This window comes from Leopardus geoffroyi, chromosome B3, assembly GCF_018350155.1.
Source record: "Leopardus geoffroyi isolate Oge1 chromosome B3, O.geoffroyi_Oge1_pat1.0, whole genome shotgun sequence".
Lineage (NCBI taxonomy): Eukaryota > Metazoa > Chordata > Mammalia > Carnivora > Felidae > Leopardus > Leopardus geoffroyi.
In genome coordinates, this window is record NC_059337.1 from 101983585 (window position 1) to 102055673 (window position 72089).

Sequence of the window (72089 nt, forward strand, 5' to 3'; positions counted from 1 at the left end):
TGGTATGTCAAGAATAAGGAAGTATGTTCCCTCAAGTTGCATTCAACTCTAAGGTTCCAGTGTTCTTTCCCTAACACACAGGTCATATCCATTAGTATTAATATTAAAATATTTTTAAAATATGGATCTAGTTGTAGAACGTACATCCAAGTGCAACTACTGATAACAACCATGTTTCGTTTCTCTTTGAGCATCTCTCAAAATACTCATCTGTCTGTGAACACGTGTTAACACTTTTCCCACTGCTAGTTTGGATAAATATTCCACATTGTTTTGACCACATACATTTCTGTTAACAGCCATGAAATCACATACCAACAAATTAACTGAAGACTACAGGTGTGGCAGACTGAACTTAAGCCCCCGAGAGAAACCAGGTTACTACTCTGTCAGGTTAACCAGACGGCTCAGCCAAAGGCCTTGTCAGTTTATGCAGGACCCTCCATAATAAAGGGACCACATCAAGCAGAGAATATTTCTTTAGCATAATAAGGCCAGGACTCTTACTTTGCAAGAAGTAGACTTAAAATCATGTTGTTAGAAGACATATACATTTCTTTCATAGACTATATACCAGGGGTGGGGAAACATTTTTTGTAAAGGGCCAGATAGTAAATATTTTAGGCTCTGCAGGCCATGCAGCCCCTGTTGCAGCTACTCAGCTCTGTACTGCAAAAGCACCGTAGACAATACTTATATAATTGAGTATGGCTCTGTTCCGATAAAACTTTACAAAAACAGGCCTGCAGGACTTGGTCCATTGGCCATCGTTTGCCAACCCTGGGACTAGACAAAAACATACAAACAAAAACAAACTACATCCTAGAGGTGAGATGTGTTTGTCTAGGTAAAGACAAAGCCTGAACACAGCCCTGCTAATGGAGAGAACAAACCAGAAGTTTACTCCCAGTTTACCCTCAGCCCTTCCTACCCCCTTCCTACCATGAGACTAAAGTTCATCTTCCCCAACTCTGCAGAATCAGCAGGAGCTACAACAGACTGATTCTGTGTTTACATGCAGCTGAGGCCAAGGTGGCAGAATTTATACAACACGACTCGATGGAGCTGGGACTTCATTAATTCCAAGGAGGAAGGTATATTCTGAGGAACTGAAAGATGCTGAAGATTAAAGAGATCTGTGAAGACAACATTGGGAGAAGTGGAAAGAAGAGAATTAGAGAATGAGAGAGTACTGAATATCCACCAGAGAGGACTTCCCTGGAGTCCAGGTCCCAATCTTTCTTTGGACCCTTTCCTGAATCTTTTAGAAAAAAAGCTCTTAAGCCTCCCACAAGGCCCTGATTTATTTCCTACTACTCGCTGCCTCATTCACCTCCTCATTCTTCTACCACTGGCCTCCTTGCTGTTCCTTGAACATACCTAACACATTCCTACCTCAGGGCTTTCGTGCCTCCTTACTTTTTATTTTTTATTTTTTTTAAAACATTTATTTATTTTTGAGACAGAGAGAGACAGAGCATGAACGGGGGAGGGTCAGAGAGAGAGGGAGACACAGAATCTGAAACAGGCTCCAGGCACTGAGCTGTCAGCACAGAGCCCGACGCGGGGCTCAGACTCACAGACCGCAAGATCATGACCTGAGCTGAAGTCGGCCGCTTAACCGACTGAGCCACCGAGGTGCCCCACCTCCTTATTTTTTAAACAGACTGAAAACTCTTCTTCTAAATATTCAAATGGTTCACTCTCTTTTCATTTGGCTGTCTCAGATGATGTCTCCTCAAAGATGCCTTCCTTTACTTTTCTACCTAGAACAGCATCTTTATCAGGCTCTGCTTAATTTTTCTTCACAGCACATCACTACCTAAATCTCTTCCCCAATAGCATGTGAGCCCCATAAAGGCAAAGACTTGGGTTCATTCATTCCAGTTTATTCCCAGCATTCTGAATAATACCTAAGACACAGATGGTGCTCAATAAATATTTTCTGAATGAATCAATCAATCAAGTCCAGCACATCTATGATGGCTAATTTTATGTGCCAACTTGGCTGAGCTATGGCACCCAAATATTTAGTCAAACATTATTTTGGATGTTTCTGTGGAGATGTTTTTAGATAGGATTAATAATAAAATTAGTGGATACTGAGTGAAGCAGATTGCTCTGTATAATGTGGGTGGGTCCCATCCAATCAGTTGAAGGTCTGAATAGAACAAAAGGCAAGAGAGTCTGCTTGTCCTGGTTCTAGTCCTGGTTCTAAAGCAGACTGCCTTTGAATTCCAACCACAACTCCCTCCTGAGTTCCCATCCTCTTAGACTCCCCTATCAGATTTTGTGGACTTGCCAAACCTTCACAATTGGGAGAGCCACATCCTTAAAATAATTCTCTGTTCTGTTTCTCTGTAGAACCCTAATACACACTCCTAGTCAAACTGTGCTATCTTCTTTACTAAAGAATTTCTCCTAATGGCTGTATACCCACTGGTTTTCACAACATGAGTAAGGGAGCCAAAATATCCACATATTCCGCAGATTTGCAGGTAATATTGCTACCAGTGACTTTCTCCCCATGGTCAGCTAAATAAGGACTGGAGAATGGGGGAGAAAATAATCAAACACAGCTCTTAAATATTATAGCCGATTAGGTAAAAACACTGGCACTTACAATCATCTGGAGACTTCTCTTCCCTTCATACAAAACTATTTCATTCATATTTAGCGAACAGGAAAGTGGATCTACAACCTGTCTAGATCCTAGAATGTTAAAGAACATAAAATATCAAACATACAAGGTATGTTTATATTCTGTATTTTTAGCCCTGTGACCATAAGTACAAAGTCTACGGGGTGTGGTGTGTTTTCATAAGGGGCTCCAGGACAGCGTTCCCCCTCTGCCCTTAAATTTTTTTTAAATAAAAGAATTAAAAAATTAAAAAATTTTTTAAAAATCAAGAAAAGAGACAAAATTCCCTACCCTGGTAACACTCTGGAATCCTGCCATGAGAAAGGCTTTCCAGCATCCTCAAAAGTGTTGGGGGCCGTTCAGAGGCTTTCTCCGGGCCCCGCGCTCCGCCCCTCCCTCTATGGTGCCCTCCCAGCCAATCAACGTTCTACAGGGCCCTCCTCCCGCGCGTCTTTCAAAAGCCCCCTAGAAACCAATGAGCAGTTAAAGGTACTCGGGGGCGGAGGAAGAAATAGGGAGAGGGTCTGATTGGTTCCTAGAAGTCGCCGCGCGCCGCCTCACAGAAGGATGTACCAATGAGCTGAGCGGAGGGGCGGCCTCCGCGCGGGGCGGTCGCTGAGGCGCCCGTGCCGCTAGACAGAGGCGGCAGCCGGTCACGACGTGGGGCGGCCAGCGATGAAGCCGGTGAGTCGGGCCGAGGCTCGGAGAAGCGAAGCCACAGGGAGAGAAGCGGTCCCCGAAGCCAGTTTGCGGGCCCAGGGACAGCCCAGGCCTGGTCCCGGGCCTGACTCGCGCTGTAACCGTCCGAGGTCGGGGAGGTGGCGCTTTCCTAAATTGGGGAGAGCGATGATTGAAAAGGAACAGGGTCGGTGGCGGACGAGGGGAAGGCTGACATTCGTTGTGAACCTGTCGTGCACAGGCTGGGAACTGTCTCCTGCAGAGTCTCCTAAGCCTCAGAAGAGCCCTGCCAGAGAGGGCTGAATCCCGTTTTATGGAGGAAACTGAGGCATGGAGAGCTTAGGTGTCTCCGTGTATCAGTTTGCCTGATTCCCAGCCCCAAGGGATGTCCGGGGCTGCCCCGCGCCCACTGGAGAGCGGCCCTCACCGCAGACCGGGAAAACCTCACTATAAAAGATTGCCAATCCCCATTTGTGGGTGCTTCACCATCCCCCGGGGCCAACTGGCACGGCGTCCTTTTCTGGGGTTCAGAATCCCTGGGCCAGGGGAAGCAGAAACGTCCAACTCTGTTAGGATTTGTAAGCCTGGCTGGGAAAGGCTGAGTGAATGGGCCACACTCTCTTTCTTTCTCTCTCTGAAAATCTGGAATCATCAAAACGGCTTTAAAGAGAAAGGAAAAACAGGCGCAAGGTGCTGTGGCCCCACCTGACTCACATCACCCACCACCAGGGTTTGCAGCCTATTGAATATTTAAAAACCTTTGAGTTGATAATAATCATACAAAGAGATCCAAAGCAACTCAAATCCGTAGCCTAAATGGCTCTGTAATGTGATCTTGTAGTAACAAACAAGACCATTATAGAATATAGCTTCAGAGCTGGAAAGGACATTAGCTGGTTACACTTGCTAATCCCCATGGTTCCATGTGGAGAGACATCAGCTGTCCTTCACTCTTGGCCTCTTTCTCCACTTGTCCCCAGAAGGGACAGAGTGAGGGATCTGATCCCCCAGTTTGAGAGGAGCTGAACACAAGCAGCTGAACCCTTTCGTCCCTTCTCTCTGCAGAGATTACTTCCTAGGGTGCTCTTGGCCACTGGGGAGCCCTGGGTTGTCCATAGCTGCCTATGACTGGGGGAATGAGTCCAATTCTGGAGTGAAGAATTGACAAGCCCACTTATAACCACAGCTTTAAAGCCACATCCTCCCTTTAACACTCAGTAATAAAACTAACCTCTTGATTTCCATTTGCCTCTCCACTGTGTTATCTCTCAGTTGGTTCCAAGTAGGAAGTAAGAAGAAACATGTGTTTTTCACTGGTCCTATGAAACAGCTGTCCCTCCTTTAGAAAACAGGCCTACAGGATTGAGTTCCAACTCTTTAGATCATTGTGCAAAGTCCATCTCAGTGTGTCTAGTCCACGGTTTCACAAAGTAGCAGGTTATCCTACCTGTACACCCCCATCCACCAAAATAGTAGGCTGTTAGGGGGGTTATTGTTTAAGAAATGGAGGAGGCAAACTACCCCAGCTTCATCTTCTCTGCCCTGATGTTTCAGTTCCTGAAAACAAGCTCTTTCCCCTTTTGCCTTTATTGCCTTAACTTCTTCCCTATCTGCCTAAAAACCTCCTGCCCATCCTTTAAGACCCAGCTAATGTATGTCCTCTGAAGCTCTGTCCAGCTCCCTGAGCAGTCACTCCCTTCCCTGCCCTAAAGTGCATAGTTTATGCTTCCAGGTTAGCACTTACAACTTTCTTCTGTAATCTCTGCACATAACTCTTCCCCCAACTATACTGAAGCTATTTATTTCATGGCTCTTTGCATCTCCAGAGCTTGGCAAATAAAGGTGTTCAAGAAATGTTTGTGAATGAATGTATATATCTCCTCACTTTCTAGTTGTGGAAAACTGAGACCCAGAATAAATTGGAGTTGCTTGTCCAAGATTATATGGTAAATGGCAGAGCGAAGACCAGAATCCTGGTTTGTTACCAATCCAACTCTCTTTCCATCAGAGTGCTATAATTATCAATAGGATGGTAAAAATCTATTTATTTTTGCTGACCATTCTCATAGTCCAAATTGAATAAATTGCAAATATGCATTCATTGTGTTAAGCAAGGGTCAGCTTATATGTAAATATTTTTCTTTACAGTTATTTAACATAACTGATTTCTTTTGAAGCCCAGTTCATTGCAAACAAGTGAGTTTGACTCATCAGATGAAGAGCCTATTGAAGATGAACAGACTCCAATTCAGATATCATGGTATGTTAAACTTCTGATCAATGATGAGCTAAATTATTTGATCTGTACATCACAATCCATGTAGATACATAGTCCACATATTAAAAATATTTAGTGGGGTCCCTGGGTGGCTCAGTCGTTGAAGTGTCTGACTCTTGATTTCAGCTCAGGTCATGATCTCACAGTTCGTGAGATCAAGCCCTGCGTCGGGCTCTGCACTGACAGCCCAGAGCCTGCTTGGGATTGTCTCTCTCTTTGCCCTTCCCCTGCTCACTCATATGCACATGCTCGTGCGCTCTCTCTCTCTCAAAATAAATTAAATAAATAAATAAATAATAAATAATATTTATAAATAAAATAAAATAAACAAATAAATAATATTTATTTTATATAAATAAATAAAATAAATATTTAGTGATTTTTTTCTGCTGGTTGTATAATTCTAATCTTTAAGGGATTTTCTAATTCTGCTTTATTTACTATCTATGATATAATAAATAAAATAAAAAATAAAATAAAATATATTTATAAATAAAATAAAAAAAAATAAATAAAATAATATTTATTTTATTTAAATAAATAAAATAAAAAATATTTAGTGATTTTTTTTTTCTGCTGGTTGTATAATTCTAATCTTTAAGAGATTTTCCAATTCTGCTTTATTTACTATCCATGATAGAATAAGGCTTTCCTTTTTGGGGGCTTAGGGGGAAATTGTTCTTCTGCATTCAGAAAACCATAGTAAAAACAAGTAACTAAGGAGTTGAGATAAAATCAGAATATCTCCCATTTGGTACCAAAACTTACTTATTCTTTTAGGACAAAAGAATAGTATACCAAACATAGGATGAGATATTTAATTGTTTGTCATTTAGTCAAATCCTAGAACTACTTGCCACAGTCATGCATCTATTAGCAGACCCTGTTTAAGATAAAAGCCATATTACCACAGATACTAGAGCAAAAAACAAATGTTTCTATATGGAATCAACTTAAAAATCTTGGCAGTGACTTCTGGTTACACCAGATTCTCTACAACAATCAATGCTTTTTCTCATCCCTGTAAATGTAATAATCTCTCTTTAAGAAAACACCATTCCCACTCTGAAAAACAGTATGATTTTCCTCAAAAAATTAAAAACAGAACTACCCTATGACCCAGAAATTGCACCACTAGGTATTTATCCAAAGGATACAGGAGTGCTGATTCGAAGGGGCACGTGCACCCCCATGTTTATAGCAGCATTATCGACTGATAAATGGATAAAGAAAACGTGGTGTATATATACAATGGAATATTACTCAGCAATCAAAAAGAATGAAATCTTGCCATTTGCAACAACATAGATGGACCTAGAGTATATTATGCTAAGCGAAATAAGTCAGGGAGAGACAAACATCATATGATTTTACTCCTATGTGGAATTTAAGAAACAAAAGAGATGAACATAGGGAAAGGGAAGCAAAAATAAGATAAAAATAGAGGGAGACAAACCATATGAGACTCTTAAATACAAAGAACAACCTGAGGGTTGATAGTGGAGTGTCGGGTGGAGGAATGGGCTAAACAGGTGAGGGAGCATTAAGGAGGGCACTTGTTGGGATGAGCACTGGGTGTTATATGCAAGTAATGAATCACTAAGTTCTACTCCTGAAACCATTATTACACTATATGTTAACTAACTTGGAGTTTAATTTTTTTTTAAGTTTCTAAAAAATTTTTAAAGGGGCGCCTGGGTGGCGCAGTTGGTTAAGCGTCCGACTTCAGCCAGGTCACGATCTCGCGGTCCGTGAGTTCGAGCCCCGCGTCAGGCTCTGGGCTGATGGCTCAGAGCCTGGAGCCTGTTTCCGATTCTGTGTCTCCCTCTCTCTCTGCCCCTCCCCCATTCATGCTCTGTCTCTCTCTGTCCCAAAAATAAATAAACGTTGAAAAAAAAAAAAGAAAAAAAAATTTTTTTAAAAAGAAAATACCGGGGCGCCTGGGTGGCGCAGTCGGTTAAGCGTCCGACTTCAGCCAGGTCACGATCTCGCGGTCCGTGAGTTCGAGCCCCGCGTCGGGCTCTGGGCTGATGGCTCAGAGCCTGGAGCCTGTTTCCGATTCTGTGTCTCCCTCTCTCTCTGCCCCTCCCCCGTTCATGCTCTGTCTCTCTCTGTCCCAAAAATAAATAAAAACGTGGAAAAAAAAATTTAAAAAAAAAAATAAATAAATAAATAAATAAAAAAAAGAAAATACCATTCCCAACTATAGGAAGAGAAAAGAGGGTGTTATCCCTAAAGTTCCTTTTATTCCACCATCAAATAGCAATTATCTTTCATTTCCCTCCTTACCCCCCTTCCAAACTCAAAACCTCATCTAATTTTCAGAGTCACATGGTATTTATATGACCTCATCTTCTGTCTTGTAGACAAGGTTAGCCTGTACCCACTTTGTCCCTGAGTACTGTAAACTGGGAATATGATTTCTTGAAATTGTTTTATTTTAACCAAAATCTATTACAACATGGGGTGCCTAGGTGGCTCGGTCAGTTAAGCATCCGACTCTTGATTTTGGCTCAGGTCATGATCTCACAGTTCATGAGTTCAAGCCCTGCATCTGCCCTGTCAGCACAGAGCCTGCTTGGGATTCTCCCTCTCTACCTCTCTCTCTGCTCCTCCTCTGCTTGTACTCTCTTTCCCTCTCAAAATAAATAAATAAACTTTAAAAATATGTTTTTAAAAGAGGAAGGCTACAAAGAAATCTTAAAATAGTAATATAGAATGAATGCTGGGGATGAAATCATCAGAAGGTAATTTTCTAGCTTATTCCCCAAGGTTACTAATACAAAGTATCTCAGATATGATACCACAGGGTAACTTAAAACCTTAATGCTTTATACTACCTGTAGGCAATCTAGGCATTATTATCTTTAAGGTAAGTTTAACTTGCCACTTTTAAGACTTAAATTGTGACAAAGTAAATGATAAATCCCTGTTTTAAAACTTCCAGCCTCTTTGGGCCTTTTTGTTGAACAACACATTGATGTTTGCATATGCATTTTTGTTTTATGACTATGGTCAAACTTTAAAACACCCTTGTTCAGTGCCAAGCACACATGTGTTAAACTGAATTTCCATTTACAACTTTTAAAAAAACTGAATTAAGTTTTATTCTTTTCAGGCTACCCCTGTCACGAGTGAATTGTTCTCAGTTTCTTGGTTTGTGTGCTCTTCCAGGTAGGTTTACAGTTGGCTTCCTATTGAGATACTTCAGATAATTTTTTATCAGCTAACACATCATACTCTGTACTGAGCAGTAAGAGAACTTCATAGATCAGCAGCCTGGGGAAGTCACTTTTGGAAGCCCTCCTGTGGGCTGTAGCTAAAAGAACACAGATCACTCTTCAACTCTTCCAGACCCACATTCATGGTTCTATATTTCTGACTCACCTACCTTAATGAAACGTAAACACTGGGGTACAGGTGAGGCTGAGGGCAACAAGTAGGTACTTGTTATAGAAAGGACACAGAGCAAAGAATCTTTGGATGAGGAGTTCCTTCAGCTGGGATCTCTGAATCCCTGCAATTATATTACTAAGAATATAAGAAATCGAAATCCATATTCAAAATGAAATTGCAACATATAAATGATCATATGGTATGACTTTCTAAAGTAGCTGTGTTTGTGTTTAAGTATATTTCTTACGTATGATTAAAAACTGACTTTTTCACTTGCCTTATTACTGCTTATAGGTTGTAAATTTAAAAATGTTAGAAGAAATATCCAAAAAGATACAGGTAGGTATAACATGAAACAACCATATTAATAGTTTTTTTCTGAATAACACTGAAAATAATCTCTTTGTCAAAAAGAACAAACGTTAGTCTCTGTTTGGTATACCAAATATTTGATATTTCATAGTTTAAACTATAGATTTATTCTAACATGAGAAGATGTATTTGCAAAGGGCACAGAGAACTAACTCATTTACTAAACATAGCATTGCTTTTCACTGATTGTTTTAGTTACACATAGAAATTGCATTTGAGTTTAAAATGTATACATTAGAGGGAGGAAGGTATGTAAACAGAAAACTGACATTTCACTGCCAAGATCTTTGAACACACTATCCTTTGCAGACTTGATTGTTGTGATAGCAGAAATTAAGCCTGAACTGGGACCCCAGAGGTAGTAGTGAAATTGTCCATCCTGGTTAGAATTTAGAGATCCAGCGTCTAGGTGAGAAAGATGGAGTAGGGCCAATCTTCACAGGCCCAAAGATGTTCATACCACTGTAGCCTCAAGTCTAATAATCCCACAAATATTCTGACAATCCACCCCAATTTGGAGTTTACATATTCCATGGTACTAAAAAACTTGGATTTTCAAAATATTTTATCCTGCTTGGCCTGGAATAGCTCAAGGCTAATAGTCCTACCAATGTCCTTATAATACAACAAAATAAATATAGATATAAATATAATATATAAATGATATATATAAATATATAAGATAAATATGTCATATATCTTGATTCTGACCAGTAAAAATTTGTTGAATCTTACATTTTTTTCCCAGTTGTTTTGGAGTATCAATTTATTAATGTACCTTCTCTAATTTATTCCTTACCTACCAAAAAGGACTGGAGGCTAGTAGATTAGTTGACTCTTGCAGTATTTGTAAAGATTCTCTGATTTAGAGGTACCTGCCATGGTAGGAACTTTTCATTTGGAGACCATTTAAGTCATAAGCAAAATATAATGAAAATCACTAGTTCAAGAACCAGTCTTGCACATTTTGGAAAGCCCTGTTCCCTTCCAATATTTTGGAATTTGGGGTTTCCAATAGCTTACCAAACCTTTTGTCTTCCATTGAGATCTTGAATGCAATCCAATCCAATGTATAAGAGATGACAATCTGATAGGAGAGACCTAGACTCTCCCTGCACCAGCTCTTGTGGCTCCTCCTCAGAGTCCTTTCTAGGAAAGCTTGAAAAGCACTGTATAATAGCAATTATGTGTGCGAGAGGCAGATAGAAAATTACCTACTCTTGAAAATGGTGAAGTGGGGCGCCTGGGTGGCGCAGTCGGTTAAGCGTCCGACTTCAGCCAGGTCACGATCTCGCGGTCCGTGAGTTCGAGCCCCGCGTCGGGCTCTGGGCTGATGGCTCAGAGCCTGGAGCCTGCTTCTGATTCTGTGTCTCCCTCTCTCTCTGCCCCTCCCCCGTTCATGCTCTGTCTCTCTCTGTCCCCCAAAAAATAAATAAACGTTGAAAAAAAAAAAGAAAAAAAGAAAATGGTGAAGTATGCTAACTACAGGTTTAATCCTTTTAGAAGTACAAAAAAAAATAATAGTATTACCTAAAGCAGCACTGTCCACTGGAAATATAATGGGAGCCACAAATAGAAGCCATGTATGTAACTTTACATTTTTAAGTTGCCACAGTAAAAAATTAAAAACAGATGAAATTAACTTGATAATATATTTTATTTAACCTAATATAGCCTAAATAGTACATTGTCAATGGCTTTAAGTATAAAACAAATTATTAATGAGATATGGGGGTTTGTTTTAATTTCTTTTGTTTGTTTATTTTTGAGACAGAGAGAGACAGACCATGAACGGGGGAGGGTCAGAGAGAGAGGGAGACACAGAATCTGAAACAGGCTCTAGGCTCTGAGCAGTCAGCACAGAGCCCGACGCGGGGCTCGAACTCTTGGACCACGAGATCATGACCTGAGCCGAAGTCAGATGCTTAACCGACTGAGCCACCCAGGCACCCCAGATATGGGTTTTTGTACTTAACCTCTGAAATCAGATCTATATTTTACACTTCTAATACATCTCAATTTGCACTAGCCACATTTCAGGTACAAATCTGGAGGTTCATGATGAAAGGCACTTTGTGCTTAGTTAAATGGCCCAGGATTTGGGAGGCAGGGGGAGAGAGGAGACTGAGATCATCCAGAATTAGTTATTCATTTTGAACCTAATGGTCTATAATGAATATTGCCATAAGGACATTCCAGTGTATAGAATGGCCTATACTACAATTGCTTGGTTCATATTCATTATAGTGAAAATTAGCTAAGTTGCATAATTCTAACACAGTTAACGTTTTATTTCTGGAGACCTCGTCCACAAAATTAGATGCATGATGGGGTGGCACAGTACAAACATAAAGGAGAACATGAGCTCAGGCACCATGGGCATACTGGAGATTTACATACAAGGCATTGGGTCAAACAAAACAGCAGTGATGAAAGTAACAAACGTGAATTTTGTGAGAAAAAATCAGGGGGAAAAATGTGCTGTCAGTTCTTCACAAGAGTTTATCTTGAAGTATTAGATGTTTCAAAATTTACTTTAAAGCAGTATTGAAAAGATCTTTTTTCAAGAACAGCAATATAATTGACTCCTCTTAAATTCAGTAAAAAGCATTTTGAATTATTAAGTCAGGTTTAATTTTAAGCACCTTTTGGTTCAGGCATTTCTAATTCCTATTTTGTGCTTAGTGACTTTTTACCCTACTTTGAAGACAGATTAATATTGTTTTAGATTATCAATAAGTATTTCAAATGCATAGATTATCATTTGTTAGTTTGGCTTAATAAATTTAACACCACATTCTCTGTCTTGACTGTATTTAAATTTGTAATATTTTGTACATGTGTATCCGTCTCTTGGTCTATTGGCAGAAGAACTAAAGAGCTATGGTATACAAGACATATTTGTTTTCTGCACCAGAGGGGAACTGTCAAAATACAGAGTCCCAAACCTTTTGGACCTCTACCATCAGTATGGAATTATCACTCATCATCATCCAATCCCAGATGGAGGGATTCCTAACATAGCCAGCTGCTGTGAAATAATGGAGGAGCTTGCAATCTGCCTTAAGAATAACCGGAAAACCTTAATACAGTATGTTTTTCTTTTCTCTGTATGTTACATGAGAAATGTCCCAGTCAGAATGATTTTTCCAATTATTGCATCCTTACTCACTTATTACTTACCTTATAGTTTGGTGCAAGGATTAAAAGGAGATAAGGCATCAGGGCACGTGGATGGCTCAGTTGGTTAAGCACCTGACCCTTGGTTTCGGCTCAGGTCAGAACCTCACAGCCATGAGACTGATTCCTGCGTCGGGCTGCATCAGGCTCCATGCTGTCAGCTCAAAGCCTGCTTAGGATTTTCTCTCTCTCTCTCTCTCTCTCTCTCTCTTTCTCAATCCCCCCTCTCAAAATAAATAAATAAACTTTAAGGAAAAAAAGAAAAAGAGAGAAGATATGAAATTTCTAGTACAATGTCTGCTACAGAGCAAGCACTCAGATATTTACCTGCTTTGGATTCTGTGTCTCCCTGTGTCTCTGCCCCGTTCTCACTTGTGCTCTGTCTCTCTCTCTCAAAAATAAATAAATGTTAAAAAAAAATTTTCTGGGGCACCTGGGTGGCTCAGTTGGTTGGGTGTCCAACGTCGGCTCAGGTCATGATCTCACAGTTTGTGAGTTCGAGCCCCATGTCAGGCTCTGTGCTGACAGCTCGGAGCCTGGAGCCTGCTTCGGATTCTGTCTCCTTCTCTCTCTGCCCCTCGCCAACTTGTGCTCTGTCTCTCTATGTCTCTAAAAAAATAAAGAAGTGTAAAAAAAAAAATTTCTAATTAGCAAAGAAATCATTCATAAGCAATGAGCAGTCTTAAAAATATGACTGGAAAATTACATTTGATGATATGAATTTCTCACCAGAATGAAGGAGGGACTCCCATTGCTTGTCAATGGCTATGCACAGCTGCTGGTATGGAAGTTTAAAACAAAATAAAATGTTTTAAGGGAGAAAAAAGGAGAGAAAAAAAAAAAGCACGGAGAAAGGAAAAAGGGAGTGACAATCAGCAATGGATGGTAGCAATACAAAGATTAGAAGTGGTACTATGGATAATAATAGTAGATGCCCTGCCAGCAGTGAGACCCGTAACAGTAGAGGGCCAGCCATAGGCAGCAAACTAGTCCTTCTCTGTGCTTCTTGTACTTTCTGTATCCTAATAAGCTGCTTAATCCTTTCTGAAACAAGATAGAGTATTAAACAGTTTGATACCTCAAAAGCCCTAAAGTCACTGCTTTGAGCTAGAAAGTATGCAGACTAGGGGCGCCTGGGTGGCGCAGTCGGTTAAGCGTCCGACTTCAGCCAGGTCACGATCTCGCGGTCCGTGAGTTCGAGCCCCGCGTCAGGCTCTGGGCTGATGGCTCAGAGCCTGGAGCCTGTTTCCGATTCTGTGTCTCCCTCTCTCTCTGCCCCTCCCCCGTTCATGCTCTGTCTCTCTCTGTCCCAAAAATAAATAAACGTTGAAAAAAAAAATTTAAAAAAAAAAAAAAAAAAGAAAGTATGCAGACTATACCGAATAACCAGAGCGCCGGGCTCAGGGCAGCAAGGGAAAGGCAAGCCCAGCTACCTTCTCTCCTTCAATCTAGGGCTCCGGGGCCTCATGTCAACAGTTTCCATTTGAAGGCAAACCAGCTAGTACAAGGGTCTTTGGGGACACAAACCATATGTGGCTGAACTAAACTCTAATGTACAGAGAACTATAGCCAGGAGAGTAGGGAATAAAGAGAAACCATCCCGCATTCTACAGTTTCCAACCTTTCTCTAGAGAAAAGCATAATCTGTAATTGTAAGCAATTAATAATTGCTTTACTAATTATAAAAGCAAAACTTTAGACTAAAGTTGTCTCTGCTAAATTTTCTAGTAAGACTAAGTTAAATAGCATTAGATGATTAGCTGTGGCTGGTGAAAAATATTTTCCAATTTTTGGACCTATTTTTAAAAAAATTTTTTTAATGTTTAATGTTTTTTTTAATGTTTTTGAGAGAGAGAGAGAGACAGAGTGCAAGTGGGGAAGGGGCAGAGAGAGAGGGAAACAGAATCTGAAGCAAGCTCTTCAGATGCAGGCTCTTCTGTGCTGAGCTGTTAGCACAGAGCCTGACATGGGGCTCGAACTCACCAACAGCGAGATCATGACCTGAGCCGAAGTTAGATGCTTAACCAACTGAACCACCCAGGCACTCCTGGGCCCATTTTTCAAATCAGTCCTGAGATTTTTTTTTTTTTTTAATAAATCCTTGGAAGCAGCCTCTACTGAAGAGTTTCCAGAGATCAAACTAGCTCAGATAGTGAAATTTAACAAATACTACTCGAGCAAGTTCTAGCACACCAAATGCTGTGTGCTGTTTGAACAGAATACAAACAGGATGGAAAGATGGTTGGGTAGCCCCTGCATATGATGAATGCTTCTGGTTCCCATAAAATGAAGCATCTGATGACTGGAAGTTTTCATTGTCCTAGAGCTTTCAAAGGTGTCCTATAGTGACTGTTTGGATAAAGACAATTTTCTATCCATTCTGCTATCTTTGAGTGTCCACATTGTTAGACGGCTCTAGAGTTTATCTCTCAGAAACTAGGTCTGGTAAATTGTTTTCCACTGTCTTGCTGCCTGCCAATACTGTCTCACTGATTCTCCCTGTGCGTTCCTGTTGCTTTATAAAATCAGGGGATGCTACTTGCCTACTGTACTGTGCTATTTCTAAAAAAAAAAAAAAAAGGTACTACAAAACAGGTAGCTTAGAAAAGAAACTTATTCTCCCCCAGTTCTGAAGCTACAAGTCCAAAATCAAGGTGTCAACAGGACCATATTCCCTCTGAGACTTTGACAGAATCCTTCCTTGCCTCTTCCTAGCTAGCTTCTAGTGGTGGCCGTCACTCCTTGGTGTCCTTGGGCTCACAGCCATTATCACTCCAATCTCAGCCTCTGTCGTCACATGGTTCTGCACTGCTGTGTCTTCTCAGGATACTTCCTCCTATAAGGACACCAGTCATATTGGATGACCCAGTTGGGTTAGGGCCCAATGACCTCAACTTGATTACATCTGCAGAGACCCTATTTCCAGATAAGGCCACATTCACAGTACCAGGGATTAGGACTTCAACATAGCTTTATGGGGATACAATTCAACCCATAGCATCCACTGTGCACCAAACACTACGAATACAAAACACACACTGTGAGGCACAGTCCCCACCCTCAAGGAGCCCCTGCTAACAACACTACATGTAAGTGCAGTAAGATTCACACAAGGTATGCACAAGGCAGCAAAAATGACAGTGATGGTTTCTGTGGGGGCACAAGGGCAGTTCAGAGCTGGACTTGAAGGATAAGCAGGAATCAGAGGAGGAAAGATAAAGGTAGCAATGGGTAGAAAGCAGTATTCATCTTGCAGAAAACCACTGAAGTGTTCTACCTCTCTCCACCTGTCTATGGTAGATCCTTATATCTGGCATATTTGTGGAAAGCAAGTTCGTGAATGCATAGGAGTCAGTATCTGTTTGGTCCTCTATCTCACATCCTATCCCAAGACATGTATCTCCAGCTTCATCTTTAGTACACCACAGTAATTTATGTTCCTGATAAGTCAGCAGCACCAAATTAGGTTCAGTATACCCTCTAAGAAAGTCAGGAATTGTATAATACATTTTTTTTTTTTTTACCATCTTTGAAAGTAGTTAGAATGAATGGTTTTATTGCTTTGAGGTTAATCATGATTTTTTTCTGGAAAATCCAGTTATACAGACTGCTGATTTCTTCACAAGGCTAGACAATAGCAGCTAACATTCATTTACTTCTTACTCTGTGCCAAGCTCTGTTGTAAGCCCTTTACAAATGTTAGTTATGTCATTCAGTCCTAACTATGATACAGATTCTGTGGCTGTCACTATTTGATAGATGAAAAGGCTGAGACCCAGAGAGGTTAAATAACTTCCTTAGGTTCACACATGTAATAATGACAGATTGACCATTCAGCCCCAGACAGTAGGGCTCTAGAAACCATGCTTTAAATCTCTATAACATGCCACCTCTGTATTCTTTTTAGATAAATAAGGAGTTGTTGTGTCATATGGACTTGTCCCATAACCACTAAGGTTTTGTTTAGACAGAGGAAATAAACTGGCAGTTGGTAAAAATAGTCTGATTTCTATCTATTTAGTAACATGTCCCACTTCTCTGATGTGGATACTGGTGTTTAAAAAGATCAATAAAAAGGCCCTGCCTGCATTGATCCTTAGAGGTATTCAGAGAATACCTCCCAACAAATAAACAAGCACACTTTACTCTTTATTAATGTAAAAATATTTATTAACCTCTGTGTGCCAGGCACTGTGCTAGCAGGCACTATTAAATTTAGAAACAGAAGGCAAATTTAGAAGGAGCAAGTCTTTAGTTCTAATTGGCGGGGTGAAATGAAAATGTGTAATATTCAAATTGTGCTTCCCTTTCAGCTGTTATGGAGGACTTGGGAGATCTTGTCTTGGTAAGAAATTTATTTTCATTATTCAGTAATTTTTTTAAATCCTCAAAGTAGACAAAAATATCCTGTTTCTGGGCCATGTGCTCAGTTTGTATTAAAATGAGACAAAACACAATATAAATCTGCTAAGACCTAAAGATTTATTTAAAGGGGCGCCTGGGGGGCTTAGTCGGTTAAGCGTCTGACTTCGGCTCAGGTCATGATCTTGCGGTCCGTGAGTTCGAGTCCCCCCTTGGGCTCTGTGCTGACCTCTCAGAGCCTGGAGCCTGTTTCAGATTCTGTGTCTCCCTCTCTCTCTGACCCTCCCCCATTCATGCTCTGTCTCTTTCTGTCTCAAAAATAAATAAACGTTAAAAAAAAAAAAAAATTAAAAAAAATTAAATAAAATAAAGGGGCGCCTGGGTGGCTCAGTCAGTTGAGCATCTGACTTCGGCTCAGGTCATGATCTCACGGTTTGTGAGTTTGAGCCCTGCATCAGGCTCACTGCCTGTCAGCACAGAGCCTACTTAGGATCCTCTGTCCCCCTCTTTCTCAACGCCCCCCCCCCGACTCTCACATGCTCTCATAAATAAATAAATGAATGAATGAATTTCAAGGCCCTTAATTCAGTATTCTCTAGAAAGCTAGGGTGGGAATGGGAAATCTTTTCAACATTATTTTGAAGGATTCTGCAAAACATACTGTGCAAGTCTTAGCACCTACATTCTTGCGTTTTGTTTTCTAATGCTTTCTTATGCAGATGTTAGGATACTGACAGTAAATTCTAAATTATATCCATGGGTAACATAAGTATGAAAACCAAAGTTAATTACTTCATGTAATTACTGTTCACTTTTTTTTTTTTAACGTTTATTTATTTTTGAGACAGAGACAGAGCATGAACGGGGGAGAGTCAGAGAGAGAGGGAGACACAGAATCTGAAACAGGCTCCAGGCTCTGAGCTGTTAGCACAGAGCCCGATGCGGGGCTCGAACTCATGGACCACGAGATCATGACCTGAGCTGAAGTCGGCCGCTTAGCCGACTGAGCCACCCAGGCGCCCCTCCTGTTCACTTTTTAATAAATGTGTTAGAAGGGGCGACTGAGGTGAAGCGTCCAACTCTTGGTTTCTGCTCAGGTCACGATATCACGGTTCATGGGTTTGCGCCCCGCATCAGGCTCTGCACTGACAGTGTCAGGCCTCCTTGGGATTCTCTCTCTGCTGCTCTCTCTGCTCCTCCCTGGCTCTCTCGCTCTCTCAAAATAAATAAATTTTTTAAAAATAAAATAAAAGTATTAGAAAACAAAGTTAATGAAATGCCATACTAGAGTTAACAGTTATTCCTTTTAATGTTGGAAAGTATCAAAATTAAAAGCTTTTGTGCTTCTAAGAACATTATCAAAATGAAAAGATAACCCAGAGAATGGGAAAAAAATATTTGCAAACCATATATCTGATAAGTGACTTACCTAAAAAGAATTCTTACAACTCAATAATAAAAAGACAGCCCAATTTAAAGGATGGACAAAGGATCTGAATAGATATTTCTTCAAACAAAATACACAAATGACCATTAGGACATGAAAAGATGCCTACCATCATTAGTCATCTAGGAAATGCAAATCAAAACCACAATGAGATACCACTTAATACCCATTAGGATGGCTATTACCCGAAGAGTAGAAAACATGCACTGGGATTTGGGGAAATTGGAACCTTCATATACTGCTGGAGACAGAGTAAAATGGTGCAGCTGCTTTGGAAAATAGTCTGGCAGTACTTCCTCAAACATTTAAACATACAGTCGCCCTTTACCCAGCAAGTTCATGAGGTCTATGCCCAAAAGAAATGAAAACATGTCTACACAAAAACTTGGACACGAACATTTATAGCACCATTATTAATAATAGCCAAAAACTGGAACCAGCCTAAATGCCAATCAAGTGACTGTGGGTAAACAAAGTGTGTATCTGTACAATGGAACATTATTCATCCCTAAGAAGGAATGAAGCAGTTACAAGCCTCAATATGTGTGAGTCCTGAGCACGTTATGCTAAGTGAAAGAAGCCCATCACAAAAGGCCGCATATGGTTGCATTTATATGAAATGTTTAGGCAAATCCACAGACAGAAAGTAGATTAGTGGTTGCTCAGGGGAGGGGTGATGGGGGACCGGGGAGGATGACAATGGAAGACAGGGTTTCTTTTTGAGGGGATGAAAATGTTCTAAAATCGTGCTGATGGGTGCACATATCTGTGAATACACTAAAATCCACTGAATCGTACCCTTTAAATGAATGAAACATATGGTCGATTAAATATAATTCAATAAAGTTGTTAAAAAGAACGAAGCCAGTGTTAAACTTCAATTCAACCGCAGTCATTTAAAATCATAATTTAACTGTCAAAAAACACATACTAAAAGACCTCAGTCATTTAATTCGTTTGGAACAATTACACCAAACTCCATCTTCTGCACCAGCTGAAGTCTAATTAAATATACAATGCTATACCCGATCATTAATAATACACTATTTTCCTAACATGTTCTGTTAGTAGCCGCTTGTCTCCTACTATACCTGTCTGACACAGTTTCACCAGAGCAAGCCATAGACAGCCTGAGAGACCTAAGAGGATCTGGGGCAATACAGACTATAAAGGTAAGGAGGTTGACTGTTCTGTGTGGTTGTGGTTTAGGGGCAGTTATAGACACAGTGTCCTGTATCATCAAAAGGGCACTGAAAACCCACTGCATTCTATTATTCAGATATCACCTGTTCAACATTTATGTTTAAATATAACCTGGATGTCTGAAAAAGTTCAGTGTTTCAAACAAAATGATGAAAAATCTGAACTTGCCAGTTTACTCTCGCAGGATCTACTACTGTTCAGTTTTTACCCATTTAGTTCTCAGAATGAATCCTCTCATCTGGAAAAATGAGGGGATTACCATAAGCTTGGTAGTTTCTTAGCCTAAAAGATCTAGTGAAGATCCTCTCACCAAAATATTTAATAAACATAGATGAGAGGCACCTGGGTGGCTCAGTCAGTTAAGCGTCTGACTTCGGATCAGGTCCCTCATCTGACGGTTGGGCTCTGTGCTGACAGCTCACAGCCTGGAGCCTGCTTCGGATTCTGTCTCCCTCTCTCTCTGCCCCTCTCCTGCTTGTGCTCTCTCTCAAAAATAAATAAAAAACATTTTTTAAAAATTTTTTTAAAGTAGATGAATGACTAGAATACAAAAAATGCAAAGCAATACTAATTATCCTTTGCTGTGGATAAGTGACATCTTCCACATTTACTTTCCCCTCAACAGCCACAAAATCTCTGCAGTAGCAATGCCCCAAGGATATTATTAGGTATTAATGTCCCTGAAAGATTCTGCAGATTTCACTTTATTTCTAGATATGTAAAGCTAATTTGCCTTCCTTTCCCAAGTGCCCTGTGTCAGCATTAATCGACTAAACCAGAGGATCAGGCACTCTTAAAGAGGCCTGGCCTTTAGTGGCTTCCTGGCCTTGAGTCCATCTTCCCAGGAGCAGGGGTCTACCCAAGTGTCATGGATATGAATTATTATAGTAACTAACAAAGTCACCAAGCAGCATAATTCTCAGGGCTTAAAGAAGGTTGTTCAAAATAATCCATACAGGATGCACTTCACTGTACAGGTTCTAAAAACAGAGAATTCACCTTCTTATCTGTTAAACGATTCTTCAAATTCAACATGTTCTCAAGTCTCTCAAAACAAAATGGTCAAACATTTGCATATGTGTTTTACACCTTTAATCTTGGAGAGAATTAAGCCCACATTATATAGGCTGTCCAGTTGATCACCTCAGCATTCTGTGGCCAACAGGCTTTCCCATCTCTGTGCTGATGTGCTGAGCAATGTGCAATTTCAACTTCCCAATAATGAGAAGAAATGAGATGATTGGCAGAATAAGAACATCCTCTGGGAAACTATTAAAACTCCAAATAAATTATTTAAAGTTTTTTTAATTTTGCTTATCTGTCAATATTAGTCATTTTTTTTTTAAATATTGACTACTCTGAACATTGTTGCAAATGGGTTATATCACAAGCAGCAGAATCTAGGGCTTCTATAAATGAAGAAATAGATTTTCTTGAATCTACCACTGTTAACTATTACAGAAAGTACCCTCTCCTCCCTACTTAACCCCCAGAGGAAAATACATTAGCAAAAAGAATGCCTTCGTGTACTATTTTTAATTTTAATTTGCTCCTGCCAGTAAAAGGAGAAAGAATTTTACAGATTTATAAAACATTCATATGTATTACACATTGCCTTCTGATTTTGAGAGACTTTTCAAGTAAGTTTTTTCACACCATATGCAGCTTTATCCAAAGGTACAACTTCTCCATAATGCAAACGCTTCCTTACCCAAAAGGATGTAGAATTGTTCTTAGCAATTATTTTTTGATTCCTGATGCCTACTAGGATTTTACTACTCTGCTAACTAGTTTTCTACAATGTATTTCAATATATCTTTACTTTTTTCAGCAATATAATTATCTTCATGAGTTTCGGGACAAACTAGCCGCACATCTATCATCAAGAGATTCATTATCAAGATCTGTATCTAGATAAAAAAGAATTTCAAATAACATATATATGACCATGTCTGAAATTTAAGAGCTATTTAACATAATTTGTATTGAAACAAAATTTACTAGTGTTATCAACTTGAATGTAAATGTGTACGTGCAAATATTCCTAAAGCTTTTATTCACAAATTTCAGTTGTATCTCTTATCTCTTATAGAAGATCGAAAAACTGCTATATAATTTTTGAAATGTACTGTCTCCTCTGGTATGTTTTACTTAGAAATAATGCTGAAGTGAGCATATGGAAAAATGTTTCACTGCCTATTTTTATTATTTACCACACTTTTACCTCATTTTATGATTTGTAACTACCAGGTGGAATGCGACATAGTAATAAATGTAAAAATGGGTATGAGTACAAACTAAAATCAAGTAACTTTCACCCTCTGTTCCTCCCACTTTTCCTCCCATGGTTTTTCCTCCTTCATAGACATACACGAGTGAGAAGGATCCTATGAATCTTCTGGACACCTCCCTCCCAATGCTGGATCATCCCCAATAGGTGTTTATCCAGCATTTGCTGGAACATTTTCAGATATGAGGAATTCCTTAGATCAGACAGGTGCTCTCTTTTTAGACCACTCATTTTTTACCCTAGGGACTACACAGAATGAATTAAATCCCTCTTTCACATTTCTGTTAGAAAGCACTTATCTACAGATTAACAGTCTCCAATTCGCTCCCTCACCTCACCCTATGCTACTGAATATGTCTTTTTTGTCTTTAAATGTAATGTTGAACAGTTGTTTGCACTGTAGACAAGGACATTTTCACAGATAGTGGTGGCTTTGGTATCACCTGCAATAGTCCCTTGGCTGTGACTGGCACCTCCCCACGAGACAAAGTAAATCTCACATCAAAACTTTTGGAATAATCATCTAATTGCCAGAAGTTTTCTTCTGTTTCAAACTTCTCTTGCTGCTTTAATTTCATTGGGGAATACTTCAGAACAATTACTAGTGTTGTTTGGGAACTTCAACCAGACAGCCAGTATGTTCTAGAATATAAAATCAGTATTCTAATATTTTTATGTCTACACTGATTTCAGAACTTAAGATTTTATAAGTATACTAAGGAAGATGGGAGAACCACACATATCCTACCACACATATCCAGTATGTGAATGTTTAAACTGTGGGGGTTTCTAATCTAAGATAATAATGCCAAAAGTTATAGGTGGAAAAAAATTTTTTTCAAGTAAGTACAGGCTGCAATAATAGGTTGACCTTCCTCATGATTTCAGTATTACAACCAAAAACAATTTAAAAATCACAATACTTATTAAACTTTAGGAAATCACTGAAATTGATACTAGCAAATCTTATATATTGCTTCTCCTCAATATGAATATAAAGCTTATTCATGAACACTTAAGAAAGTGGAAGAAAAAGGTTGGCATGGATTAATCAAATCCTTTAATAATCAAATGAATTTCCCAAGTACATGCTTCTCTCATTTTTACTGCAAATGCCAGTTAAGCCTTCCATGTTTAAAATGCTTAACTACTTTAATACTAAGTATTAAGGGAAAACATCAGTTATTCCATAACAGAATCATGGAATGGGGCACTACTCAAAAGAATATAATTTCACATAGTTGGAAAAGTATTTTCTCTACCTAACCTGTGGAACAGCCCTCAAACCAATGGGGCAGAGAGACAAGGTAGAGTCCTGGTCACACACAAGCCAGAGTTAGCTGCTGAAATTGAATTAACACAGAGACTCAGCCATTAACCATAAACTACACAAGGCCACATTTGAGATGGTTTTTATTTAATATACAAAAGCAAAATAAATTAAGCTCTAAGGTAGGACTACTTAAGGGCATTTTCTTTGGACAGCGGTACAGCACCGATCAGGCTTAGATTTTAACAAACCGTGAGCACAGATGGATAACTACGTTCTATGTTTCTCTCAGTAGTTTTAGGGGTCTACCTAGTCATCGACCTATTATTTAAGAAATTTTTCTTCTCCAGAATATATGAACATGGTAAGCAAAGAGATTTCAATGTTTAGAAAAAGCACTGTACAATAAAATTAACTTCTTATCCATGTGACCACGTTCTCTACATCTCCACGTCCACTATGCGCGTTACTAAAATTAACGTAGGATAAAAAAACCTTCAGTCCCATAGAGCAGTCACTTTATACGGCTGACACTATTTCCCAAAAGCAGTACAGGCAGCAGCGCTGTTTACTCCTTTTAGATATTTAGCTTTAGGACTCTTAATTAATCAAAGTGAAATTGTTCTAAGAAAGCCATTCAACAGATCCAGGAATAGAGCCACATTTTTTTTTTCTCTTGGCATCACTCTAAAGTATCAGTTCAGACTCATCTTCCGAGCTATACTGCTGGTACCAAAGACTCGCTGGCTGCTGCTCTGACCACAGATCAGTGATTGGTTTGAGCAAAAGAGTTTAAATAATTTGAGACTAACATTAGTAGTTTCCCCAAAGGATGAATATGCATACTTTGCATACTTTTAGGAACAATGCTAGACAGGTATCAATATTTTTATCTTTCCCCTTTGAATAGAGTTGTTTTAAAATATTTTTGGTGTCAAAATTTGACTTACAATTATACTGTACAACTGATTATTGAGGGATGCATATTTGTGAGTGTTGAATGATACATAAATAAGTAAACTACATGAATACTTTTAAATACATATTATTTAACCGGGGGGGGGGGGGGAGGGTGTGGATATGTCACACTGCTGTGACATAGCCACACCTAAAATGAAAGCTCACACTCCTGCAGGGTGTAAGAGATACAAAGAAATCATTATTTGTACCATGGCAAGAATATTCCATGAGCACTGTTCGTAAATATATAATTGGAAGAAAAGAGAAATGTAGCAAGGAAAGTTTTTTCATACTTTTAGAGTGTTTCTACATTTCTATTTCCTTTCTATGCATACAGTGGACATATTTTCAAAATATGTTGATTTGGAGAGTAGAGAAGAGCTCTATGAGAGCTATTAGCAAGAGTGGTCCTCAGGCTTAAATATATTGAACAGGCTTAAAACGACACACATACTGCAAACCGCCATGTACTTTGTTGCTTTGTGAAAGACCATTATCTGGGTATCTGAACTTGACTGCTAGGTCAGGGAGTTAATGATGTAATCCAAGAGGCTTCTCAAATTCTTTCGTAATACCCGACACATGTCAAAAGTCTGGTCATTTCCTATCACTTCCCCTTCCCATGAAAAACAACCCTCAAACAAATTAGCAATTTGTCCAAAGCCTGGGACCCAACTCTCCTCAACCATGGGACAAGAAGTGGGAAATGCCAGTTACAATTGTGAAAATCATCAAACGTCATTACTAAGTTTCTACACCTATACTTCCTTAGTACTAAAGGGACATACTCCATGGTATAATATTATTACTCTAAAGAATAACTGCTAAATAGACTACATTTATTACATAAGATTTTTAATTCAGGAGAATCTGTAGTACCCACAGCAACAAAGAGTTGTCAGTATAGATATAAACCACAGCATAGCGGTATTCAACAATGGTTTCTGAAAGGTGGAAAACCCTTTAAAGATAAATCAAACCACATAATAGCAAAAGTAACTGTAACAAAGCAAAAAAAAATTACCGAAGTAAACAGCGGTCACTGCACAGGGAGCAGTTTGGTAAAAGCTGGAAGGGTTACGCCGCCAGGCTAACTAGGCCGCAGCTGGACCTGCAGGAATAACAGAAGGCTAGGACTGCTGAAACAGATACAATGGGGGGAACACACTGGAGTCTGAGCAAGGACAAGAGCCAGCAGGAGACTGCCTTGTGCAGGGATCTTGTTTCTGCTTTCTCTTCATAAGCAGTTTACTTTCCTAAAACACTGGAAAAGGTAAAGACGGGTAGATATCACGAGAGCTTCCAGGCACTCAATCTTTGCACAATCTCCACGCCTAGGAACCAACAGCCTACCCCTGAGAAGGGTAAACTGTACTGGCAGTCAAGTCACCTTTGAGGAATCAGCTAAGGACTACAAATCTAATTTTTGAAGCATGAGAAGGTGGCTTCCACAAACTGCAGCCTTAATTAAACCTTGCAGAATTGTAGAGAATAATCAGGAAAACATGATTAAAAGGTTTCTTAATACTTGAAAGTAGCACTTGCTAGGAGACAGCAAGGGCTTGTGAAAAGACTTTGACAGGAATGCCAAGGTAACAGCTCCAGGAAACCTATCTGGACTCGGCAAGGTCCCTCATGATCAAAAGTACTTGTGAACCAGAAAGAAAAATGAGGAGTGGGTGCTGACATCATTAGTTGGATTAGAAACTGCTCAAACTCAGAGCATGAATCTTTAGTACCTAGCAACAGGTCAATAAATAATTTTCTGCATGAGCTGACCAACAGTTCACCTCCCTTGAGGTGTCCTTCAGACCATAAAACACAGGCCTTTAAATTTTTTTTTAAATGTTTTTATTTATTTTTGAGAGAGAACAAGCGAGCAAGCAGGGGACGGGGAGAGAGAGAGAGAGACACAGAATCTGAAGCAGGCTCCAGGGTCTGAGCTGTCAGCACAGAGCCTGATGCCGGGCTCGAACCCACGAATCATGAGATCATGACCTGAGCCGAAGTCAGACGCTTAACCGCCTGAGCCACCCAGGCGCCCCAAAACACAGGTCTTTAAAGCTTGTCTCGTTATGAAATGGTTTGGTTCTCACTCTTCTGGCTCTACATTCTCTTCTTCCACATACTCACCCTGCTACGCAATCCCAAAATGTTAATGGCTACTCTCAAAGGTGGAGAAGCATTTTTTCGCTACCAGAGGATTAACCAACCAGCATCTAATTCAAGGCACTCTTAGAGTACGAATTCCACAAACTCATCCATAAACTCCCTTGATTATTAAGTGGAATTTCTAGATACTGGTTTTCTTTCTTTGATCTTTTAAGAAACTTCTGAAAAAAAAAAAAATGGGGCGCCTGGGTGGCTCAGTCAGTTAGGCATCCGACTTCAGCCCAGGTCATGATCTCACAGTTTGTGGGTTCGAGCCCCACATCGGGCACTGTGCTGACAGCTCAGAGCCTGGAGCCTGCTTCAGATTCTGTGTCTCCCTCTCTCTCTGCCCCTCCCCTGCTTACACTCTGTCTCCCAAAAATAAATATTTAAAAAAAAAAGAAAGAAGGAAAGAAACTTCTGAACCGCTTACACTATCTTCAATTGCCTTAACTACCTCATTCCAAATAAAGCACAAGAATTCTTACAAAAACATGCCATAGTTTACCTGCCTTACAAGCAGCAGCAAAAATGAATTTAACGAGTCATTTTTCCTTAAAACCTACTGTTTCAAAAAGGAAAAACAAAGTTAACACTTCAAATGCCACAATTTTTTTAATTGGTTACAAAAAATGATGATGCTGTGGCATCAATGTTTATGAATCTTGTCAAGTGACAACACAGAGTAATGTGTTTAGCCATTTAAAAACACTCCTTTCGGGGCGCCTGGGTGGCGCAGTCGGTTGAGCGTCCGACTTCAGCCAGGTCACGATCTCGCGGTCCGGGAGTTCGAGCCCCGCGTCAGGCTCTGGGCTGATGGCTCAGAGCCTGGAGCCTGTTTCCGATTCTGTGTCTCCCTCTCTCTCTGCCCCTCCCCCGTTCATGCTCTGTCTCTCTCTGTCCCAAAAATAAATAAACGTTGAAAAAAAAAAAAAAAAAAAAAAAACTTAAAAAAAAAAAAAAAAAAAAACACTCCTTTCTAGGGGCACCTGGGTGGCTCAGTCAGTTGAGCATCCAACTTTCGCTCAGGTCACGATCTCTGTGGTTCTCGAGTTTGAGCCCCAGCATCAGGGTCTGTGCTGACAGCTCAGAGCCTGGAGCCTGCTTCAGATTCTGTGTCTCCCTCTCTCTCTGTCCCCTCCCCCACTCATGCTATGTCTCTGTGTCTCAAAAAATAAATAAATGTTAGAAAAAAATTTTTAAACATTCTTTTTAGATCTGGGCACAGTATTAAAAAAAAAAAAAAACGCACACACACACAATGTAATACTCTACTAGTTTTTTTAAAAACTGACAGTAATATGTCTTTATTATGGATTAAGCAAGTGTAAGAAATAGCTATTTGTAATCTTTAAAACAATGCACTGAAAATAAGTTAATTTCAGAGTTTTATTGTATTGCACTAAAGGAACAGCAGGACGGTTATACAATGTTCTCTCTCATTCAGTTTTGAAAATCTAAAGTACTTGCAAATTCTTAAGAATACCTTTACCACCAGATTAGAACATTAAGTATAATAACCAATTTCTTAATAAGTAATGTCTTACAAATTAAAACACATTTAAAATAGCTTTAAATGCATTCTTCACAAGTAATTCAGCATATATTTTTATATCATGTTCACTTATGCTTAAGAATTAAAGCAAGTATATTACTCTGATGGAAATAATGGGAAATCTCTCACTCATGCAATATACAGGGATAATATTCAAGTTGAAGGGGAGAAAATCCCACTCTTCTTATTTTGTCAATGTGTCCATATATAATCACATACATGATAAATGAGGAAACCCATGAAGTTTCCCACAAGTCAGATATATATTTTCAGTTCATCAGAAGCACCTGATATCTACAGCTAATTTATAATTAGATGGCACTTCAATAAACCAAAATGAGCCCTACAAGTTCCTATAAACAAAAGCTTCCAATGGACTAAGGATAGTCAATAATTAATGCAATCATTCAAGGGATTATGGCTGTTCCTTAAGGAGTGCAAGTTCAAACCTGTCAACACCAGAGGTATCATTTTATATTAATTTATACGTAATTCCATTTAAATTCTTTATCCAAGTATAACATATGAAAACAGTCTTTCCACAAGCAAAAAATGTGGAAACATTTAAAAAATAAGGAGTCATTTTTTAAAGTAACTGATCAGATTCCATAGCTACTCTTGGAAACAGGATCTTGCTGGATAGAATCCCTTCATTTGGTGGCTTTTTGCATGCACTTACTGGACCAATTCTTCTGTGTGTTGTTCTAAGAGCTCACCAAAACATAGATCATGCTGAAAAGAAGAAAAAGCCTATTAATTCAAACATTCCTAATTATAAAAACAAAAGGCACCAAAAAGTTGAGTCTGCTTTACACAGCCAACTAGTTTATGATATCACACCACCACAGAAAATGAAAAGACCAATGACCAGTTCACGAGACAATCTTCATTTGCATTTATGGACTTTTGCCTAAGGTAGGACTTGGCTCAGTGCTTGTGCTGTGGTTGTCTCCTATTTTCTTTCCAATTTTAGCAAACAGAACAGCACAGCTGAAAGCTTAATAGGGGATCAGAGCTTAGAGAAGCCATCCAAACAGTGCACTGCTCTAGAGTCGTCTAATAATAGCAGTGAGCATCTCGCAAGGGCTCACTTCATGCCAGGCCCTCCACTAGGTCTTTTATGTACATGACCTCGCTGAATCCTCCAAGCAGTCCTAGGAGTTGGGTACCATTATCATCCCCATTTTACAGATGGCAATGGTGACTTAAGGAACTTTCCCATCAGAGAAAGGCTCTAGGCAACAGCAAGAGGGTTAAAAAAGAAAAGGGCACAAGTGAGCAAAATAAAAAATAACCCTTTGATTCAGACCAACTCTACCAGAGTAAGGTGGGAAAGGCATGGTTCCAAAGCATGGGTCTCTAACTGGATATACAAAGCAAAGAGTTGAGCAAACTCGACAAACAACTTAAAAGCAGAAATGAAATGACATAGAGCCACCACATGCCCACAAGTGCACATCTCTGATTTTCTCATTTATTCAATCATTCATTTCTTTCTTTCAACAAATATGTCTCAAGTACCACTATATGCCAGCACTGTTCCAGTTATTTGTTAAAGAAACTGAAAAAATGAAAACTAACAGGAAATGAAAATGACACATGGCATTTTGCTGTTTAGAACTTATTCACTATCTGTTTCATAAATGAACGTCTGTGGATGCACTAATGGATACTCATTTTCACAGGTATAACCTCTAAAAGCATAACATATCTTTTCCATGAATTTCAGTCTAGCACTTCATTCATCATTTTCCGTAATGGAAACATATAACGTAAAGAGAAACATGAATATAAACCTACCATCTAATACTCAGCAAGTTCTCCAGTAACAAAAAGAAGAGGGAATAAGAAAGCAGCTTAATGAATACAATTCCATCTTACATGGCCAACTTTCTTCCTATTTTGGAAATCAGTTGGAACTGTTCTCTCTGGCTGAATATATATCAATAAAAGATGAGAAAAGTATATTGGTGCAGTTTAAAGAAATACAATCCCACGTGTGAGAGTGCCCCTTCCCTCATTTTAATGAGCAGCCATTTTATTCCATCTCCAGTACACCTAGGGCGGTGGTGCTCACCCAGGGCTGACTGCGCCCCGCAGAGGGCATCTGGCACTGTCTGGAGGCATTCTTGGTTTTGAAGACTGCAGAAGAGCAGGCGCTACTGGCATCTACTGGGTAGAGGCCAGGGATGTTGCTAAACATCCCACAATGCACGGACAGCCCCCACAACAAAGATTTATCCAGGCCAAAATGTCAACAGTGCCAAGGTCAAGGACTGCTGGCCTAGAGGAATGATGCAGTCCATCATGGCTATAAAGGGAGAGGAGTCGATCGCTGCACCATCACATAGGAAAGACCTGTTTCTTTCATGCTCCCATTCAGATGAAGCAAGCCATAAAATAAAGGGCAGAGCATACAGTTTGTAAAGAATGATAAAAAGTAAAATACCATGGCAAGAGAGATGGTGAAGCCAAGCACAAACATTTTGGCAAACTCACACTTTTTTTTTTTTGCAATCTTCTCAATGCCATCACTTTGCACGGACAATGAGGATTACTGTGTCTGAAAACTTAGGAAGCAGCACCCCTGACCAAACTTTCTGACTCTGACCGCACACCAGCTGGGTGTCCCGACAAGTACCAGTTTATTCATATTCAACGTATGTGCATTTGCTGGTGTGCACTGTGCCATTAGCAGTTACCACCATTCAAGATGCTGAGTTATTCTTCAAGTGGATTTTAAGGTGTTAAGACTGTAATGCCTACAAACGTTTTAGGCAGCAAAGTGAAATCATATATTCATTTTCTTTTTTAAACTCACCCGTATAGGTAGTAAAAAAATGCTAGAAGATAAAAAGCCAATTTGCACCAGCCTTCTTTCTGACAATACGCTAAAATGTCTGCATTCATGATGGTTGTAGGGTCATAGAGTCCTGGTCCACTCATCACTGGCCTACTCATATACCTGCAATAAACACAGTCCATTAGCCACTCCAAAAAGGATGGGAAGGAGGGTTTTTCTCCTCAAATAACATTTGTTACAATGAGAGGCAGTCCACACAGGGAAGAGTGCTTTTAGTTCCAGGGTGGAGTTCTTTCCTCTTATCATCTTAATTTTAAAACAAGAGCCCCTAGGGGCGCCTGGGTGGCTCAGTCAATTAAGTATCTGACTCTCGATTTTGGCAGAGGTAATAATCTCATGGTTCATGGGATCAAGCCCTGTGTTGGGCTCTGCACTGGAACCTTCTTGGGATTCTCTCTCTCCCTCTCTCTCTGCCCCTTTACCGCTCGTGTGCGTGCACATGTGCACATTCTCTCTCTCCCCAAATAAATAAACTTTAAAATAAATAAATAAGCTCCTAAATGAGAACAGGACAGTTATTTAGGCCACATCTGGTCTGCCCTATACTTTCATAAATACAAGAAAAAGAACAATAACTATAAAAAATTAAGGTTTTTTTTTCTCTTAACTTTTTCTTTTAACGTAATTTTAGACTTACAGAAAAGAACACTTCACCAAGATATTCACATTAACCACACACCTCCACCCTTCTCTTTTTTGTTCTAGCTCCAAATATGCATGTTTTTCTCAAAAAAAAACTATTTCAAACTCAGTCACAGATGTGGTATCACTTTACTCCTAAACACTTTTAAAGTCTATTTCCTAAAATGAAGAGCAATGAGATTTTAACGTGCCTATTAAAGAAAAAACAAAAAACCTCTAACTCTATTATGTAGCTCTGACATACCTTAAAAGTTATAAAAAATGAATATATTTTATAAACCAAATTTAAAATCATAGTGTAAAAATGGAGAAAGAAGTTAAACACACTGTACATTTTGATTTATATGAAATTCAAAGATGGGCAAAATTAATTCAAGTTCACAGAGATCACTGCTCTCCTTGGAGGTGCAGGGGTAACAGACAGGGATAGGGCTTCAGAGCTGCACACATAACTGTATCCAAATTAAACCTCACTTTTTGAAAAACACTTCTAAAGATTAACAAAGTAAGTGCCATAAAAGGTATTTAAACAGCTATTTGTTCATCTACTTGATTTTTAAAATAAATGCCAACTGGGGCGCCTGGGTGGCTCAGTCAGTTGAGCACCTGACTTCAGTTCAGGTCATGATCTCGCAGTCAGTGAGGTAGAGCCCCACGTTGGGCTCTATGCTGACAGCTCAGAGCCTGGAGCCTGCTTCTCTCTCTGCCCCTCCCCCACTCACACTCTCTTTCTCTATCCGAAATAAACTTAAAATAAATGCCAACTAATTTTCAGTTTTCATTTAAGTGACTAGCATGTAAGATAACCATAGTATAAGTAAGATATAATTAGGAAAAGTATTAGATATATATCTATATTACCTCCAAATATGGTATGCCAAGAGGGGCATATTGAGACCCAGCGTAAGCCATTCTGCTGCACAAAGAAACATGACACAGAAGAAAGCATGGATGAGGTACTCTGGAAGTACGAGCTGGAAGAAAAATACAAGGCAGTTATCAAAATGCCTTGGCATTAAGTCAAATGCTGTTGGAAAGCAGGTGGCAACCAAGTTCCCATAATGCAAAATCACTGTTTTCTTAGAATCAGAGATGAAAGATGCTGAGTGTTGTTTCCATATTTAAATTTTTACCAAAAGCAGAATTAGAAGCAAACTGACCAGATGATATAGCTCGCGCTAAGAAAATAAATAGAACTTAAAATTTAAAATTCAAATTCTTACAGTAACAGGTTAAATTATACAAAGTTACCACCCAGACTATTCAGTTATTTGCTAATCACTTGGAATACTTCCCACCATTCAACAATGATAAAAATATAAAAATGAGGTATCTGATCGCATGCAACATGATACAAAAAAAAAAAAAAATCCACAAAAACAAAAGTTCCCTTTAGATTATTTTACACACTAATGTTTTAAAGCTTTTAACAGAAACCAGGAATGCTACATATACAATATTTAGCAAACCACACTACATTACCACAAAAGTCATTTTTCAACGGAAAGCCAAAAGCCAATAATCTCAGCACAGTCATAGGGGGAAGAACACTAATATACACAGATGCAAACAATGTGCATTCTGCAATGTAGGAGGGAAAAGACACAGTTCTGAACCATAAAATTGGAAATTTCCCTAGTTCCTGAGCTCTGATTTTACATGGCCTTCCCGTTTCTTTTAAGCCTGCTTTCCAATGAACTACTACAGGCACAGCAGACCAGTAGAAGCTCAGAACTCAAAAACAAAATAATTTGTTTGATTGTAGAGAAAAATTAATTGAAGAGAAATACTTTTTATAAAATAACCAAGAATTCATGCTTTAGTTTTAATTGTCTTTCTCATCCTAAAGATTTCAGCCTAATGACTCTTATTTAAAGTCCCAAACATTTCATTTCAAGTTTCGGCCAAGGACTTCCTATGAGTCACAAATGCAAAGCCAGTTTCTCAGATGTTCACATCGTATCAAGGTAAAATTATATGAATCCTCAACATCAGCAGATCTTTACTGAAAGGAAACCATCGCTGCAGAAACAATGCAATTGTACTACATACTCAAGCCTGCTTTCTACTACTCCCAAATCACTTTCTTCATTTCAAAGCTGTAAAGCAAAGTTTTTTAATGAATATTTTAAATGAAATCTCAGTAAAACCAACTAATCTATACCACTAACCAGATATTTTCTACAAACTTAATATAATAAACTCTGTGTATGTATACAAACTTGTAAATAACACGAACCATTAAGCCACCATTTAATTAAGATCAAAATTAAACATCTACAAGAAAACAAGAAAAGGTCCACAGGAAATCTTTGAAACACAAAGACTACAACCAGGACAGACCAAGAAAAAGATACATTATATTAGGTGTTCCACTAGAGCTGTTTATAATACTCGTGTAAATTACAGGATTTTTCTTTTCCTTATAATAAGTACTTCAGCTCTTTAAAGCCAAGCGATAGGTAACAATACAAATCATCCAAGTTTTCATCCTACAATTCCAAACTGAGATATGGGGAGAAAATGATTTAGAAAGCATGATCTCTACTGCTCTTAACAATATACTTTAGTAAGAGGGATAATAAAGATAATCTGCAACTCTTCCAGTTCTAATATGAAACAATGCCACACTCCCTTCATCTCAAAAAAATCCAGACACTTTTATTATACATCTCTTACAAAAACCAGCCCACTCCAATCATTCTTTAATGGTGAAATTTCCTGGTAAGTGGCACAAAAATTATTCCATTTAGGAACCAATGTTTACACAAAAACTAGTATCCAGAAAAAAATTCCTCACACAAATATGGCTGAAATGATAATATTTAACATGCAAATCGTAACATTCTCTAGTTAAGGTTCACATTTTAACATAGAATATTTGTCTTCCCCCATACTTTGGCAGAATTGTCAAAACAAACTTTAAATAGGGAAAACTGTCAGATGCACTGCTAGCAAGCCAATTATCGGCACCCTATCCAGAATGCAACTTGTGCTGGTATAAAAACTCCCAATCTATGCCACATCGGGGTGTCCCAAGCAAGTTATCTTTTTAAGGTGAGAATTTCCTTCCATGAAGAAGAGTCAGAAATCACACGTTCTATGTAAAAATGAAATTAGTCCCTCTTAAATTTACAATAAATTAGGGAAACACCGAAGCTTGAACTTAAAAATGTGGAGGTCTGGGTTCTACCTTAGCTGTTTGATCTTGTTAGTAAAGTGCTTCAACCTGGCTAAGCCTCAGCCTATCCTCCTATTCATGAGAATAACAATACACCTACCCTTTAGGACTGTCACAAGCACTGAAAGAAAAATCCCAAGTAGAGATGCTTAGCACAGAGCCTGGTGCCCAGGAAAGCCCTCATCTGATTTCAGCTTTTCTCATCCTCATCATTTTTTGGTTATTTGAAGTAATGAGAAGCCAAAGAAGATAGAATATTATTAATAAATTGTCATTAATAAACAAATTTTGGTTTCTTAATTTCTTGGTAACAATTAGTTTCAACAGTGGGTTAAGATATTTTACAATGAACATTGCGACTTTCCAATGAGAAAGCAGACTCATCTTCTCTTTTGTTTCCTAACAGCAGAGAAAGAGCCAGTAAGTTAACACTGTTAATTGTCCCTACATAGTCTTACTGTAGCAGTTCTTTAAAGACAAGCTAGAAATCTATTCCATCACTCATATTTATCTAGGAAACAATGATAAAGTAGCAAACTAACTTTGTAGATCTTTCCCCAAAAAAATCCTTCTAGCATGCTAGTGCCTTACAGTTTTATACAACTCAAGTCTACACAAGTTTTCATCTTCATTAAGTAACTTTTAAAGATGAATTATTGTATTATTGTATTCTTGAAGACGTACCCACTGCTTTCAAACAACCTTTCAGTTTCTGACCAGTTAGGCAAAATCAAACCTACAGGCTAAAGGTAAAATCTTCCTAAATGAATAAACTAAATGAAGTCAAAAAATATGTATAAAAACCCCTAAGCACAATGGAGCCGATCCGCATTATAACTAAATCCATCAGAGCTCAGAACTTAGTGTAAGACAAGGCTGTTTTAGAAATTGAGAGTGGATATATACCAGAAATAACTATGTAGACATCTGTACATAAATTATTATCCATAAAATTCTGACAGCATGAGTCCAGAGCCTAAGGACAGAGCTATCCACCTAAAAAGAGTAAAAAATTAATTCCAGAATAGACATAACCAAAAAAAAAAAAAAAAAAAAGTAGACATCCTCCTGAAGACTCCACTTCCGGGCTACCTCACAGTAAGTCACAACATAAGAATAACCTTACCATCTATTAAAGTCATTGTATGTTAACAACTTTCAAACACTGAACCAAATAATGTAATATAGAAGTGCCTATGGCTATAACATTTCAGAAATGCATAAGCATTTAACAGCTTTCCCTACTTGACTGGGCCAGCAAGCAAACATTTGCATAAAGTAAGAAATTTCATGAAATCATAAACCTCAACAGGCATATAAATGAACACACCGAACAGAACACTTTACAGATACAAATGCCCTAACCCTCCCCATGAAATGAATGTAGCATTAAAACATTAAACTAAAAAGCAGTACACACCTTTAATGCAATTTTGACTCTTTTAATCTTTTTGACCTTTTCAACTGTCTTTGGCCGACAATGTAAAAAGCAGATTGGAAGAATGTTAGTATGACAGCTGACAAGATCACCAGCAGATTAATAATAGTCAGAATAGTCAAGCAGGAAAAAGAGTATTTTTGTAAATTCTGCCTACTCAAAAAAAGTACAACTATATCATGCTACTGAGAATATTGGCCATTTTTAAATTATATCAAGTTAAAAGCAAAAACAGGTTAAAAATCTACAGAAAAATCCTTTATTATAACTTACAGGATTCAGGGTATTACACTGGTCTATGGGATTCTTGTAATCAGTCTTCAGTTCATCAAATGCTATAATCTAAAATAAAATTAAAATAGTTAGGACCTCTCACTTTATTACAATACAGCAACAAACCTGCCCCATCATCAAATGATAATTAAATTCAGTTAATAAAACAAAAGCAAAAGTAGGGTATACTACATGTACCAATTTACAGTAAATTCACTATGTGCTAATAACCAGAATCAGATTTAAAGAACTGAAAACATGTTTATATTAGTATCATTTAAATGATCTTATACTACTATAATAAATATCTTCAATTTTCAATTTTTCAGTGCCTCTGTTCAACTTATTCTTTCTTCTTGAGATTATTTTTTCCCTCACCCACAACTATTTACCAAAACTCTTCATTATAAAAACCCTCTTCCTATGTTGGCTCCTCTCTGTAGGTTACCCTGACTCCCTTGGGCCAAAATAACTGCATGCCACTCTAATATCCACATAGCACAGGACTTTATAATGCCACCAATATGGCATTTCTCACACTGAAGTATTTATGTACAGGTCTGTGTGCCCCTCAGGGTGAAGTATTTTTCATCATTTGTGCATGCCCTGCTCTGGTCACAGAATTCAGTGGGACACTAGAGATGGGCTCACATGCTTCAGTCTGTTCCCCCATTTGTGCTCACATTTCAAAGTCCTACTTCAATTTGGAAAACAAGAAAGAGCCTCAGAATAGAGAGGAACACCAAATGATTTTCAAACTTCGTGGCCAGAATCGCCACATACTGTCGTGCAATTTCTACAAGACAAAAGGCCAGGGCCAGGTGGAAGCTCAAAGCCAGCCCGTGCTCCTGTGGTCATGGGCTCTACACCAGGCTCTGCACTGAGAGCCTGTGTCCAATCAGGAGGGAGGATTCTTCTCATTATTCTGCCCCAACAGAGAGCAGAACTTCTTTGTTCTATTGTACCTAAAGGCATCACATAAGCAAAAGCAGCCCTGTTCAAGGCCACGATAAAAGTGATCAGTTTGACCTCCTTCTGTGTCATATGCATATTCCTACCACTTGCGGGTGGTTTCATTAGGGTCACCAAACTAAAAACTGAAGGGTAACCCAGGTAAGACCAGCTTCTCATGGTGTGATGAGCCAAACAAGTATAAATGCAATAGGGGAGAAAGATCTCATCCACTTATAAAATATATGGCAAGAATGTTTCTGTCTACATCTGGAGAAATGTGGCTATAACATTTAGGGTCACTTAACACATAACTTCAAAATCAAAATGTACTGAAAAATCAATAAGGGCAACATACCACTCAAAATAAGAAGCCAAAAGCACCAAGTTTATGGGGGAGCTGCTTTAGCTGCTGTCACTGGTCATCTAGGAGACAGAGAACCTTTCCTTTGGTGCCCTTCCTCTGGTAGGTTAGGAATAGTATCCTCGTATGTGAGACAGTGTTAACTCAATATTACCAGTGATCAATGGAGTTCTGTATTTCTAGCTTTCACTATGCTAGTTTATTTCCCTGTTAAAGTTCTTCACTTCATAAAAAGATCTTTTTTTTATTTTTTTTTTAATTTTTTTTTTAATGTTTTTATTTATTTTTGAGACAGAGAGAGACAGAGCATGAGTGGGGAAGGGGCAGAGAGAGAGGGAGACACAGAATCCGAAGCAGGCTCCAGGCTCTGAGCTGTCAGCACAGAGCCCGACGCGGGCTCGAACTCACAGACTGTAAGATCGTGACCTGAGCTGAAGTCGGACGCTTAACCAACTGAGCCACCCAGGCACCCCAAAAGATCTTTTTTTAAATGTTCTAAAATTTTATAAAACTCAACAACCTGATCAAATAAAAAATTATAAGTAAAATACGAATAGAAGAAAAATAATTAAAATGTAAACTCCATGACAGCAAAAATTTTTTGTTGTATTCACTGCTATGTCCCTGGTACTAGCACATACTTAAGTGTTCAGTCAATATTTATTGAATGAAAGGCAAGGGGGCGGGGGGGGGGGGGGGGGCGGGAGGGGTGGAGAGCCCTAGCTTAAAAAAATACAGAACTCACCAAAAGGCATTTGCCTTTGCTAATAAACCCTAACACATATAAATGCTAAAAATATAAATGTACAATTAGAAGATACTAATTTCTGATTACTTATGGATATTAGTCAAATACCTGACATTTGTTGTGATACATCCCCAGTGCATCTTAATAATAAAGATCAAGACAAGGACTGTCATTGCAAATAAAATTACTTGCCTATAACAAAGATCCAATTTAACAGCAGAGTATAAAACTTATGTTTTAAAACTAACTCCTTTGGACACTTTGTTCAGGTGATTTCAAGGGATCTTTTAACGAGTACGTTACTGCAATGAGTGCTACAAGCTGGAGTTTTCAAAACTCTTCTGAAAAGATTCTTTTTTTTTTTTTTTAATTTTTTTTTTAACGTTTATTTATTTCTGAGACAGAGACAGACAGAGCATGAGCAGGGGGAGGGGCAGAGAGAGAGGGAGACACAGAATCCGAAACAGGCTCCAGGCTCTGAGCTGTCAGTATAGAGTCCGACGTGGGGCTCGAACTCACGGATCGTGAGATCATGACCTGAGCCGAAGTCGGACGCTTAACCGACCAAGCCACCCAGGCGCCCCTGAAAAGATTCTTAACCTAGTGGTTTTCATATCTTTTGTTACTGTGTGCCTGGACAAAGACGTTCACAAAATTTCCCCCCAAGTGCAAAAACAAAACAGATATATTCCTAAAGATACCAAACTATGCAATTCAGGATACCTTCAAATTCGATGCCTGTCTTTGGAATGATTTTTGTTCAGACAAATCTATGCTCCCAACTCTACTCCCTACAGAGCATCAATCACATGAATTAGGACCAAATAGAGAGATGTAACCATCAACTCAAAAAATAACCTCCATACAACAGTTAATGTAAACAGGATTCTTTGAATTTCTAACTGAAATTTCCAAATGAGTCTTCTGATACTTAAAACTACCTAAGAAGATAAACTGAAGGTTATGTAGTTAACCTTATGTAGTTAACAGAAAAATTTAAACTATATATTTTGGAATTTTCAATTTGTTCCCAAAGGATGTATAATACTCTGGACTAAGAAATCCTTAAGGATAAAGGCTCTCTGTACTCTGCGGAGTACAAATGAAGTCTTAAATTTTTTTTTAAATTCTATAACAGGACTTAAAATTACCTAGTTCACCCAGACATATATTCACTTCAAAGGTGAAACTAAATTACCCATTTTTTAAAACATTCAGTTCAGGTATTCCTTAAGCTAAACACAACCTGTTCAAAATGTAAACGTGGCCATCCACAGTTCTCTTCTCAGAATCCTTACCATCTCAAAAAACAAAGTATCCATCAAGCAGGAAGTGACTTAAATCCACATATACAAATGGAAGGGAATCACACACTTCACGTCCACCGAAGGCTTACTAAAGTGGAGCTAGTTTGCATCCAAAATTATCTTTATTTATTGTTCTTCCATCAAAGAGACTAAAACGCTCTTAATTTATTGGTTCCTACCCACAAGCATTTTGAGGGAGGAATTACTTAACAGCCTACCTAAGTAAGCATTCCCCACTATACAAGCAGTTGGGTTCTAAAGTAATTATTAACAGGGGCTCCTGGGTGGCTTAGTCAGTTCGGCTCAGGACATGATCTTGAGGTTGGTGAGTTTGAGCCCCGCATCAGGCTCTGTGCTGACAGCCCAGGGCCTGGAGCCAGCTTCGGATTCTGTGTCTCCCTCTCTCTCTGCCCCTGTCCTGTTTGCTTGCTCTCTCTAAAATAAACAAACATTAAAATTTTTTTAATAAAAAAAATAATTATAAACAATCACACTCTTTAGCAAAAGAGAGTAATTTGTGATATCATTCTACTTTTGAGATTTTTTTACAAGACACTGCTATTTAAATCACGCTGCCTCTCTATGTTCCATAAGAAATCCTTGTTATAGGGCTGATGACACAGGACTTAAAATTTACATGGGACTGAACGTGTCCAATCATTCAAATGAAAATTAATATCCTAAAAGGTACTAAAAGGATATGAGGGCAGAAGCAAATATAAGATAAATGTTTTAATGAATGCTGATTTCCAGAAGGCTGCTTCTCATTTTGTGCTAGAGAAACAAGAATCCTTCGAAATCTGTTGTAGAACTGTCAGGGGAAACTTCCTTGTACCTTACAGGAACCAGTAAAGATGTGCTTCAATCCTGCGGCATGATGTGAGTAAAAAGAAAAAAAAAAAAAAATGCACTAGGAAAATTTAAGATTTCTGAGCATTTTCAAAATCAAATTAAAACTATCTCTACTAAATCCAGCTACCCTGAAAAGAAGGCTGTCTCTTGAGAAACTCTGGCGGTCAAAGTATGATTTAGGGGAAAAGTTCGGAGATACAGTCAACAAAGTAATCAATCCAATCTGCATCAAAGTTCACAAGGAAACAGAATCTGAAAAAAAAGAAAATCATTCTACTCGAAAAGTACCCAACAAGTGCTGAAACCAGCAATGGAAATTCATCTAAAGTATACCATCTCATTTGGGCCACACTCCTGCGGAAACCCGAAAAGAAAGACAATGTGACTAAATAATAGTAATTTGGCAAACTTCATTCCCGCTAAGCACGCAGCATGCCTCCGTGCGCCCTTCACATCTCCCCGGGATGCGGAGACGCGGAGCCCCAGGCCCGCGGAGGGTCCGCGCCAGCGAAGCGCTGTCCCGCAGGGCCCGGCGGGACCACGGCCGCCCCACCCATCCAGGGAGGAGTAGCTGCGCGCGCGCGGCCTGTTCGGGGACACAGCGGGTGCATCCACGGGGCCACCGCACGCCTCGGCTCCTCCCGGACCTGCAGCCCCCGGCCTGCAGACAAGGGGCGCACGGAGCCCTGGCCGCGCCGCCTGCCCCGCCTTGGCCCCAGCCCCTGGCGTGCGGACGGACCAACGGGGGCCGTCGCCGCCCGGACAGCCGCCGACCCCGGGCGTGAAGAAGCTGCGCCGCCTCTTCGCCCTCCTTCCCCCGGACCCCGCTACTCACGTGCCAGATGGCGAAGAAGATAAGCGCGGCGGTGAGCAGCAGCGCCAGCATGTAGCAGAAGGCCGCGAACGTGAACGCCATGGCCGGGAAGAAGGAGCAGGGAGCGGCGCCGGTGCCAGCGGAGAAAGGCGGCGCAGGGCCCTCTGGGTAAAACCATTCACTTCCCCCGGCCGCAGCCACGACCGCCGCCGCCACCGCCTCTGCCGCTGCCGCCGTGCCCGCCCTCCCTGCGCGCCTGCGCACCTGCGCACCAGCCGAGGTGCGCTGGCGCCCTCTGATGGCCGAAGTCTACGACGCGCTTACATTGTCCGCGCAACCGATTGATTTATTTTTCTTTTTTTCCCTCGTTTATTCTTTGAACAAATACTTATTGAATGAGTGTCTACTATGTTCCAGACACTGTGTTTCCCCTTTGAGATGCAAAGGGGGGAAACATACTTGCACCGAAAGAACTTAGTATAGTGCCGGAAAGGAACACTTAAATCATTACAGTATTTATGACCCTGTTAAGGGAAGTCTGCGCTTGTGATGAAAGGTCAGAGAAGGGCATCCATCCCGCTCTGCAGCGTTTAGGGCAGGATTCCTGGAGTAGATGTTTCTTAAGCTGAGGCTTATGTGATGAGTAGAAGTTGTCCAGGCAAAGAGAAGATAGACCAGTACTCCAAAAAGAGGATTGAGCATGAGCAAAGGTACAGAGATGAAAGAAAGAAAAAAGCTCAGTGTCTTAGGTGAAACCATCAGCAGTTCTTAAATTAGTCGAACCTAGCACAAAACAGTGTTAGAAACTTAGAAAGGGGGTCCAGGAGGGTTCAGATCATAGAAGGACTTCCTTATAAGCTTGGTTTTGTTCTTACGCTGGTTGTGACCCACAAAATTGATTCACCACCCTGCTACCTGATCGGGGTCCAGGAGGGTTCAGATCATAGAAGGACTTCCTTATAAGCTTGGTTTTGTTCTTACGCTGGTTGTGACCCACAAAATTGATTCACCACCCTGCTACCTGATCGGTGCTGATTGAAGTGGAAATCATCGAAGGCTTTTAAGCAAGAGAAGGACATATTTAGATTAGCATTAAAGATCATTCACACTAGCAAATTGTATAGACTGGTTTAGAAGCAGAGTTATCCAGTGCTGTCCAACAAAACTTACTACAACAGTGGAAATGTTCTTTTTCTGTGCTGTTTGACACAGTAGCCACTAGCCACATGTGGCTATTAGGCATTTTGCAATGTGCCAGTCTGATTATGGGATTAAACTTTAAATTTTACTTATTTTAATTAATTAAAATGTAAATAGCCACATGTAGCTAGCAGCTACTGTTTTAGTGCAGGTCTATACCACCAAGATTATGTGGCACCTTTGTGCAAATCACAAGGTCCACCCTAGGGCACAGGAATGCAAGCAGATTTTGTGGTATACAAACTGCCCAACTATGTACCATGATCCTGATTGGAGGAGTGTGAGACAGCAAAGGTCCAGGAAGAAGCTACAAGGCACTGACTAAAGCAGGGAAGGGGGCGAGAGAAAGGAAAGAACAGATTTGATTGTATGGAGAGATAAGCTCAGCAGGACTTGATTGACTGGAAGCAGTGGTGAGGGAAAGGAAGGCCCCAGTAAAGATGTTCAGTACTACAAGCCACAGAAACTTAGCAAAAAAATAAGCACTGGGCAATATTTGTCCAAGAGAATTCACAATCTAATGAGAGGCAGATGCAGTTTCCTGGTGTCAAGGAAAAGTTTTCAGGGAATTATTGAAGCCAGACCATGAGATCCAACCTGGTTTGTATAAATGAATCCCATCTACACTTTGGGAAGTGATGTTTCATCACAATACACGTCCAAGTCCTCCTACCTTTCGGCAACAAGTTATTCTCCAGTTTCACTTGAAATGTACCTTTCCCTTGCCTGGTAACTATGTCTAGCACCTTACTACACAAAATGGAACTGCTCTCCAAGAACCCATCCCTGGTTCTAGAAGGGGCGTCCCACATTTCAGCTGAGGAGGTGGAGAGAATTGGCAAGAGAAATCTTGTCTGCCCCTACCCCTATAACTGCTGTTACGGAAACCCCAAATCCCTCCACTTCATCCAAGGGTAGCATTTTGGCTATTTCAATGAAAGTTTATTGAGCACCCATTCTATGTCATACCAATTTGCTCAGGAGCTGGGGGAGTATGAAGCCCTTTCACATTTTACCAGAGCACACAGGTCAACTGTAGACCTGCATTGTCTAGTACAGGAGCCATTTAGTCGTGTGTGGCTATTTAAATTTAAATTGGATAAAATTAAATCAACTAAAATTCAGTTCATCAGCTATATTAGCCATTTTCAAGTGCTCAATAGCCTCATGTGGTTGTTGGCTACTGTACTGGACAATGTAGATATGGAATATTTCCATCACTGCAGAAAGTTCCGTTAGCAATGCTTTAGACATTATTACACAGCTGTAATCAGTTAGAGAATGCATCCATTTTAATGAGGGCAAAGAGCTAATTAGATCAACCAACCATAGACAAGGCAGTTGGTGAGGAAAATAATGGGTTTACTTGACGTTTTGGAGAACATTACAGGCAGTGAGTAATCTATACCATCCTCATTCAATCAATTCTCAGTATTCTTTGGAAGCTGCATTAACCCTTTTACCTCAAGGGAGTAATATTGCAGTACACACTGAATTAAGTTCCTGTGTCTACTTGTATACATGGATGGAGCTGGATGCTACTGAAAAGAAATATCAATCTTATGTGCCCCCACCTCTCTCCTGCACCCCCCCTTCTCCCACTCAAACTTCCTTTGTTCAACTTGGCTTTCCATCAGTTTACTCCCACTCCCACTGCCCATGTCCCCAACCCAAACAGCTAAGCACAGGTCAGCCACCAGAGAACTAGAAAACAAAACCCAGAAATACAAAGCATGTAGTCCAAGAATGGGACCAAAACAGTTCAAATACACACCTGAAAGAACTTTCTAGCCACCTAGACTAAAGAAAGCCGGTAGTGGGAAGGAGGAAGGGGAGGTGCTGAGCAGTTAGGAGAATGTGAGCTCAAGATATCCGCAACCATTCACAGGAAGAGGCTCAGCCTTACCATTCTCTGGGGAGCACCTCGGACCCTGAGCTCAGCTTTCTTCTTCACTGATGTCTGTTGAAAACTGCCAAGTGGCAGCAAGTCATATTCATACCATCCATCATCCGAGTGGTAGTAACGTTTGCCACTCTGCTCAGCACCCCATCCAGCCCATGCCAGGGAGACGGTCCTCTTTCTCTGGACAAGGAGGCTCATAAACCACACACCTCCTCTCTGGGGAGCAGTAAGTAGGATACTTAAAGACATGGTGGTTTCATAAAAGGGAAAGTTCCTGGACTATCGTGAATTTGCACTCAACCAACGTGAGCTCTCCCATGCATGTGGAATAACAGGTGAACATGTCATCCTAGTTACATTTATCACATGGTACCCATGATGCTTTGGGAGGACCTGGGTCCTTGACTTGATTAACGAGGAAAGGATCCTGAGCACAGAAAATTATAGGCCAGCAGTTCCCAATCTGTCAGAAGAGGTTTGCATACTTGAAGGAAAAGCAATTCAACCTGGTGACTGTGGGTAGCACATGGATCTGGACATCGACACGGAACTTGGAAAGAATAGCTATGGTGCTGGGAAGAATGGGAGGTGTAGCAGAAAGTATTGGTGCTCAAAAGCCATGTTCACTTCTTTCCTGATGGCAGAGCTCAGGGTTTGTCAGGGGCTCATAGCCTCCATGCCATGTGCTCAGAGGAGGAGCCCTCCCCAGTCCAAGGTTTTGGGGAAAGAGAGCTCCGGTCCCTCCAGAGTGATGTCTGACTCCCAGTTGCCCTCCATATGGAGCAGAGCTGATAACTTTTGGTGTTATTTTCTGTTCATTATACACATTTCTAAAACTGAGTTGCAGCTGTGTGCAAATAGAGAGCATGGGCTCCAGCAGGATGTGGCTTCTCAGTATCAGGTGGCTGTGTCATCCACCTTACCCTTTGTTCTGTTACACAACCATTATGAGAAAAATCAGTGTACAGAAATGACTCACTCAGCAATTTCATGTGTGCAAAATATGTTCTTTATTGTTATTGTTCTTTTCTTATGTGTCTTTTTTCCCACAAAATCACACAAAGGTACAATCTAAAGATGGTGAAAAACAAAGATTTTAGGTGTATAAGGACTTTCAATACATGCATACATCCATGTAATAACCACCCCCAAACAAGATACAGAACCTTGCCACCACCCCACATAATTCCCTCATGACCTGCCACCAGGCAACACTGTTCTGCTTTCCAGTACCATAGATTCGTTTTATCTGTTGTTGAATTTTATTAAATGGAATCCGATGCATTCTTTGTGTCTGCTTTTTTTGGCTCAGGATAATGTTTTGGGGCTTTTCTCTTCGAGATTCTTCCACATTGCTGCATGCATTAGTAACTCATTCATTTTTTAAAACTTTATTAAAGTATGATTTACAAAAAATAAAATGTACCCATTTTAAGTGCACAATGAACTTAGACAAAATGATACACTCAGGTAACCACCTATAATCAGTATGTTCAACATTTACAGCACCCCCCCAAAAGATCCACTGTACCCCTTCCCAACCCCCAGCCCGAGGCCATCACTGAACCAACTGTCATTACAGAGTAGATTTATCTTTTCCATGGGATCATTGGAGTTATACAGTATATATTCTTATGTCTGGATTTTTTCAGCATGTCTCAGAGATTCACCCATGTTGTTGCTGTTGTTGTTGTATTAGTTCATTCCTTTTTATTGCTCTGTAATATTCCATCACATGAATGCATCATAATCTGTTTCCCATTCTCCTATTGATGGATGTCTGGGTTATTTCCAGTCTGGGGCTATTATGGATAAATCTGCCATATATATATTCTTATGCAAGTCTTTTTTTTGTGAATATATATTTTCATTTCTTTTAGGTAATTATTTAAGAGTGAAGTTTCTGGGTCATAGAGAGGGTACCATGTTCTTTTGTCGTTGTTGTTGTTGTTCTTTATTGTTTTTAAATCATTTTACTCTGACTCCATTTCCCCTTCCTTTTAGAATCTGACTCTTGATTTCCGCTCAGGTCATGATCCCAAAGTCGTGGGATACAGCCCCATGTCAGGCTCTGTGCTGAGCATGGAGCCTGCTTGGGATTCTCTCTCCCTCTCCCTCTGCCCCACTCTCTAAAATGAAGAAGAAGAAGAAGATGAAAAAGACGAAGAAGAAGACAAAGAAGAAGACGAAGAAGAGGAAGGGAAAGGGGAAAGGGAAGGAGGAGGAGGAGGAGGAGGAGGAAGAGGAGGAGGGGAAGAAGAAGAAGGGTTGTCAAGGTTGGAAACTCTGGTCCCTCCAGGCACCCTAGGATCACCCTCTTTACTATGTCACCACCTCCCCAGAGCCCACAGAGCAGGGCACAGGGGTCCATTGCCTGCAAGACCCATAGACCTCTGATCCCTTTCCAATTTAGGAGCCTAACCACTATCTCATCATTTCCTCCCAGACCCCACAAGCCTTCATTCATCACCCTACCCCTCTGGGACACCCAGCTGAGTCTCCTCAATGCAGTTAGAACTTTCACAAAAGGCAAGGAGAACTGTTGACTTCGAATGATTTCTTCTTTCTGTCCTGCCTGCAAAAATCCTCAAGCAAGGAAGCCTAAAAGGCCTAGCCACCTTCACAGTGTGGGGGAAAAAGGGAATACAAAAGAAAAACACCAACAATTATTTCAAGAAATTATTGAGCCACCTTTTGAGCACCAGGGGGTGCCTTACATCTCTATGATAGCTTTGCATGTTTGATTACCTGAGACTATAATCTGAACGTCCTCTGTACGTCATCCTCCCCCTTATTGGAGATTCTGCCAATTTGATCTGTGAGTTATTCAGGCTCACTGGGGTTACAAGGAACAGAGTCGTGCTCGCTCAAGTTGCATGGGTTTATGGAAGTTTATTCTAAGAATGGACCATGAAGTAGAGGAGCTAGGTACTGAGGAGGCAGCCTCCTGGGCAATGCTGTGTCTCACCAGGACGATATCCCCAAGCAGACCACACAGATTCTTTGTCTTGCTGGGAGTTTAAATGTGACACTCAGCCACAGAGGGCAAGGCCACTTTCCCACTAAAGGGAAAGCAGTAAACAGAACCCAGGAGTACGTGGGATCTCAAAGTAAGGCAAAACCATAAATAACACAAGTTATGAGTAGACCAAAACCATGTCTAAGCAGAAGTAAAGTAACCTCTCCCTCCCACAGGCACTGCTTCCTTTCCTAAACAAGAATGGGGAAAGTATTCAAACTCTATAATAGTCAACAGTCCAAATGTTCACTGCTTGGTTGGTACTTGTTTCTACTGTTACTGATACTACCTCCTAGGCCAACCTCATTCGTCGTGAAACATCACAGAACCTGACGCTGGGAGTCTAGGAATGCCACTGGCTTGGAAAACACGGGGGAGGGGGGAAGCCACCCTTTGCAGATATGACATAGTAAACCTTGGTGCCTGGAGGTGCTATTCAGCTAGCACTGAGCGCCAGTCCCAAAGGCTTCTTCTACATGTGGTAACTGAGCCAGATAATGAGTGCCGGGGTATGTTTTTTTCATTTGTTAATCTTTGAATTTTATACTCTTTCGTGGTTAATCTTTAAATTGTACACTTTAAAAATCTTTATGCATTTTTGCATTTTATAATTTTTTTAAGTAAAAAGTCCATAATTATTTTAATGTTTATTTTTGAGACAGCAAGTGGGGGAGGGGCAAAGAGAGAAAAGGAAAGAGGATCTGATGTGGGGCTCAAACTCACAAACTGTGAAATCATGACCTGAGCTGAAGTCTGACACTCAACTGACTGAACCACCCAGGGGCCCCAAAAGTTCAAATTTTTTAATTTTTTAATGTTTTATTCATATCTGAGAAAGAGAGAGAGAGAGAGAGAGAGAGAGAGAAAGTACAAGCGGCAGAGAGGCAGAGAGAGAGAGGGAAACAATATGAAGCAGGCTCCAGGCTCTGAGCTGTCAACACAGAACCCAATGCCAGGCTCAAACTCACGAGTAGTGAGATCATGACCTGAGCTGAAGCCGGTTGCTTAACCGACTGAGCCACCCAAGCGCCCCAAAATTTCATAATTTTTAAAAAACCTATTTCCCGCCAGTTCTATTGGAGTAGCTCCATTCTGTTTCTCACAAAAGGTCGCAGGCTAGTAGAACAGTAATGAAGTTCCACTTATGACCTCCAACATTACACGGAGTCTCACCTTCGGAAGCCTGAGGCACATGCCAGCCCTGCCGCGTCCCACCCTACAATGTCCTGGGCTGTTTGGACTAGTGTGGGCAGGGCTGAAGGAAACTAACGAGGGAAGGGGCAGGACACTGGGGCTTGCGGTGGCCAGGAGCCACTACCACCCCCAGGCCTAATGGGTTGTAAAGGGAACTTAATCTGAATTTGTAATGTGAGAGTGGCTATGAGGCAGGAAGGGGCAAACATGGGCCATGGGTATAGGATTTGGTTTTGAGCAAGCCAAAGCTGTGAAATGGAGAAGAGATTAGCAGAGTCAATGGCCAGGTGGTTCAACCGCAGGACCAATGGGACTAGAAAGGGAGGTACTTTATTACCCTAATGGCAGAAGATCAACAAACTTCTGCATTTGAAGTGAAAACCAGAAAACTTGGTCTGTGTAGCTGAAGCTAGGTGCTTCCATTTCCCCAGGCCATATTCCAATTTCAGTGAAGCTCAGTTGTACAGCCATCCCTAGGTCAAGCTCTTCACTACCATGAGTAACCTCACGATTAATCTCACGACCAGAGATGGATTAAACTGAATACCCGGAAATTTCAACAAGCAATGTGTGCTACCAATATGAGAAAGACTATACCACCTCACTGAGAAATATAAAAGACATAGCTAAAAGATTTTCCTTAACTGAAGTTTTAAAAGATGTCATTTTTTCCCAAATTAATTTATATTACCACGATTGTAATCAACATCCCAAGGAGATTTGGAACTAAATTATTTTAAAGGTTACTTAAAGAATACATGAAAATACCAAATAAATATTTGAAAACAAAGAAAGGTGTATATATATATATATATATATATATATATATATATATATATATACACACACACACACACACACAAATAAATAAATAAATAAACATACACACACACACACACATATATATATATATATATATATATATATATATTACATCTTATAAACCTGCAGTAATTAAGTATGATTGAGATACAAAAATCATCAAACATTATCAGTACATTAGAATAATTGCTCCAGAAAAAGACCAAACTCCATGTAAGAACTGAACACTTTCTTTAATGTTTATTTATTTTTGAGAGAGAGAGAGAGACAGAGAGAGATAGAGAGAGTGTGCAGGGAAGGGGCAGAGAAGAGAGGGAGACACAGAATTCGAAGCAGGCTCCAGGTTCTGAGCTGTCAGCAGAGAGCTCGACTCGGGGCCTGAAATCACAAACCGTGAGATCATGACCTGAGCCAAAGTCAGATGCTTAATTGACTGAGCCACCCAGGTGCCCCAAGGATTGAACACTTTCTAAAAGAAGCATCCCAAATTATCAGGAAAAAATATTTTTAGATGTGTTAAGCTTTGTTGAGGTATGTTTAATAATTTAAATTCTTTTTTATACCATATAATTAGGTCAATGCATGGCTAACCATAAAATGGTAAGAAAACACATAAGGTTGTCAAATCTTTGGCCATGAGTGTAGTTTTTAAACCAAAAAACAGTGAGCTATGGGGCGTTGGATGGCTCAGTTGGTTAAGCATCCAGCTCTTGATTTCAGCTCAGGTCGTGATCTCATGGTTCATGGTATATAGTCCCATGTTGGGCTCTGTGCTGTTAGCTTGGGATTCTCTTTCTCCCTCTCCCTATGCCCCCGCTTACACATGGGCACTCTCTCTCTCGAAATAAATAAACTTAAAAAAAAAAACTTAAAAAAAATAACCCTCAAAAATAATCCACAGCATGGAAAAATTCTTTTGAACAAAAATATCTTTAGCAGTAATTTTGGAAACATCCAAAATATCTAACAAGAGAACTGTTGAGTACACTATGATATATGCACTCAAAAAAATATTATGAAACTAACTACATTTATTAATAGTTTTTTAAATGAAGAATATATATATTATTTACAAAAATTGGATAATACCATATACAATTATCTCCTATACATAGGAATGGATTGAAAGGAAACTAACATATATTAAAATGTTTTTTTCTAGTTTTATTGAGATATTATTGACATATAACATGTAAGATTAAGGTGTACAGTCTGATGATTTGACCCTTGAAAAACACGGAAGTTAGGGACACTGACCTACCGCATAGTTGAAAATACATGAATAACTTTTGAGTCCCCAAAAACTTAACTACTGATAGCCTACTGTTGACTAGACACCTTACCAATAACACCAACAGTTGATTAACACATATTGTATGTGTATTATACACTGTATTCTTACAATAAAGTAAACAAGAGAAAATATTGGAAAATCATAAGAGAAAATACATTTGTAATACTGTACTGTATAAAAAAAACCCCACATATAAATGGACCCATACAGTTTAAACCCGTGCTATTCATTTAAAAAAATTTTTTTTCAACGTTTATTTATTTTTGGGACAGAGAGAGACAGAGCATGAACAGGGGAGGGGCAGAGACAGAGGGAGCCACAGAATCGGAAACAGGCTCCAGGCTCTGAGCCACCAGCCCAGAGCCTGACGCGGGGCTCGAACTCACGGAACGCGAGATCGTGACCTGGCTGAAGTCGGACGCTTAACCGACTGCGCCACCCAGGCGCCCCAAAACCCGTGCTATTCAAAGATCAACTGCAGTATTTTTTTTCACGTGTTTATAAAATATTTAACTGTAGTGATGCTGTTAGCTGCCTATTCCAAGATAAAAGACCTTTGTTGAAATATAAAGTGTTTATAAAATATTTTAAGGACTCTGAAGAAGTTTTGTTTTCCTTACTTAACTGTTAGATCTTACTAATAAAATTTGTATAGCTTTTAAACATATAACTGAAAAATTTAAACCAACAGGTGGGGTGGAAGAGAAAGTTGAGGTAAATCTCTCAGAATAAGAACAAAAAATATAAAGAGATGAATAATAGAAAAGATAAGAAAATTAGAGAGTCAGAGCAAGTAGTCCACCATCCAAACCAGTAAGAGTGCTAGGAGGGAGCAAAAATATGGAGGCTACCAAATAAATAATGGGAAAAAATTGTTCTTTGAATTGAAGAATGTGAATCTCCAGATTCAAATAGTCCATCAAATATCTACCACAATGAATGAAACCAAATCCACACCGAATCACATCATGGAGACATTGCACAATATCGTAACTAGGGAGAAGATCCCAAAGGAAAAACATAACTTACAAACACAATTGGAGTCAGACTGACATCAGACTTCTTAACAGCATGTTGCAACTAGAAGGTGGAGGAGCAATGCCCTTAAAATTTTGAGGGAAGATAATTTCCACCCTAGAATTTCAACCCGGGAAAGGGGATAGATAATTCGAGAAGGATTTGATAAAGGGCTAAAACTACAGAGTGAGAAGAGATACCACAGTCTTAAAAACTCTGTGTTCCCATCCCGAAGTCCATGGAAGGAAGGAAGGTAGTGGTTACCAGGATTCAGAAAGAGAAGACTGTCTTGAGTAGGTAAGTGACTTTCAATGGAGGGCCATAGCCTGCCGAGGCCCTAATGTTGTGATTGAGGGAATAAATACCTGTCTTCTCTTTCCATCCTCCCTAGAGATTGGTTGACCTCCAGCAGAAACCTGAGGGCAAGGGAGCCAGCTGATGTAGTTCCTAAAGGTTGGCCTCCTGGGGACAGAGACCAGAGTGAAGGGTGGAGACTGACAGGTTCCGGAGAGACAATCAGAGAATATCTGTCACAGCAGCTGAACCACCAATCAATTGTGATGACGGAGTAAAAACATTTTCTGAAATATGAAAACTCTCCTCCCATGTACCATGAGCTTCAGCAAAATGAGTTAATAAGGTAGGGAATACATGAGACCCAACCAAGTGGTTCCAGCTAAGAAGCTTCAGAACAAAATGCTCATGCCTATAGAGCATCCAATACAGATTTTAGAAGAAGGATGGAAGGTGGGGAAGGAGGTCTCTAAGAAGGGGGGGAGGGAAGGGGGGAACTGATAGATTTTTTTTTTCCACTGAGAGTTATTTAACTACAAGTTACTTAAATGTACGTAATTTCGACTCTCCTTTCATACTTGAAATCTTTTGGAACTGACAGGTTTTATTTGTTGAAGCATTTGAAAGAATTGCTAGGCATTTGACTAATCTGTTAGAGGTGTTCAGGAAAAAAACAATAACTACATTGAAAACTAAGAAAATGGGGGGGGGGGATCATTATTAATCCAAGTAAAACAGAAGTTATAGAAAGAGTAATCATGAAGAAACCCTAAAAAGCCATCCAAAGATGCAAAAGATGACTTCTAGGAAAGAATCAGCATTTGAATGCTTGCCCTATTCTTGGAACTCAGGGCCAATCAGTGTTAAATAGAGAAGCAGTGACATCCAAAAGAACCACAACCTTCTTTTACCAACAACATGTGCATGCACAAAAAGGAAATCAATCCAGGAGGCTAGTCTTCTCACCAGGAGCAGGCACAGAAGCTAACGTCTTCTCCCTCCCCTCTCCCACACCAGGGGGATAAGTGCCAGTGGCAGAACAAGAGAACAGGACTTGAGGGCAAGTATTTCCTCCTACCTTCCCCAAAGCCACAAATTCAGCGTGTGCTGAAGGAGAGAAGAGGTTTCATTCAAGTACAAGATTGGATTTTTAAAATGAATCTGAACTGAATCTTAGTAATAGAAAGAGGAGGGACTTATAACAATCAGCCTGAAATATGATGGAAATAGATCACCAAGGAAGCTTTTTAACCGAGGAAAAAAAGAGGTTTGATGGGGAACAGAGGTAGCAATTTTTGAAAAACACCTCCCAATTTTTTTTTACACAAGTACTTTTAAGATTCCCTATTCAGACCAGTTACATAAATTAGAAAACTATCAGATGGTGGTAAGTGCTAGGCAGAGAATTAGAGCAGATGTAAAAAAAAGAAAAGAAAAAAAGGAAAAAAAACCAGATGTGATATGATGGTGACTGTGTCGCTACCTTAGGATGAATGATCAGGGAAAGTCTCTGTGAGAGGCAACATTTAAGCTCAGTTCAGAATAAAGAAGCCAGTCAAAGGAATATGGAGGAGGTGAGTGCAGAGAAGGGAGAGTGGGCAATCTTCCCAGGAAGAAGCTACAGCTAGTGAGAATGCCTGAGCATGGTGTGTTTGACAAATAAAAATAGGCCCAGTATGGCTTGGGTGTAGTGCGCTAGGAGAATAGGACAAAATGAGACCAGAGAACCATGCAGGGGCCAGATGTGAGAGCTGACACTGATGACAGAGGAAGCAAACTGTACCCTCCCTGATGGCAGCAAGGCAAAGAGGCATGTTTCTTGTGGGCTGAGGAAGGGAGCTGAAAAGGACACAACTCAAGATGTCTATCTGGAGAAGCAGGGCGCCTATGCCAGAGTTGACTACCAGAAGCTAAGACCTGGGAGGGACAGTGGTAAAGCCACTAGCCATAGAAGACATGACCCATGTCAAGGGACTTCTAGCCAAAGTCCTCAATGGGAATTGGCAAAGAGCTCACAGAAGCATTCAATGGAGAAACAGAATTGGTATTTGACATTGGCCGCACCCCAGAAGGCCCCAACTCTGATTACATTTGTACCAGGTTAATGAGTCTTTTTTTGCTCCCTTAAGTTGCACCCCTCCACTAATCCCAGAGGGCCCAGAGACAACTAGGGAGTGGGGGAGCAAAGCAGGACAACGAGGAACAGACCACACCCCATCCCCACAGTGGGTTCTCAGCCTGAAATGGACTTGATGAAAGTAGAGGCTAGGAAAGACAGATGAGGGAGGGAGATTTTTTTTGGTTGTTATTATTTTGGTTCTTTTTTTAAGTTTATTTATTTTGAAAGAGAGAGAGAGCAGGAGAGCACAAGCAGGGGTGGGGTAGAGAGGACAGACAGAACCCAAGCAGGCTCCTTGCCATCAGCGCCATCAGCACAGAGCCTGATGCAGGGCTGAAACTCACCAACTGCAAGATCGTGATCTGAGCTGAGATCAAGAGTCGGACGTTTAACCAACTGCACCACCCAGGTGCCCCGATGGAGGGAGCTTTAAAGGAAGTAAGACATTGACATTTTTGACATTAGACTAGACTGGAATTTTTATTACCTGAAAAAAATGAGTTACAGGGTGCCTGGGTGACTCAGTCTGTTAAACGTTGGACTCTTGATCTCTGCTCAGATCATGATCTCATGATTCATGAAATCAAGACCCATGTGGGGCTCTGCACTGACAGTGTGGAGCCTACTTAAGATTCTCTCTCCCCCTCTGCCTCTCTCCCTTTTTCTCATTCTCTCAAAATAAATAAACTTAAAAAAAAAAGAATATAATTCCATAATTCTTTAGGGTTCCCAGAAAAGCTGTGGGGCCAGAGGATTCCTCCTACAGAGAAACCGATAACCAAAAACATCACAATGGATTTCTTGGGGCAGATGTTTTTGTCCTTTTGCTTGTTTGTATTTTTTTTAATGTTTATTTTTGAGAGATAGCGAGAGACAAACAGACCACAAGTGGGGGAGAGGCAGAGAGAGAGGGTGACACAGAATCTGAAGTAGGCTCCAGGCTCTGAACTGTCAGCACAGAGTCTGACGTGGGGCTTGAACTCATGAGCTGTGAGATCATGACCTGAGCTGAATCGAACGCTCAACCAACTAAGCTACCCAGGCACCCTGCTTGTTTGTATTTTCTAATTTTTCTCTAATGGTACTGGTTTTTTTAATTTTTTGACAGAGAAAGCATGCGCATGCACGTGGGGGGGGGAGGGGCAGAAGGAGAGAGAGAGAGAGAGAGAGAGGGAGAGAATCTTAAGCAGGCTCCACACTCAGCAGAGCCTGATGTAGGGCCTGGTCTCACCATGGTGAGATCACAACCTGAGCCGAAATCAAGAGTCAAACACTTAACTGACTGAGACACCCAGGCGCCCTTCTCTAATGATACTGGTTTAATAAAAGTTTTGTGTTTTATTTTCCTAAAGAAGTTACTGTATTTAGTTTGACAAATAGACTTCACAGTTCAAATGACATTTGAGATCATTATTGAAGATTGCTATTTTTGACAGGCAGCAGCAGCATGTGGAGGGTGCTGGTAGGGGATGTGGCCCAGAGCATGTGCCCAAGAAAGAAGGGTGTTCCATTAGGCTGGAGTGTAAATGTAGGGAATCGTGGTAGGTGAAACCAGAGGTTGTGCTAGAATTAGGTACCTTTGCATGCAAGTAAACAAAATAAGTAATGGAGGGCTTCTGATAGGGGTAGAACCCAGAAAAACCTGACCAACCAACCAACCCTCAGAAAGAGGGGGCTCTGGGGGCACCCAGGTGGCTAGGCTGGTTAAGCATCCGACTTCGGCTCAGGTCACGATCTCATGGTTTGTGGGTTTGAGCCCCACATCGGGCTCTGTGCTGACAGCTCAGAGCCTGGAGCCTGCTTCAGATTCTGTGTCTCCCTCTCTCTGCCCCTCCCCTGCTCACACTCTTTCTCTCAAAAATAAACATTAAAAAAAAGAAAGAAAAGAAAGAACGCCCTCTGCCACTACAATCATTTTAGCATCAGACCAAGTTTTAGAAATTTTTATAATCTTGTTACATTCTCCTTCACCCATCCTATTTTTGCCAAGTGATTCCTGTTTATTTTGCCTTTCAGTTTTTCCAGAGAAAGTAAACTGAATCTGTGTGGCTCATGCAAAGACCACAACTGAGCCAGGCAGGTAAAAGTAACTCTAAAAGGCAGGGGAGGTGAGAAAAAAAAAGAAAAGCCAGAAGCCTTTTCATGTTAACATTTTATTTAAACCAGTACAAGCACCATGCTTAACAGAAGACTGTCCAAAATAAACATGCAATATGAACTAGCAGAGACTGAAATCACAGCTTAAGAAGTTGTGCCAGTTGTTGATTTTGTTAAATGATGACAGGGAACTGTTAAAGTTCACAAGACTAAACCATTAATGTTTCAAGCCTCCTGAATGGACCATCTAGATCAGTGGGAACTGCCCTGGCAAGTTAGTGATCTCAAACAATATTCAAGTAATATACATGTATGAACTATATTCCAAAAAGCAAGAAAACACAGTTTCTATCACAACCTTAACATAGTTGTTTTGAATATTAACAGGAACATGGTCACGGATTTGAAATGTCAAATGGCATAACAAGAAACAAATTTCTCAAGAATATTCAACTTGGGACCATTGATGTTAAGTGGCCTATAAGATTTACATTCTTCCAGAAATACAAAATGAGATTTGTCCAGAAATGTTTGAGACACTTCTTCACATAAGTTGTAAAGGCTCAAATTCTGTAGATTCCAGTATTATCAGTCTATTGAACAAACAGGGAAAGCAACCGTACTAAGAATTTTTGAATTGATAGAATACAAGTTACTCTCTACTTCCACCAAATATCAGCATTTAAACTCTTATGAAAATATCTATTCATCACTAGTCCACATTATGGATTAATGACATTGCTCAGGTTTTAAAGGAGTCCAAACATTTTTTTAAGTATACCTTCCTTACTATCTATATACGTGGGGAATAAAGACAGCCAAATTTAATTTGGCAATAAACTCCTCTAACTGGAAATTTTTAAAGTGTTGGACCAAGATACAGTTTATGGCTACATGTGACTCCTGAAAATAGGAGATAAAAGGGGACAGAAAAGTGCTGACAGACATTTTGCTACAAAGATTATTTAGTAATGATAATAAAAAATTTAGCAACACCCTCTTAAACAAGAGTATGTTTAACTGCACTAGGCATTTGGTAAACTTTTTAGAAACAGACAATTTGAACATTTATTTTAGAAGTCAATTAAACAAAAACAGTCTAACAACCTCTCTCCTAACATGATTGCTTCAATACCAGAATGAAGTGACTACTACTCAAAATGACATTTTGGAATTTCAGCATAGTAACCTGAGAACAGTTTTCTTCATCTGTCAGTTATGCTGCCACAAAAACCATACTAAACACATGCTAGAATTACTAGTTGGCTCTATCATTACATTGGATGCTATGCAGAGCTTATTATGCAAGGCCAACAATTTCAAAACTAATGCTGACTTAGAAGACCATGAAGGAGGTTCCCAGGAAAAAAAGCTGATGCCAACAGGGTAAGATTAAGATATGAATGAGAATAGCTGCACCAGAAAGCTATGGAATGTAAAAACTGCAATTGTCAAATCTGGAGTTACTTTTTGAGAGAAGGCAGAAAAAGAGAGCAAATAGAAATATACTTGAAAAGAACAATGCAAAAATTTGATTAGATGGAAAGGAAATTTATATAAAAGTCTGAGAACACCCTGGAGCATACAATTTAGAAGTCTCCCTAGAGGACAGAGGGAGTAAAAACACATTCTACTGCTTCCCAGTCTTACTTACTGTCTTGTAAAATACAGGTTATAGACAAGGAATCAAACAAGGTCAAAAAAGCATGATTTATCATAGCTCTTTGCCCCTGTTAGAGAACAGGGGAACTCAGTTCTGTTTATGGAGGTCAGTGAGGACTTTCAGTTTAAAAAAAACAAAAACAGGCAAGACAAAAAAGGAACCTCATTAAAAAATACATTCTTGCAGCACTAGTTTCTCTTATTGCTGCAAACCAGGTGAAACGAAATCTCATTTCCTTCATTTAAAAACATTAAAAACACTCTCCATTCACTTGGGTTACATCTGCATTTCTACAGAATTAGAAGCATTATTCTCCAATATCAAAATAGCTGTTTAAAGAATTCATAAACTTCCTGGGTAAAGTTCGTTCTCTCTCTCTCTCTCTCTCTCTCTCTCTCTCTCTCTCTCTCTCTCCAGAAATTGGAATAGAGAATCTTTCCCATTCGATAACCAAAACAAATGCCCACTCTAGCACTTCCTCATCTCCAACTAACTTCCTATTGCTTCCTGTTTTTTAGATTAGTGAAGCCAAACAGCACTGGCAACAGAAGATTCAATATTGTGGAAATTCCAACTATCTTCACCTCTTTATTAAAGTTGGCACAGAAACCTCAAAAAGAAAATGCAAAGAATGGATGAATGGAAAATACGCCAACATAAAAAAAATGCCTTTCTAGTTTTGAAATGACTAAGACATTCTTAATATAAGAATCTGCTCACCAAATTTTATTAGTCTTTAGAGTCTCAACACTGTTTGTCAAATTAAGTTCAACACTTACTTACATGTTGTTAAAGTACACTACATATTAGAATCCTTGCTTCATGCCAAAGATGCCAACAAGACTGACGTACAGTTTAGAATATCTTCTGACATTTAGGATAGAAGATGCAATTTCTATTGATGTGTTAATGTTATTAACTCTGGCCAAGGTTTTAAGATAAATAATTTTTCCTATGGCACGAAACTAATCATAAGTATACCCAAAGTTACAACTCTCGACTGCCATATATTCACCAATGCAAGCAGATAGTTGGAATTTTAAAAATATGAAGTTGATTTTATTACAAATTTCAGATAAACACATTTAGAAAATTGTTTTACTTGGACCCTTTACAAAAGTATTAATTTCACCAAATCTGGAATACTGGCAGTGTAAAAGTCTTAAACTAACTTTAAAGCTAACAAATCAAAGGCACAGTATTAACACACTTAAAGTAACTAGTGTTCACAGGACAACACTGAGAGGTGCTTTATAATTTAAGTGTTATCAACCTAGATCCAAAACTATCTAGCTATGACACAACCAGGAATGAAGCCCTTGATTAGTTCCAACCTATCAATTTCCAAGACTAAGATGCTATTTTCTATTAAGAAGAAAACCTAATAGTCATAACTATTATAACATCTAACTCCCAGACCTTAAGAATGAACGGCTGATGAACAAAGTTTCTGGACTTGATTAAAAAGATACAGGAAACCAGAGAAGGCATGAACTGATGAAAAATGTACTTGTAATGTAGATTATACTACAGTAAATTACTTTTCATGGCTCAAAATTGGGTCATTCAAGTCTTTTACCCCAAATTAATTTCAAAGATTTGACAAGTGATAATACGCTATTTTCATATATAAACTGCTAATATCCAGTATTTGTCAAAAGGAGGCAACTGTTGTCTATCACAATCTAATACCCACTTTCCAATAGTGTCTGTAAATAGTAACAAATTCTGAACCATAAGTTATAGAAATTAGTCACAAGAGTGCAAAAAGTCCCTGGAGAGAAGTAGTCCACCTAACAATTACAAATATAAGGAAACACTTTACAAAGTTTCATTACTATGAAGATGATTTCCCCTTTGTTCAAACTTTGAACAAACGAAGAATTTTTCTTTACTGCAGGAAACAAACTGTAAGTAACAGTGCATTTTTAGGCATAAGTATTTATGTCTGGTTCCAGTACGGTCAGGTTAATACATAAATACTTTAGAAACACAGAAGTTCACATTAGTGGAAAAATCCAAGTTTCTCACGTAACCATTCTTCAGTTAGGTCTTCGGTGTTTCTTATTTCAAATACCTTAAGAAAAAAACCTTACGTCATACTTTAACACTCTCAAAAATATATATATATGTGAGTGTTGAATATCAAATTCTCCTTCCTTTCATTCATGTTGGTCATGACTTATCTATGTAAATTAGATATACCTTTACTTTTTTTATTTTTTATTTTTTAAAGTAATCTACACTCAACATGGGGCTTGAACGTAACACCCGTGAGATCAAGAGTCACACGCTCTACCAACTGAGCCAGCCAGGTGCCCCAACCTTTACTTTTTTAAAATGCTAAGTACTAAGTTACCAAAGTTTAGCAATCAAGATGGCATAAAACCAAAACTCTCTTAAAAGCACAAATCTACAAATATTCTAAAAGAACAGTTCTGTACATCTTACCCACTAGAAGAGATACCCCAAGTATACACCACTAAAATCAATCAATTAGTTAGGAACTGGAAGAACATAAACTGGTCTTCCATAGTTGGAGGAAATACAAGCTGTAAAATGTTTTGATAAGGACGCACTACAGGCCCAGAGCCACAAATCTCTGTACACACACAGGCTGGGGAAGTATAATGGCTATAAAGAAACAATGTAATAGAGCAGAAAGGATGGGATTGAGGCCAGATGTGGGTTTGAATCCTAGCTCTGTCATTTACTATTATGCAACCTTGGGCCAGTCTTTCATCTTCTGAAACTCAATTTTCCCACCTACAGAACAGGAATATCACCATCAACCTCACAGTGTCGTGGTGAGGATTCAATGTGATTATTTGTAAAAGTCACTTATAAATTGTAATGCCTTAATTCCAGCACTTTAGGGTGTGTGTGAGATTAGAACAGAAATGAGGCTGTCCTTCCTAATCACCCACCCCTTAGATCAACTCCAGGGTGTTCCTATGGTACAAATGAGAAAAAGTAGGGTCTATGGGGCTGTCAATGACAATCACATGGGCTAAAGGTAAAAGCAAGGGGGAATGAAAGACATCTCCTGGATTGATGATTAAACACCTAAGGAGAAAACACTGATGCTGTTCTTAAAATAAAACCTGAAAGGAAATGTTATTTAATATTATTTCAATGATGTAATGGTCCATTTCAAAACCTTAAAAGTACACACTTTTACAACTCAAACTAATACGTGGAAGTTAAATAAAGTTCAAGAACAGGTATCTCTCTTACCATTAAACTTCAAAAAATGCCATAAAACAATGGGGACAGTGGAGGCATAAGGACAGTGTCTCGTATAAAACAGAATGTTCTAGTTTCATAAAGCTAGTAAGTATTCTTAACAATTTAACTTTAGACTTGGGAACAAGATAGTTAACTGCATAATGTGGAATTTGTTTCATTTAGGCTATGAGAAACTTCAATACTTACTTTTATCTACTAGAAACTACATTACAGAAGATAAAAAAACTCTCAATAGATTGAAAAGTTGCAGTGGCCTTTCTAAAGCTGCCTATATTTTGAATGTGATTTCTTCTAATTAACTTGTAATTTCCATTCAAAAAACACACTTTGATTAATGACTTGTATCATTCTTTTTTCAAACAATAAAACTCTCTAAGTTCACTGCTCTGTTCTAAATAACTTTCACCTGCATAAAAAATACTTAACTCTTCAGATTACTTTAGCTATTGCTCTAAGGGAAAAATACTATCTCAATAAGCAAGTAAAATACAAATACCACCTTGGTTAGTTCAGCTGTTTGGACTAACTTATTCTTACTCCCAGCATACATCATCTGTTGTTCAGGCTTACATCCTGGAAAAGAGATTAGTATAGACATGAGACTTAGAAATTTAAAAAGTGATGAGTTTTCACTTTTTACTTTCAAAAAATGACACATTTAGGATATTATTATGCTATTGAGTTTACAACAAACTTCAGTCTCAGTGTGTACGGGTGTATTTCGAGAGTCTTACATTGCATATTGCCTGCACAAAGCCATAGCTAAATGACAAACAAGGCTGCAGGTCAACAAAAATAAATGAGGCTACATCTCTGTAGATCTTTTACAACCTCGTAAATACTTAAGAACTTTTCAGCACTATTTTAATTTTGACATTAAATATCAAGGTCAATTTTATGGATGCCTAACATATATAGGTTTGGGGATGGTAATGGATCAGTGTGGGGAGATGCACCCTGGACAAAAGTTACTATTTTAAGTGCTAAGTAAAGGATACAAATAGTAAAGTTTAGAGTTCAGAATTGGGGGCATAATGGTGACAGTACTGGGAATTCTGGTGATAATGGATATACCCTGAATAACAATAAGCCACTTTAGTATCTAATGTAAGCTACTCTGAAACTATTCTCAAGATTGTAAGCGTTATCACCAGTAACTACTATTTTACACATAAACACAAATATATATCATGATTATACATGAAGTTCATGTACTCACACACAAAACTAAAACAGAAAATGTATGCTGGTATTTTAAAATGTCACTACGTTTCATATTCCTTAAATGTGACTAATGAATTACACTTCTAGAAATGTATCCTAAGAAAACAACTTCTTTCTAAGGATGAATTCATGTGCACATGCACACATACCTCTATTTAGGTTAAGTCAACACTTTACATCTTTAAAACAAGCATAAAATTTGTCTTATATAATAATGGTTTAATTAGATCAGGACAAAATATACTATATAAAGGAATTCACTCACCAACAGGACTGGAGAAAATAAAGCACAGAGGATATGAAACTCTTCCATCATCATGTTGGTATTTATAACTATACACAATGAAGGTTTTTCTCAAGTTAAAGAAACTAAAATTATTGCTCTATTTGAGACAAGTATCTACCGACAAAGTTCTGAAAGAAATATACACCTGGGGAGCTAGTGAGTGGTAAATTTCTCTCTTATCCATTTGGGCCATACCTTTATTATCATTATCTTTCCATAAAAATATACACGAGCCCCAAAGTTAAGTTATTAAATCATATTATCTCTCAAAAATAAATTTATTAAAAGTGTAGATTTAGTATGGAGGTTTTCTTTCTAAATTTTTATTGTAACCACATAATAGAAGGAATTTTTTTTTTTTTTTTCAACGTTTATTTATTTTTGGGACAGAGAGAGACAGAGCATGAACGGGGGAGGGGCAGAGAGAGAGGGAGACACAGAATCGGAAGCAGGCTCCAGGCTCTGAGCCATCAGCCCAGAGCCCGACGCGGGGCTCGAACTCACGGACCGCGAGATCGTGACCTGGCTGAAGTCGGACGCTTAACCGATGCGCCACCCAGGCGCCCCTAGAAGGAATTTTTTAAAAAGGAAATAATTCATCCCACTAGTACATCAACTTCCCATTTTTCTTAGTCCAATATGTGCATACATTTTTTTTTTTAGAGAGACACAGAGAGAGAGAGAGAGAGAGAGAAAGAAAGAGAGAGAGAGAGAGAGAGGAAACATAAGTGGGGGAGGGGTAGAGAGAGTGGGGGACAGAGGATCCAAAGTGGGTTCTGGGCTGACAGCAGACAGCCTGATGCAGGGCTCAAACTCACGAACCCTGCTATCACGACCTGAGCTGAAGTCGGACACTTAACCGACTGAGCAACCTAGGTGCCCCGTGCATACATGTTTTGATTGTAATCATGGTGTAGGAGAAAATTTTGTAAAATATAGGTCTTTTAAAAATTGAACAAACCAACTTCGTAAATAAAATTCTGACCACTAAAGGAAACAAATCTTTTTAAAGCACCAAGAAAAGGATATCGAGGTTGTCGTTCAGGCAGTTCATCTTTAAGTTCATCCGGTGAAATACCCTAGCGCCATAAAGAAAAAAACTTTTTAAACATTTTCTTACCCATAATACCTTAAGTATATACCAAGTACCCATCTATTAACAGATATAACTTATACCAAGTACCCATTCTATTAACAGATATAACTTCATAACCACATCCCACAACATAAAATTTTAGGTTACTATGTTGTATATAAGCTGAGATTCCTAAACCCTCAAGCCAATGAAAGCCCACACCAGCCCACTCAGTTTAGTTCCACTTATTATCTAAATAGCCGTGTTCATGTTTCAGCTGTCAAGAAATTCTGAATAAAATAGGCCACTCCTCAAAGGAGCGTCTGATTTGGAGAGAGAAAAGTTAATTTTTTTTCAGTCTAAATTAGTTACTTAATTTGACAAACTAAACGCTTAGGTTATAGCATTTTAGATTTTAATTACTGGCCGAACAAGTTAGAAGTTATAAAGTTAACTGAGTTTTTACTGGACGTGTAGCCCTATCTTCGACCACTTACTACATTGGTTTCATTAATGTTTTAAAGAATGTGATTAAATTAGCAAGACAATGTGCTACATAATAATTAGCACATGCTTTTCATGCATAATGAGCATGTATTTAGACTCATTTTAAAAGGACACGTAACTAACACCGCATCTTTCAGGCAACAGTAATTGCTTAACTATAAAACTGTACTTAGCTGATTAAACAAACCTCAAGCTCTTCATCCAGTACCACCAGGCGTTTATCCTTATCAATCTTCACTAAAATAAAAATACAGTATAAGTAAACTGTGATTCTAATGTGACCTTGATCTACCCAACCCACAGAGTCTCAGTCCTTTTTCTGGCATCTAAAATTAAAACATTAAGAAACACAAACATAAAACTCATTTGCAGTTTAGTTTATGGTCTAATTAGCTAGCTGTGCTTTTCAACCAGTCAGCATTTAAAGGCTTTTACCCACAATTCTCATCACCTAATTTGCTTATTTAGAATTTTACATCAACTCCTTACATTTCCTGTGTATCTGAAGAATTTTGTAACTCAAATGCAACTTCCTTGATAATAAAAAAAGGTCTGAAAGGGTGACTATAAAGGAGCGTGGTCTATGTAGCACGGTCAGAACTGCAAAGGAAAAGTGGACCAGGGGTTAGGATAGAACCACCACTAGATTTCCAGCTTCTCCAGAGTCCAGATTTCACAGCGTAGTATGATTATTCTGACAGGAAGAATTACCAAACAGCAGTGATATCTATATGCAAATATATGTAACATAACCTGAAGCCAAATTGAAAAATGTTTGGATTGGGGCGCCTGGGTGGCGCAGTCGGTTAGGCGTCCGACTTCAGCCAGGTCACGATCTCGCAGTCTGGGAGTTCGAGCCCCGCGTCAGGCTCTGGGCTGATGGCTCAGAGCCTGGAGCCTGTTTCCGATTCTGTGTCTCCCTCTCTCTCTGCCCCTCCCCCGTTCATGCTCTGTCTCTCTCTGTCCCAAAAATAAATAAACGTTGAAAAAAAAAAATTAAAAAAAAAAAAAAAAGAAAAATGTTTGGATAATCTATGCCTTTATACTTTTCCATTACTCTGAAATGTTGGCCAGTTTTCGTTTGTAATAACTTCATAGTAAATTCTGTAAGATACAGTAAGATCTGAAATAGCTTTATCTTTTGCAGCAAAATGGCACTGACATGAATGTTCACTTTTAAGAACTGTATGCCTACGTTGTAGTATTTATTTGTAATAGAACCAACATTCGTGACAAGTTGTCACTGCCTTGTTAATTCACATCTGCTGGATGCCTCTCTATTAAGCATAGTTATAGAGTTCTACACTGTTACCCCCCCGCCCTTCCTTCATCCTCCTAAATCATCACCCACATCTTAAATATTACTTAAGAATATAAAAGAAATCTGCATAACATCAGCTACAGCTCACAGCAGAAGAGGCTATATGCAAATCATTCTTTCCATTGTCAGAAGTTGGTAACACTTAAAAGTACTCTCCATGAAACTGGGGTTCAAGTCTAGAATTGAAATAAGGCCCCAAATCACTTTGAAGACAATGCTGAACATTTTACCATTTTAGGTGCAGGCAAAGGTTTCTGGCTGAGATTGAATGACCAGGAAATTTTTAGTCTCCTGAGAAGTTAAAGGATGGAGCTGGATGGGTCACTACCATGACCAGGTGACTAAGATCATCTTCTCCAGAGCTGTGTAGGCAGCTGAGGAGGGAGGCAGGACACTCCACCTCTGTTCTATGATAACAAATATTACTTATTTTCTAAAGTGATCTAAAAGCAAGGGGGAAGATTAAAACAGGAGGAGGCGGGGCGCCTGGGTGGCTCAGTCGGTTAAGCGGCCGACTTTGGCTCAGGTCATGATCTCGCAGTCCGTGAGTTCGAGCCCTGCGTCGGGCTCTGTGCTGACAGCTCAGAGCCTGGAGCCTGTTTCAGATTCTGTGTCTCCCTCTCTCTGACCCTCCCCCGTTCATGCTCTGTCTCTCTGTCTCAAAAATAAATAAACGTTAAAAATAAATAAATAAAATAAAACAGGAGGAGGCATATTATTTCCTAAAGTCTCAGTTTATTCAATGTAGCTATAAGATAAAAATCAACAAAGACCATGTAACTGAGGCAATCACTTTTAGCTTACTTATGATGGCAGCATTGTTTGTTTCTTTGCGAAAACGAAACTTTCTCAGCTTTTCCACTAAATCTTCGGCAACATCACAAACCACCAAAGACTCACTCTAGAAAAGAAAAAGAAAAAAAAAATGTATAAAATGCCATGACTTCAATACATGTACATGTGAAAGTTATAAAACTTAATACCTTTAAAAACATACTGACATCTACATGTCACAATTAAGTGAACTAACATGAAACACCTGAACACTTAGAGCTTTTAAATCTACCAACCTTTATCTACATTAATCATACACATTTGCTCATCTAATATGTAGGCTATGCCTTAACTTTCTCTTTGGCTAATAAATATCTCAAAGAACTAGATATAATAATGTGCAATTTCATCAGAACCAGAGAAGGGAAGAATACAGGAAAAGTCAAGGATCACTGCTGTTAGAAAATACATTTTTGCACTATGCAGGAAGAACAGGAAAAATCATCTTTATTGTACTTAGAATTAATAAGACCTTGGTTCATTTTTGTGTCTCACAACTGTGAAAAAATACAAATAAACAAAAGTAAGAAAAGTAAGTCACAAGAGTAAATACCAATACCATTTTATATCTTAACTAAATTACTGTGGGGATTAAAAAAAGAAGTTATTAAGAATTATGAAAGCGGGGCACCTGACTGGCTCAGTCTGCAGAGCATGCAGCTCGTCTCAGGGTCTTGAGTCTGAACCTCACATTGGGTGTAGAGAATTATGAATTCTTAAAAAAAAAAAGAATTATGAAAGCAAAACTAGATGAAACAAATATAAACTATACTAAAAGAACCTTTTACAATTATGAAAAAATGTTAGAGATTCTTCTCCAGAAATCTGGCAAGGAAATGACCTAAAGCACTCTTCTTTTAGTAATGCAAATGTATTACTGATTGAAAGCACAAGGAAAGAAATCTTTTTTTTCCCCTTTCTTAATGTGTAAAACTTTGAACACAGAAAAGGAGAGAGAATAGTATAGTGGAACCCTATGCACCTATATCAGTTTCAAACATTATCAACACATAGTCGATCTTATTGCATCAAAACCCTCCATACTGCCCTCCATGGAAGTCACACAACAAAGGCCCAAAGTCATTTCAACTGTATATATTTTAGTACGTATCATTAAAATGACAGTATGTGCCATTAAGAATACAAGGATAATAACAATATCTCACCTTAAAAAACCTAACCATAATTCCAGTCTCAAATAATCAAATAGAATTCGAATTCCCCACATTGTTTTTCCCCCCCAACAGGTCTGATTGAGTCAGGTACCAAAAGAAGGTCCACATTCTTTGATCTTTTCAAACATGTTTCCCTTTCCTTCAAGAAAATTAGAACATTTAAGAGACCAATGCTAAATACATGTCTCATTATAACCCAAAAAGTTGAAGGCTTCCAATTTTAAGTTAAAATACAAATTTAATAAAAGCCTACTTTTTTGACCCCAGGTTGGGTAAATGAGGGCATAAGTTAAATCAGAAATAGGTATTATTTTAAATTGTCCTTTAATTCAGACCACAGGATATGCTATTTACAATTAGAAAAGATATCCCATCAATAGGTATTGTCCAATAAATAAGGTCCTATCCAATAAATAAGGAGTCAAGTGCATGCATCCTATTAGTTCTCCTTAGAAAAAGAGATGTTAAGTCATAAGGAGCTTCCTGAAGGTAGTATTCGACCATAGTCTATTTTCAAGAAAAATACAGAAGTCAAAAAGTTAGAATTTCCATTCTCTCTTCAACCAAGGGTAGAACCCATTAGCGGAACTAATAAATATTTTAGATTCTTGTTTAGGCAAAGACCACAACTTATCACAAAAGTCTTACCTTCCAGCTCTGACACTCAGAGCTGCTTGTGCAATCCTGACATTCTGAGGATCAGAAACCAAATGAAAATCATGCTGTGGTTTGATTTACAGAGCTTGTTTTGGCATTTTCACCCCTCCCAATACCATAATAAGGCCAAAAATTCCTTCCTACAAGAAAAGGGATGCAGGCTCAGTCAATTCTAATTGCTTACAGTTAGCAGAAGCATTTAAGAGTAAGTATAACACCCTGCAAACAACTCTATGTGGGTAAATATCAATATACAATTAAGTGGAGTGTTGAGCTCAATTGTTCACTTATTGGTTTCTCCATGTAAGAAACATTTAGTGAGTGTAAGCACCACGGTAAGTGCTAGGAATACAATCATATAAAATAAATAAATAATTAATATGGGCTTGCCCTCAGGGAGCTTCTATTACAGTCTAGTAGAAGACAGACCTACATCAAAAGGATCAGGTAAGGGGGCGCCTGGGTGGCTCAGTCGGTTAAGGGTCCGACTTCAGCTCAGGTCATGATCTCGCGGTCCGTGAGGTCAAGCCCCACGTGAGGCTCTGTGCTGACAGCTCAGAGCCTGGAGCTTGTTTCCAATTCTGTGTCTCCCTCTCTCTCTGTCCCTCCCCCGTTCATGCTCTGTCTCTCTCTGTCTCAAAAATAAATAAACGTTAAAAAAAATTTAAAAAAAAAAAAGAAAAAGGATCAGGTAAGAAAATGTGTATCTGTTTGTACCTGTAGTAAGAACTAGACAAGAGAGACACAAGCTGCTATGAGAACTTAGGACCAGGGAAGAACACTATGGTCACAAAAGATCTGCCTCAAAAAGGTATCTGAAGGACCAAAACTGCCTATGCAGAAACCCTTTGATTAAAGTGATCATGGTACATGTAAGATAATGAAAAGCCAGTATGACTCTAGGACAGAGAATGAGCAGGAACATGGTATAAGAAGAGGTTGGTAGGGACTGGACCACATAGGGCCTCATGGGTCATATTTTGGTCTTTATCCTATGAGCAAAGGGAAGTCACTAAGGAGTTTTAAGCAGAGAGGTAATGGGAAACATGATCAGATTTGCATGCAGGAAACAGAGTGCCAAGATGAATAGAGCAAGACTAGTTACTTGGCAAGACTAGTCCAAGTGAGAGATGAAAAGTAGCTTAGATTGATGAGGAACAAGAGAAGTAGGGAAATACTGCTAAGAACAGTTAACACATTATTAAACACTGTGAGAGAAACATGGTGCTATGCCCTTTACATGCACTTCCCCTCATGCTCAAAATAATCCCTTAGGATGAGTTTGTTTTATTATTCTCATTTTGCACAAAACTAAGGTTTGGAGAGGTTAAGTTCCTTCCCCAAAGTTAACACAACTAGTGAAGCCTGATCTCTAGACACTCTCTTAACCACTACAAAGGAGCTAATGCCAGACTGGATATTGGAGGGGTGACTTAGGAAAGAGTTACCGAGATAACTCCAAACTTCTCACTTGTGTAACAGACTAAATTATACCTTTCACTGAGTTGAGGAACACTGAGGAAAAACCAGGTTTGCAACGAAAGAGAATGAGTTCTACTCTGGACAAACTGAGGTGGCTCTGAAGCACCCAAGTGGGGAAAAGCTTCCTAGAAGGTAACTAAATAGTGGGAAATATAGATCTGGACTGGATCTCAGAAGCAAATGTGATACAAATTCACAAGTCATCTGCTTATAGGTAGGAGGTAATTGAAACTATGAATGTAAGAAAAGATGGATAAAGAAAAAAAAAAAAAAAAAACAGAATGGAAACCAAGCATTAGACTGGAGCCTAGAACACCTCCATGTGATGTCCAGGGAAGAACAGTCTGCATGGGACACATATGGACCAACAGTAAAAGAGAAAAACAAGAAGTCAAGGGGAAAGTCTGGGGAAAGCGAAAGCTTCAAAAAGGGGAGAGTAAACTGTCCAGAATGCAGATGAAAGGTCAGTTAAGATGAGAATTCAAGAGTCCCTTGGATTTGGTGACCATGACAAGATCTATTCGAAGGAGATGGGTTGAGAAATGAGTGACAGGTCAGACATAGGGCAGTGGGGAGCTGTGTTTTGTTTCTAATTAAAGAAACGAGCATATTTGAGCATATTTAAACACCCAATAGGAAAGATCCAGAAAAATCCTTGTTAGGCAATTGATTTAATTCTCCACTTTATTTTCAAGCATGGGGTTCAACCCATTTGAGGACGGAAGCTAAAGCCCTTAGAACAAACAAAACTAAAGCATCTGACAGGCACCTTAAGGCTAAAGCATCAAAGCCTTGGGTCAAAGGTTTCCAGCTGCCCTGACTCAAGGAAAGCAAGGATACGGAGAAATCCCGAGCGGCAGGCCAAGGAAGGAGGAGACAGAAGCTAAGGCGAGGCCGAGAGAATGGAATCTGAATTTCCGAATCCTCCCTGAAAAGGCCGCCAGGCGGAAGGTGCTCAGCGCCGGTCTGCCCCTCAGGCCTGGCCCGGGCCCTGGCAAGAAATCGGCGTTTAGGGGAGCCCTTCGCTGAGCCAGACCTCCAGCCCCCTCCGACCCTGCAGTTCAGGAGCTGGCACTCTCCATCCAGAAGGACCCAGGCGAGGGTGACCCAACCCTACTACTGGCCGCACCCCAGTCCCAGGATCCGCTGGGCGGATCGACCCCAGGCCCGGCCGGAGGATGCTGCCTTCAGGCCGGGTGGAAGCGGCTGCGGGCAGAGGCCAAGTCTCTGGCTGTGGGCAAGCGCCAGCAGCCGGGGCGGAAGCGGCCGCCGACCCACCCCAGGCGCTGCCCGCAGAGCCTGGCTCCGGCAAACAGGAGAGCCAGGCTGGCTGGCCCAGCCCTCCGGCCCCCGCCCTCCCCGGCGGCAACTCACCATTTTCCTTCCGGCCGTCAGCAGCCTCTCGCCTTCCTTGGGGCCCCTTTAAGAATGGCACGACGACCTCCTCCCTTCCTGCCCCGGCGCCTGGCAGAGTCTCCCCCACCCATCAACGCGGCCGGGGCGGGCCGGCACGTGACGGCGGACGGCGGGAGGCGCGGCTCAAAATTAGCCGGAACGCGAGCGCCCGCCTGCTCCAGCTCCTGCTCCTGGGAAGGGAGGTTCTGTCTCACTGGGAGTGGGCCACTGTGCTAAAAGGCATTCTTCACATTCAAGCCCGTTCCTTGCTCCCCTTTAACTTTCCTCAAACTCTGACAGCAATTTCTTGGTGACGTGATTACAATCATTTCAATGGCAAATATGTGTGTTGACCAAATTTGAACTCCCTCAAATCTAGGCATGCCTGCCTTTCCTTCCATCCTCTCCAGAACCCCTCCCCAAACCCCTCTCCCCAATCTAGGATTGGTGAATACATTCCTTTTCTCAATCGTGTTTATTTATTTAAGTATAATTGAATAATGATTGTTGTCGACATGGTGTTATGAACCACTGCCTAAGACATTTTAAGAAGTTTCTGTAGGAGTTGAACTGATTGGAGCAAGCTTATTTTTCAACGTGGTGAGAAAAGTGGTTTGGAAGAAGTAAAGTTTGAACTCTAGAATTCATACAGGTGCCTTCAATATAAGAAGCTTCCTGGGGCAGGATATCATGGTGTTTACAGCATAGTGCTAGCATGGTGCCTGGTCCATAAGCGCTCAGATAATATTTGCTGAATGAGTGAAAGAACCAAAGAAAAAGAAAACTCCACAATGGTCCCACCGCCATCTTTCTTCATTAGTACTAAGCTAAATTATTAGAATGTTTAAAGTTTGGGGGGTGCCTGGGTGGCTCAGTCAGTTAAGCATCCGACTTCAGCTCAGGTTATGATCTCATGGCTGGTGAGTTCAAGCCCTGCAGCAGGCTCTGTGCTGACAGTTCAGGGCCTGGAGACTGCTTCAGATTCTGTGTCTCCCTCTCTCTCTCTGTCCTTCCCCGCTCACGCTCTCTCTCTCTCAAAAGTAAAT

At 39.7% G+C, this 72089-nt stretch overlaps 3 protein-coding genes across 11 annotated transcripts; 1 reads left to right on the forward strand and 2 right to left on the reverse strand.

Moving 5' to 3' along the window:
* Positions 1-3203: 3203 nt before the first annotated feature.
* Positions 3204-23548, forward strand: CDKN3 (cyclin dependent kinase inhibitor 3). 5 transcript variants are annotated; one of them, XM_045451007.1, is made up of 8 exons: positions 3204-3325; positions 5497-5579; positions 8716-8771; positions 9288-9332; positions 12234-12456; positions 16859-16890; positions 19426-19526; positions 21389-23548. In XM_045451007.1, the coding sequence occupies exons 1-8, from the start codon at positions 3317-3319 to the stop codon at positions 21473-21475; spliced, it is 636 nt and encodes a 211-aa protein (XP_045306963.1). In that variant the 5' UTR covers positions 3204-3316; the 3' UTR covers positions 21476-23548. The 5 variants fall into 5 exon arrangements, with proteins under 5 accessions (XP_045306963.1, XP_045306962.1, XP_045306964.1 ...); XM_045451006.1 differs by having other exon boundaries at positions 3205-3325; positions 19423-19526; XM_045451008.1 differs by having other exon boundaries at positions 3205-3325; positions 12237-12456; positions 19423-19526.
* Positions 23549-27599: 4051 nt separating this feature from the next.
* Positions 27600-41473, reverse strand: CNIH1 (cornichon family AMPA receptor auxiliary protein 1). Its single transcript, XM_045451011.1, has 5 exons — positions 41238-41473; positions 36181-36249; positions 32150-32262; positions 30605-30748; positions 27600-28515 (listed from the first exon to the last, which is right to left on the reverse strand). The coding sequence occupies exons 1-5, from the start codon at positions 41316-41318 to the stop codon at positions 28488-28490; spliced, it is 435 nt and encodes a 144-aa protein (XP_045306967.1). The 5' UTR covers positions 41319-41473; the 3' UTR covers positions 27600-28487.
* A 9024-nt stretch (positions 41474-50497) lies between these two features.
* On the reverse strand, positions 50498-71160 carry GMFB (glia maturation factor beta). Of its 5 annotated transcripts, XM_045451016.1 has the most exons (8): positions 71023-71155; positions 68158-68201; positions 66305-66401; positions 64367-64416; positions 63627-63676; positions 62577-62659; positions 61587-61660; positions 56216-59915 (listed from the first exon to the last, which is right to left on the reverse strand). In XM_045451016.1, coding segments are annotated over exons 3-8 (330 nt in total). In that variant the 5' UTR covers positions 66306-66401; positions 68158-68201; positions 71023-71155; the 3' UTR covers positions 56216-59843. The 5 variants fall into 5 exon arrangements, with proteins under 5 accessions (XP_045306971.1, XP_045306970.1, XP_045306972.1 ...); XM_045451015.1 differs by lacking the exons at positions 56216-59915; positions 68158-68201 and adding an exon at positions 50498-54505 and having other exon boundaries at positions 71023-71156; XM_045451014.1 differs by lacking the exons at positions 56216-59915; positions 68158-68201 and adding an exon at positions 54456-54505 and having other exon boundaries at positions 62577-62662; positions 71023-71159.
* Positions 71161-72089: the final 929 nt, after the last annotated feature.

Coding starts and splice junctions, on each gene's coding strand:
- CDKN3 (XM_045451006.1), top strand. Junction 5,580..8,715: donor ACTCCAATTCAGATATCATG/GTATGTTAAACT, acceptor TATTCTTTTCAG/GCTACCCCTGTCACGAGTGA. Junction 16,891..19,422: donor ACTTGGGAGATCTTGTCTTG/GTAAGAAATTTA, acceptor ATGTTCTGTTAG/TAGCCGCTTGTCTCCTACTA.
- CNIH1 (XM_045451011.1), bottom strand. CDS start 41,318: ATGGCGTTCACGTTCGCGGCCTTCTGCTACATGCTGGCGCTGCTGCTC. Junction 32,263..36,180: donor AGTGTAATACCCTGAATCCT/GTAAGTTATAAT, acceptor TTTTTCTTCCAG/CTCGTACTTCCAGAGTACCT. Junction 30,749..32,149: donor TTGGCATACCATATTTGGAG/GTAATATAGATA, acceptor TGTTTATTGCAG/GTATATGAGTAGGCCAGTGA.
- GMFB (XM_045451012.1), bottom strand. Junction 64,417..66,304: donor AAACAATGCTGCCATCATAA/GTAAGCTAAAAG, acceptor TTTTTATTTTAG/TGAAGATTGATAAGGATAAA. Junction 63,677..64,366: donor TACTGGATGAAGAGCTTGAG/GTTTGTTTAATC, acceptor TTATGGCGCTAG/GGTATTTCACCGGATGAACT.